The 62,263-nt window shown below is 39.0% G+C and overlaps 2 protein-coding genes and 1 pseudogene across 4 annotated transcripts; 2 read left to right on the top strand and 1 right to left on the bottom strand.

Moving 5' to 3' along the window:
* Nucleotides 1-2,218: 2,218 nt before the first annotated feature.
* Nucleotides 2,219-11,080, top strand: HSPA13 (heat shock protein family A (Hsp70) member 13). The gene is made up of 5 exons (XM_038145393.1): nucleotides 2,219-2,336; nucleotides 3,814-4,154; nucleotides 5,832-6,045; nucleotides 6,609-6,776; nucleotides 7,716-11,080. Exons 1-5 carry the CDS (start codon nucleotides 2,312-2,314, stop codon nucleotides 8,384-8,386), a joined length of 1,419 nt encoding a protein of 472 aa, XP_038001321.1. The 5' UTR covers nucleotides 2,219-2,311; the 3' UTR covers nucleotides 8,387-11,080.
* Nucleotides 11,081-11,957: 877 nt separating this feature from the next.
* Nucleotides 11,958-28,713, bottom strand: LOC119698160 (annotated as a pseudogene).
* Nucleotides 28,714-34,127: 5,414 nt separating this feature from the next.
* On the top strand, nucleotides 34,128-50,691 carry LIPI (lipase I). 3 transcript variants are annotated; one of them, XM_038153038.1, is made up of 10 exons: nucleotides 34,128-34,358; nucleotides 37,478-37,848; nucleotides 39,422-39,530; nucleotides 40,187-40,288; nucleotides 41,350-41,439; nucleotides 42,522-42,689; nucleotides 44,087-44,179; nucleotides 45,730-45,841; nucleotides 46,195-46,368; nucleotides 49,886-50,691. In XM_038153038.1, exons 1-10 carry the CDS (start codon nucleotides 34,310-34,312, stop codon nucleotides 49,971-49,973), a joined length of 1,356 nt encoding a protein of 451 aa, XP_038008966.1. In that variant the 5' UTR covers nucleotides 34,128-34,309; the 3' UTR covers nucleotides 49,974-50,691. The 3 variants fall into 3 exon arrangements, with proteins under 3 accessions (XP_038008966.1, XP_038008977.1, XP_038008958.1); XM_038153030.1 differs by having other exon boundaries at nucleotides 34,129-34,358; nucleotides 37,478-37,854; XM_038153049.1 differs by lacking the exon at nucleotides 41,350-41,439 and having other exon boundaries at nucleotides 37,478-37,854.
* The last annotated feature ends 11,572 nt before the right edge of the window (nucleotides 50,692-62,263 follow it).

Genomic DNA, 62,263 nt, shown 5'->3' with positions numbered 1-62,263 from the left:
AGGTATGGTAACAAGTGATCCCAAAGTCTCTTAGAGGTTTAACCTCAAGGACAAAAACCAAAGCCCAGCCTCTGCTCCAGAAATGGAAAAAATCTCTGAAATGAGGGCCTTGTATCAGTACTTTTTAAAACACATCCCTACATATCTGCACTCTGCAGTGTCATATTTCATATGATCCCTATGCATTAAAAAAAAGCTGCTACTAAATATCAAAATCATGAGCAAAATCCAGTTTGATTGTACACCCTGTTTGTGCTAAACCTTGTTTTCTGCTCACCATCCACTGACAGTGGCATAAAACAAAGTACCCACTCATGAGATGAAGAAACACTGTAAATAACTATTATGAGTTTCTCCCCACTTAAGAATGAGCAAAATTACAATGGTCCCCCTTAAAGAAAAATTATTAAAGTATCCAAAAGAAATTAAGACAAGAAATTAAGTTACCTAAGTAATTAGAAAACAGTCAGATCATGAATCATTAAGGACGCTGAACGGCTTATACTTTTCTTCCCTTTCCAAAGAGTTTCCACATTCTCAAGCTGAGGATGAAGCACATCACTATATGTTAACCATAACTGGAGGATGAATGCATTTTTTACTATTAAGTTAAAGCAGTGCCACTTTTTTTTGCATACAGAAGAAGCTTTTAAGAAGTGAGCTCCTGGGAATCACTTTTGTGTTATGTGTCTTTCCATCACTTAGGAGAAACAGAGATGCTGGAGATGGTAACTGCAATAGGACTTAGTCTAACTTTTCATCCACTATTCTATTTGCTACCAGCTACTAATTTATGAACATTTCTCTATTTAAAAAGCTTCTAACTTAAACTTCTGCCTGAAACAGAAACCTGCCCTGCAAGAACCTGAAAATCCATTACACCTTATGAGAGTGGAGCAGAGGAACAACTGATGAGAAGGAAACCACAGAGTACTTCACACTGCATTTCTTAGAGTTGTGAAGAGTGCATATTATATGGCTCCACACAGATATTTACTACATGTATTATGTTGTATTGATTAATAGTGATGTATTAACATTTTAACAGTATGGTAAATGTAGTTTTATCGTTAAAAGGTAAATTTTGTAGTTAAAATAGAAACTATGTATGTGGGATTTTTTTTAAGAAAGGAATGAAGTACTCGCACCAGATAGCAGCCACAGGACACCTAAATCTTTCAGAGAAAGAGGATTTATTGCTTCATTATCAGAAGAAACTAACTCCTTCCCACCTTGCTCAGCCATGAAGACGGCCTTAGGATTAAGAGGAAGAAGTTGAAGATGACCAGACAGAATCCTTTGTTTGAATGGAATTTATGCATCATGTATGAAGTGTATGAATATGCAACAGGCTATTGCTTTTAAGAGTTAATCCTCTGTTAACGTGTGTCCTTTTTCAGGCTTATTTTGCCCAGAAAAGGCACCCGGACCATCCATTCTCTTTGTTTTTATTGTCTCATATTGTCCTAATCTCAATTGTTCAAATTTTTATTACTCTAATTATATTGCTATTTTTATAACCGTTTTATTACTATTAAACTTTTAAAATTCTGAAAACAAGCGACTGGCATTTTTCACAGCGTGGTTACCAATTCTGCCCCTCCAGGATGCATTTGAGGGGCACGTTTCCCCTGCCTTCTCCTTCCTTCTCCAAATGCCAGGTGGGCAGGAAGCAAATCTCCCCTCACCATTAAAAAGAGAACTAGGTAACTTGTAGCCAGCGAACTGTGATTTGTTTGCTGAAATGCATATTTACTGTAAAGTTTAGAGAATCGGTGTGCTTGATTTGTGGAAAGCTTCTGCCCTGCACCCTGTGCACAATAAACAACGTCTCCTTTCCGAACCTGGCTCTTGGCCGTGTGAAAGACACCACTGCCAGGCTCTGTCACAACACTCGCAGAGGAGAGAATTCGGTACTTTCCAGCTGAAAACCGAGGGGGATAAAGGAAGATGTCCTGCTCCGGCACCGCCACAGCCGCGGTCTCTGACGCCTCACGCTGGCGGGAGGCCGCAGAGCGCCATGGCGCCGGGGCGCGGGACTACCACTCCCAGCAGCCACCGCGACCCACCGCCCCGGCCCAGGCCCGCGCATGCGCTCCTGAGAGGGCACCACCTCCCCTGCTAACGGGTAACGCGCCTCCTCGCCCATTGGCTGGTACCCGCCGGAACCGGCCGCACCGCGATGCGCACTGGGAGTTGAGGTTTTATTGCCCGCAGTAGCAGCGGGGCGGGTGGGATATACGTACTACAGTTCCCTGCGTGCCCCGCGCGTCCCGGAAAGAGCCGTCAGCAGCCGGAGCCACGGGCAGACATGGCGGGGCAGATGGCTGTGCTGGGTGAGGCGGTGGCGCGGCTGGGCTGCGGGGTTTTGGGGAGTTTTGCTTCCGCTCTCGCGTCTTTCTGCGGCCAGGCTCTCCAGGGTGCCACGAGCTTCCCCTGCTCGGTGTGTTGTGCTGTGTCCGATTCTGGGCTCCTCTGTACAGGAGAGACATGGGACTCCTCGAGCGGGTCCAGCGGAGGGCAGCAAAGATGATGAGGGGACTGGAGCTTTTAGAAGCAAAGGCTAAGGGGCTGGGGCTGTTGAGCCTCCTGAAGAGAGGGGACCTCATCAATGTATTCTTCCCAGTGTCTGCCGGGAAGGGTCAGAGCAGGGACCAGGCTCTGCTCGGTGGTGCCCAGCAGTGAGACAAGGGGCAGGAATTGATGCACAAGAGGTTTCATATGAACATGAGGAAGAAATTCTTCACTGTGCAGTGAAAGATCAAAAACTGGGACAGATCCCCCTGAGGGGGTGTGGAGTCTCCCTCACTGGAGATATTCCTGAAGTGTCTGGACACAATCCTGTGCCATGTGCTCTGGGATGACCCTGCTTGGGCAGGGAGGTGGGACCAGATGAGCCACTGTGGTCCTTTCCAACCTGACCCATTGTGAGATTCTGTGAAAGCCAGAGTGCTCAGTGGTACATTGCTCAGAAATGCCTGGGAAGCTTTGCAGCCCAGAGCAAGCCAGAGCATTCCAAGCAGTCTGTTTGAAGCACTAAAATGGCCATCCTTCGCTGCTGGGAAAAAAAAGGTCACCCACTCTTTGAAATTTAACTTATTTTTAACTTATTTACATTTCCTGTTGAAATTTTGTTTGGTGCTTTTTTTTTTTTTTTTGGTAATCATCTGAGGCTACTTGATGCTAGAATTTTTGGGTTCATGTGTTTGTTGATTATAAGTAAAATTAAATCAACCAAACAACGAACTCTTCTGCACATAAACTGGTCTTCTCATGGGTTTCAAGGTACAGGAAAGATTCACAGGTGTGGTAATATGCTTTTTTGGGAGCTATGGCTGAAACAGAACGAGGTACTAAGGGTTTCTCTCCCCTTATTTTTAGCCTTCTGGTGAAGCTGGAGGTGTTAGAATGGGGAGTTTGTAGTTTCACTGTGATTTTGGGTGGCCTCACTAACTCGATGTCCTTTTGGGGTCATTCATAGCCAACTCCTGCAGAAGTACTAATTAACCTGTGTTATTGCAGTACGTGCAGAGAGAAACAGAATTATTACAGTGCGGTGATATTTGTGGCTTGGCTGTCTCTTGGGCTTTTTTTTCCTTGATCAGTTTAATATTTAATGTCTTAAATTCTTGACTTCTAGCCACTCTCTGTTGAGCAGGAAATTAAAAGCTAATTAGGTAGCTAACCAGGCTCCGGGGTGTGAAATAAAGCTGCAGGAGGTGCAGCGTGTCACACCGAGTCATTTGAGCAGGTCGACTTGTAGGTTTGCAGAGCTGATGCCCTAACACTGCTGTCGCCAACTCCGTGTTTCAGGCTCTGCTGTGCTGGCCCTGCTCTTAGCCAGCTACCTGGCACAGCAGTATCTGCCCATGCCCACGCCCAGGGTGATCGGGATCGACCTCGGCACCACCTACTGCTCCATCGGCGTCTTCCTGCCTGGAAGTGGGGCTGTGAAGGTCATCACGGATGAAAACGGGCACAGCAGCATCCCCAGTGTCGTTTCCTTCACGGACACAGGGGTGCACGTGGGCTACGAGGGCCTGGAGCTGGCCGATGCCAATCCTCAGAACACCATCTATGATGCCAAGAGATTCATTGGGAAAGTCTTCACTTCGGAAGAGCTGCGAAGCGAAAGCAGCAGGTATCCCTTTAAGGTACGCAGCCACCACCTTCAGTTCTCTGCAAGCAGTGAGGGACGTCCTGCAGGATGCAAACCAGGCTGGGCATGGAGATCCACAGCAGCCTTGGGGGTGCTGGTGGGTGAGAGGCTGGCCATGCCCTGGCCATTGGGAGCCCAGAGCCCCCCGTGTGCTGTGCTCATCCAAAGCCCCGTGGGCAGCAGGGCAGGGAGGGGATTCTGCCCCTCTGCCCCCTCTGCTGAGACCCCACCTGCAGGGCTGCATCCAGCTCTGGGGTCCCAGCACAGCAAGGACAGGGAGCTGCTGGAGCCAGGCCAGAGGAGGCACCAAGGTGATCAGTGGGATGGAGCAGCTCTGCTGTGAGGAAAGGCTGGGAGAATGGGGATTGGAGAAGGCTTTGGAGTGAACTAATTGTGGCCTTCCAACACTAAAAGGAAGCTTGCAAAAAAGATGGAGAGAGATTATTTACAAAGTCCTGGAGTGACAGGACAAGGGGAAACGGCTTCAAACTGATAAGAGAGTAGCTTTAGATTAGAGATTAGGAACAGCATTCTTTACTGTGAGGTTGGTGAACTGGCCCTGGCACAGGTTTCCCAGAGAAGTTGTGGATGCCCCATCCTCAGAAGTGTTCAAGGCTAGGTTGGATGGCCATGTCTGAGCAGTCTAGTGGAAGGTGTCTCTGCCACTGGCAGGGGATTGGAAGGAGATGAGCTATAAGATGCTTCCAACCTCATTCTATGACTCCTAAAATGTGGTTGATCATCTTGTCAGACCTTGAGTCATATGGCCCAGTCTGATGTGCCTGAAAACTGTAGGAGGTATCCAGAGAGCAGAAGGAAATGATTGTGGAGGTTGTGTACCTCTGCACGAGAGCTGATAATGATTTTCCAGAGGACCCTGTGTTTCCCTGCTGAGAAATGTGTTTCTGGGTAACCTTCCAGTCCCATCTCTGAAAGGATAAATTTAAACTTGAAATGCTAACTGTGCTTTGCTGAAACTTGACTTCCCCCTAAAATTATAAAATAAAAACACAAAAATCAACAAACCTCTTCCCCCCAAAAAATAACAAAAAACAAAAACCCAGAAAAGTTTTAAAGCCACATCTTCTCTGTCCCAGTGTGTTTTTTTCTTCAGTACTTTACTACTTACTTGACCAGCAGCAGAACTTGAAAGTTGCTTTAAAAAAAACTAACCTGCATTATATGAGCATGGAAATTGGTTTAAATAATAATAATAAAAAAAAAAGTGTACTGCTAGTGGTCTTTGAAGTCTTTTTAATTTTTTAATGTTGGTAGGAGAAGCTGTTTCAGTACAAAGCTGTTGGTTTCCTTTCAGAAACCTGAAAGGTAAACCAGTGATTAAAAAAAACATCCTTTCTGTCTTTGAATGTGGTGTTGGAAGTTGACTCCACAGTTTCTAGGTCTTAACTTTTTTTAATGTGTTTTACTAGGGCATAGTGGGTGTCATTTGTTTGGATATACTTTCACCCCTTAAGTGACATGTTTTTCATAGTCCTCCTAATCAAGGAATAAAAGTGGCCCAGAAATGGCAAAAGCACATTTAAACTTTTCCTGAAAAACATGCAAATCTCTTTTTTGTGAGACTACATGCAAATAAAATATTTGGTAGGAACATGGTGGGGGAGCACAGTAAGATTTCTCACTTAGGGGTTGTGTCGTTTTGTCCTTCTAGATTGTCAACAAGAATGGATTAGCTGAATTTTCTGTGACAACTAATGAAACCTTTCACATCACTCCAGAGCGCATTGGCTCTAAGCTGCTGCTGAAACTGAAGAAAATGGCAGAAGCCAACCTTGGCATGTCCATTTCCAAGGCAGTCATCTCCGTGCCAGCAGAGTTTGATGAAAGGCAACGGAATTCTACCATTAAGGCAGCTAACCTTGCAGGTGATGTCTCTTTATTGCAGAGTTTTTCTTGGAGGTGAGCTTGAGGTCTATTTCACTAAGGTCTTTGTGGAGGATATAGAAACTGTGAATCAGTGACAGAGAAGCTTAGACTGGATTTATTGTGAGGAACAGCTGAGAACTTCTAAGTACCAATAGGTGCAGGTGGCTAATGCAGACATAGGTGGCTTTACTTTGGGGAAAATATTGTTTTTTATAATCTCCAAATAGGGAGACTGTATAGAGCACCCTTGGACAATCATTCAAACAGAAATAGAATGCATGAAATAAATCTCCTTAGCAAGGTTTCTCTGGAAGCAGTGTGTTTGGGCACATTATGGTTCGTGATTTCGCCCTGATGCTGAAGCAGTACTATTTTAAGATTAAGTAAGGAAAAGAGTTTATTGGATATTACTGCTTAGGAAAGTACTTCCTTTAAATCAGACACTTAAATTGAGTGTGGTTAAAAAAACCCCCAACAAGTAATGGCAAATGTCATTCTGATGTAAAAACTGCAGTTTTCTGAGGTGTAGCTGAATGTTGCTTGTTGTCTCTGCTCTTCATAGGGCTCAGCGTTTTGCGAGTAATCAACGAGCCCACAGCTGCTGCTATGGCTTATGGGCTGCACAAAGCTGATGTGTTTAATGTTCTCGTGGTGGATTTGGGTGGAGGAACTTTGGACGTGTCTCTGTTGAACAAGATGGGAGGGATGTTCATCACACGAGCCATGGCAGGTGAGAAAAATGCTGTTGTTTCTCAGGGAGTGGGAGGCAAAGTGCACCTGAAGTTGCTGTTGGAGGGACTTTTAAAACATACCAACCATGACACAGAGTGTTTTCCCAATGCACTCTAAGCTGATTTTCATGCAAAATTAGGTTTGTGGCTGGTTTCAGCAATTAAGACCACAGAGTCATAGGTGTTGGCTGACCCAGAGGGCAAAGTTGTGGTTTCATTTTATCTGTCTCTGTTAACTTTTGTGCCCACTAATAAAGTGCTGGTGCATGTTACACTTACTCTGACTGAACTTTTGGGAGGTTGGGATTGTTTTAAAATTTTTCTGTCACCTTTGCCCAAACTGGGAATATTGGCAGATCGCTGACCAGTGCTTTGGTGCATCCTTGCCTTGTGTTTGGTGCCAGTTGAGCTGAGCAGGGTTTGGGAATGCGCGGGCTGTTAACCCAGAAGTTTTGTGATTGGTGTATGAATGATTCATCCCCGGGCACAGAGCTCTGGCAGCAGTGTTTGGTCACACTAGTGAAGAGACAGCCATGCTTCAGCTGGCCTGCATGCACACAGTTCTGACGTGCAGTGCCAGCTGCCTGTGTTGCCTTCAGCAAGCAAGTTCTGATGTCAGCTGAGCTGCTGCTTCTCAGTCCAGTTAGAGTGGAACAGCAAGAAAGATTCAGCAGCTTCACTCTGATTTAGTTAGACAGAGGTCCACTAAGTGAGTTACTGTTTTTAGTCAAAACAAAACAGTGGAAATTATTATCCATCATGTATGCAGTGGACAACCATTTTGTCCATTGTCATAGCTCTGTGAGCTCATGTGCTTGTGGTCCTTCTGTGATTGTTCTTGCCCTTGAGCACCATCTCCCAGTTGAAAGAGAAGCAGTGTGCTGCTTTCTGGGGCTTTGAAGGTGCTCTGTCTGATGCCTTCTATTCTGATCTTTCAGGTAACAACAAACTTGGAGGACAGGATTTCAATCAGAGGTTGATGGTGTACTTATATGATCAGCTCCGTCAAACGTACGGTTCTGTGCCAACACAGAAGGAGGAGATTCACCGCCTCCGACAGGCTGTGGAAGCTGTTAAATTAAACCTCACTGTCCATGAGGCAGCTACACTGAAGGTGCTGTTGACTCTGCCAGCAAACGAGCTTACAAGAGAACTTGCAAAAAGCCAGGTAAAAACAAACAGTGCACTAAAGGGTGAGGCCTCACAAAACACAAAAGGCCTGAAAAATCCTGGAGACACCTCCAAAGTAGAGGACAACTTTGTGGAAGTTGTGTTTGAAACAGAAATCTCTCGGAAGCTGTTTGAGATGTTAAATAAGGACCTTTTTGAGAAGATTCTTGTGCCAATTGAACAAGTGTTGCAGGAAGGGCATCTGCACAAAGCAGAAGTGGATGAAATTGTGTTAGTTGGCGGCTCCACACGGATTCCCAAAATACGTGAAGTTATTCGGGATTTCTTTGGAAAGGAACCCAACACCTCTGTAGATCCTGACCTGGCAGTTGTGACGGGTGTAGCCATCCAAGCAGGAATTCTTGCTGGGTCCTGGCCTCTCCAAGTCAGTGCTATAGAAATCCCTAACAAGCATTTACGGAAGACTAATTTTAACTGAAAAGAAACTCTTCTCAATTGTATTCCAGCTCTCCAAAAGGATCCATACTTATCTGACTGGCAATGGAACCTAATCTTAGCTTCATTCTATTCAGTTTTCACCTGTTCCCGTTAGGTGTTACTGGACACCTACCTGTGCTAAAGCTTGATGTTACTTTAAAGGTACAAATGAGTTCTGAAGTGTGCTGTGTTTACTTGGAGAGGGGATATTGGATGAAAATGCCAGTGATGACACACCCACATTTTCTTGCTAAATTTTATTAGCAAATGCTGGAGTGTTGTGTATTTAAAGTATCAAGGGAATGTGACCAAAGGTTTGAGATGATGTGGTACTGAGGTATTCCTGGGTCCAGTGTATTTACTTGGAAGGACTGTGAAGCAGCGTTAATGCACAGAGCACTGGCAGTGTTCAGCTTACACTTATTTATTAGATTGAGCCATTTGAGCATTTAAGCACCTTTCCTAAAGGCATCTTGCAGCTTAAATGAGACTGAGGCATTCACTTGATTCTTCTGCTGTTCATAACAGCATAATGGTATGCTGAGGCTCCGTGGCAAATTGTCCCATGATTAGGAAACCTTATTGAAAACGTGGCTCTGGCCAGTGCAGTTTCTTGGTCTCCAAGGGTTTCATTCCTGACCTGGCTGTGATGGTTAAACACAGGTGCTGCTGTTTTACCACTGATGTTATGTTCTCCACAGAGAACAAGTATATTGCCAAATATTCATACCTGCCCCTGCCTTACTTTAAAACTACAGTGATTTTATGTATCTTGAAGACCTGCCTGTCTTCCCTTGAATTTGACCAACATGAATTTCATCATTCTGCATTTACAAGTGTGTGACATCTTCTCCGTGAAGCACCCCAAGCCATACTGTCCCTGTGGAGAAAGTGTGGGAGAGAAGGGATGGCCTGGATGAAATGTAATTCCTGTAGCCCTAGTAAATGAAAATTGACCCACCTACTTTGTGCTTTTTAGCTCTTACGTGGTTTAAGCTTTTTCATATCCCTACTCTAAACTGAACAGAGGTTGTAGCTGCCCTATTGGGAAAGAAAGAGTGTTGTGTGTAACTGGGGGTTAGAGGTGGCACTTCTTAGGACTCTCTTTTAGGCAAGTAGATCACTATTCAGATACCTTGAAAATGTGTTGTGAGGAGAACAAAGTTACTGATCTGAAAATAAAATGAATTGGTGACAGTTCTCTTTGGAGGGATTAAGCAATCAAGCACCAGCTGAATTCTATTATCTGCTTGGAACTTCCTACCAAAAAACCACGTCATTCAGCTGAGACTGGTTTCAACATCCATCAGCCCAGTCTTCATCAAGTAAGCTCCAGTAACAGGTGGTTTTAAGGATTTTCTTGTCTTCTCCAGAATAATTTTGTATTAACCTTGCTAAGATAAAGTGTGGCTTAGATTTATTGTTTTAACCTATGACTATATTAAAATAGGCTTATTACTCTCCTGGCAGTAGGCCTGATTTATGGCACTGCCATAAATTAGTTGTGCTGATTCAGCTGTTTGCATAGCTATTGTCTAAATGCATCTTTGAAGTAATCCAATTAAAAACCTCTTAAATTGAATCATAGTTGCACACAGCCATTCCATCAGCATTGTTTAACTTGACAGAGGATTCCCAAAGTACTGCTGACATCTGCTTAATTTTCCTGCATTGAAAACGAGGATTTTTTTTTTTTATTTGAGGATCCTTTCCTTCCTTTGTGCCTCTTTCAAAGTGACCCCAACTAAGTATGGAGCTTCCAGTGAGTAAAACTCCTGCAGTGAAAGAAGTGCCTCTTCAGTGACACCATGGATGACTGCAGTACAGTCCTCAGTTGCTGCTGGGGACCTTTGCTTTGCAGATGTAAACGTGTGTGTTCAACATCTATACCAACTCTTCAGAGTCATTGTGGCCTTGCCTTCTGCCCTGCTGTAAGTTCATCTCAAAATCCACCAGAGTTACAGTAGGACTTTGGTCTTCATGTCTTCAATGCACTGCGTAAAGCAAGCAGACCTATACAGAAACAGAACCACATCACAGAAAAGTTAAACTATTTAAAGATTTTGCAGTTTTGGGACAGGTTAGGTAGGGGCTGTTAAAACTCTCAAAGCAAATAAATGAAGTACTTTTTTCTTTCACATCCTCCTTCACCCTGGGGGAGTTAAATCTCCTTCAGTGTTAATCTGGGAACTGGAAGGGAAGGGCAGGTTGTTTACTTGTAAAACTAAATCCACAAAAGGGTATTTATTCAGAGATCTCTACAGGTTGGATTTTTTAGCAGAGAAGTTACTATACACTGGATATCACAATGCATCCTTATTTATTAAATTTTTTGAATTATTTATTTTGTATCTTTTAATACTGTAGTTTGGGACAAACAATTGAATTTTAAAGATGAGTCCACTGCACTAAGTGGACATTTCCAGGTATGCACATGGGCTCCTTACCAAAAGTCTCTCTGTAAAAAAGTTGATACTTGAAGGCTGAAATCTTTCTGTAATCCTTATGATTGCCTGTCGTGGTAGGTGTGTAACCAATTTCTCTAGCTAAGGCTTGTTTGGCGAGTTGAAATTCTGAAAGCATCAAGAGGCCTCAACAATTGTGTGTTCCCTAATTGTTTCCCAGTGCAGATGATGAAATGCATTTTATAAATAACATTTTAGATTTTTTTAATAAAAGCAATTTCTACCCCTTGGATCTGTCTTCTTTCACTTTCTCAAGGAAATGCTGTCTTCTTCAAATTCCTTTGAAGTGTAGAACGTGAGGTTGTGTCAGCTGTGAGAGAGTTTGATCTGGTTGTCTTGTGGAACTGTGAAGTCTGCAGAGCCTGAACAATTACAGTGTTTCATAAATGTTTCAAAGCTGGCAAAAAGCAGAAACGTGTCTCTTGTAAAGCAAAGGGAGAGTGCCTCCTCAACTTCTTTCTAGTTTCTCCTGTGCTACTGAGAGGAATGTGTAGAGCAAGGGCAATAAGCAGGGCTGAGGGAAGCAGCTCCTGAGAGGGTGGTGCATGTGGGATTTTCGAGCGCTGTGGGGAATGAAATGGGAGCAGGGTATAAGCAGGTTCTGCTCCATGCTCCTTCCTGTTAGAGGGAATGTTGGAGTCCTGGCCCCTTATGAGCCTCATTCAGAGGTCTGCTCTGGTCCCCTGCCTGTCCCACTCTTCCTATGAGCAGTTCCACAGGACAGGACTGGAACCCAATTCCCAAATACCAAGGAAGCTCAGGGAATTCCTGTTTGGAGGAGGAAGGTCAGGGGTGTGTGCCAAGCTTCAGAGTTAGCACATAGCTTTGCTTGTGCTGGCTGGTGCCCTGGTGTTTGGTGGGTTGAGTCAGTTCTGAACTCAGCCAAGTGGCCCTTCTTGGTTTCCTGGAATGAGTCTCCAACATCAGGTGTGTGAGGAGAGGAGAGGCTGCATGACCCTGGCTGATGTGCTTAAGGCAAAAGTGCCTTTCCCTGCCCCCCCTAAGCCTGTTAGGGGGTTTGCTTTGGTAAGCTATTGCTGCATGGAAATACAGCAGGAGCATTTCCTGCTGCTTCTGCCTCCACTGCACCCCCTTTGCAGAAGTTATAGTCAAATATGAGGGGTACAGCTTGCTGAAAGAGAAGGAATGGCTTTGCTGACACTAGCCCAGCATTTTCTTTTCTCTCAGGCTTTGCCATTGTTCAGTCTGCAGCTCTCCCAGCTGCATTCTGAAGCTAGCTGGAAGTGAAAGGTTATGTTGGCCTGGCAGTAAGCACAGAAAACTCTCCTCACAAATTACAGTAAATAAAATTAAAATTACCATGCACTGATGCCTCTCAGACTGTTTTCTCTAGACCTTGCAAAAGGGATTGGTTCCTAATGTACTGATGGCTACCTCCCCTAGCCTACAGGCCCAAAACTTTCTCTTGGGCAAGAAATTAAGATTGTACTTGATACACCAGGTGTCAGTATTAAACTAATATACAGGGTTGTACCCTGGAATTTTGTATTCAGTTTGTTGGGTTTTTTTAAGCAGTTGATGGAGATCTTATCTTATGAGAACACAACTGATTACATGTTGGTATTAAATTTCAAGAGCTTCAGGAACTGCAATAAAAATGGAAATGATTAGTAATGTGGCCTAGAGAAGCAGATACATTTAGCTGACACTTCAAGTAAGTGTACATAACCTGTCCCGCTTTTGTAGTTAGTATGGAGGTTTACATTAAAATTTACCAACAAAGTGGCAGCTCCACCTGACGTCATTTTTTGGGATTCTTTTACAATGAGATTTTGTAATGCTCAGTTAGATATGTAAGATGTGGTTTTCGGTTTTTCAGAAATCACAAACGGAAAACTGACTTAATGGGGCACATTTACTGCCTCAAGAACCCACATGGGGGGGATGTGTATGTCCTAAAAATTAGCCCCAAGTGACATCTGTCTCTGGGTCCACACAAAAAGCAGTTTGGTTTTTTTCCTTGAATGTGTAATCATAATAAGAATTAGTAACTAAATCATAATGTCAGAGCAACTTAGTTGAAGTTAAGACCAGCATGTCAACAGCAAGATTTATTTTTCAATCAGTTTTTACTAATGCAACAGTTTTAACATATGCCAAGAAAATCCCTGCTTCATTCTGTTGTCCCAGTGCTTATATGATAAAAACAAGTGATTTGTATAAAATCTGAATTTTAAGAGACCTGAGCATCTATACAGATTGTAGTTGTAGTAAACATCAAGGAGCTCTTGAGTAAGTTAGTTATTTAATATGGAATACAAAATACTGCACCTATATATGTGGAATGCCGGAGATCCTTTGAGCGTTCCTTCAGAATTCACTTACTAGTTTTCTTTATCTTGTTATCCCAGCCTCTGCAACCATTTCAGAAAAGGCAATTTTTCATTGTAACAAAGTCTGTGGTGTATCACATTCTAGAATCCTTCATGCATCCAGAACAAGCACTCTACAATACAGGAGCAGAAAGATTACAGAAGAAAAATCAGCTCTTCAGCAACATTTTCCAGTCCCAGTATACATATCTCTGCATTACGGGAACGCATTTCAAGGAAGCAATTTATTTTTCAAATGGCTTATCAAAACTCGCCTCTGAATCCATGATTGTGTGTAACCTGTGGGCTGTAGTTAACACTGTGCAGTTGTGAAACTCTTTTGATGGTGGACTGCACAAAGTTATCTGTTTCCATGTCAACACAAGCTGTCACCTCATCTAGAACCAGATTTTTGTTTTCTGTAGCAAAGCATGGGCCAGACAGACCAGCTGTCTCTGCCAAACACTCAAATGTTAAAAATACATTTGAGAAGGGCAAGTCAGGCACGTGGAGGAAAGGGAGCACAAGATAAAGCTAAGATTATGGTGGAGCATGTCTGCACTTCTTTCCTAACAATACTTTATGCTTCTGAAAAGACTACTGAAATATGTTCATCCTGCTTTGGAATTTTATTTCTTCTGGATCAGTAGTTAAGGTAGGACTCTTCAACACCCTTGGCTGAACTTTGAATCTTAAACCCAGTCTTCAGTTTTATATTTACATTATAGTGGGAACTAGGAATGAGCCAGATTGAATGCTGAACCACTTTTTAATGATGTTCAGTGTAACAGTTTGGATGCTTCTATATGTTAGCTGTAGTATGCACCTTCCAGAAATGTCCTTTGGAAAATTATCTGTCTGAAAAATTCAGGTTGATACTCAGTACACTATTTATGACCTGTCCCTCTGCTACTGAAAGCTTCAATATTTGTCTCCTCAGTTTAGAGTTCTTTTATTTCAAGTGTCACCCTCCTTGCATAACTATGGGTTAATGTTTCAAAGTTAAAACTGAGTTGTTTTGCTTAAGCAAATAGAACAAAAGAATAGGCTCTCTGCACTTTGGTGGGTTTGAAATTTGCTGGTTTTTTGTTTTTTTGTTTTTTTTTTTTTTTTGATTGGTTGTTTTTTGTTGGGTTTTTTTCTGGTTTATTTGTTTTTTAATTTAAATAAATGAACACTTTTCTACCCAAATCTAATGAGGTGCTGCATGAGTTGCAACACCACGCCCCCCTTCTTTACACTTTCTTATATACTTGAGCTGAAAATAGTCCACTCCCTTGGCTTCTCATACAGCACAGGCCATCAGAATTTATACCACTGTGACCAGTTGGTCACCTCAAAAAAACTTGCACTACCAGAATAGTTCTACTGAGAATGACAGGAGATGTGTCATTTCTATCCTGATACCTTCTGAAATAAATTTTCTGGAAGGATCATCTAGTTCTACAGTACTGGAAAATAACACCATTAGCACTTGCTTGATTATGTACCTGAGATTTTCACCACTTTCTGAAATCTCATGGAAGAGTTTCTTTGGCAGTGACTGGACAAAATCCTTTAAGTCACATAATGCCAGCACCTCCCACAGTTCAAGATCAGAGTGTTTTCCAAGTGGATCCAGATTTGACTGCAGTGTCCCAGAAAACAAGATGGGGTCCCAAACAGCAGTAGAATGTGACTACACAATTCCAACATGATCCTAAAACAGGCTGTCATAAATTCTTACATTAATAAAACGAACTGAGACAAATAATCTGGGGAATGGATCTTTGAAAGGGAAATTTTAACAGTCTGAAACTAGTGAATGGAGGACAAAAATTGTGTGCAGTCTCTGTGAGCTCAGTTCTTCATTAAGGTGAAACATAAAGGGCAAGAGATTTCTTGTGCATTCTCTGTGCTCTGGTTTTGTGGCTGACTAAAGACCAGCACCTGGCAACTGTCACAGCACATGAATTATTATTAAGGTTTGTGAAGCACTCGAGACTACATTCATGAGCACTGTTAAGAAAAATTAAAAGGCTATGACTCTAAGTTAAATATCCTTAATTTCCTATAGGAAAGATGACATATTCAGCAACAAGAATACCTGCAGAGATTTATAGACTGAACTAATGCTCCTAGAGATGGTGAATAGACACCTTGACCAAGTGCAGTCACAGTGGCTGTGACCCAACAGGCACAAGAGGCCAACAGTCATTAGCAAGTTACATGCAAACAAAACAGTGACAATTTTCGGGGAGCTCAGTGACCAAACAGGACAGTTGAAGTGGTAGCAGAGCTTGTGCCTGTTCTTCATTTAAACTTCATATTACTTGCACTAGAACAACATTAAAGTAATTTGCAAATCTGTACTTTAATATGATTCTTAAAAGCTGTTTGTATGAGGTGTATTTGGCTCTGAAGAAGTTACATGCATTCTGTCAGCTTTGGTATTTGCCATGCTCTTGTTTCTGTCCCAGATTTTTACCTTCATCCTCTCTCCTGACTGATGCAGTTCAACTGCATAGGTTCCAGACTGCACCTACTCTTCACAAGCTTCAGTCTCCCTTCTTTTCACCTTTCAGTTCTATTCTGAACCCAGCCTGTAAGTTCACTGCTTTATTGGGTTTCTCTCAGTTCATTTATCTGGATGTGGATCCAATACACTCCATCCACAGTAAATCAGACTCGCACTGCAGTTGAGAAAATACTGTGTAATTCACAACTGTCAGACGTTGTTCAGATTTGCAGAGCATAAGCTGCTTAAAACAAGATATATGTTACAACCAAATGTGTATGAATTGTGTACTGAAGACCTGTGGAATGCTGAATCCCTCCTGGTGGACAAATGCTTGAATTGTCGATCTCCTTGCCAGAGTCTCACTGAAGTAGGAGATCACTGGAGCCTGTGATGCTTCTGCCAGCCGTTGGATTTGCCAAGGACTTGTGATGTAGTAGTTCTAATAGAATAGAAGAGACAAGTTCCAGTTAAGGATTCTGATGGGTAATCCCTGTAAATTTTCAATGTGTTAAAAAATGAAAGCGTCCACACAGAAAAAAGTATGCACAATAGAAAAAACCCCTACTGTCTCTTGGGACACACCAACATCGTAATGATGGCATAAGTGCAGTATATAAATTACTGGCAAGGTTAAAATAAAATAACATTATCTCCAAATTCTATTGAAAATGTGCTGTACTCCAAGATGCACGTAACAACCAACTAAGACTTCAATGTATCTTTCAATTCAAAATGTCCTGCATCTTTCTTAGATGCATGTCAGCCTTTATTTCTTCAATGTAATTATGTTTGAATTTCAACTCCTCAGCAGAGACTGAATCCAGGCACTCTTTTCATTCTTCTGTGTTGTGATTTTAAGAATCTTTAAGGTCTTTAATTGCAAACCATACTTTGAGCATCAAGAAACAGAGATGCAGTCATTAGTCTTTGTGAAACATTATTTTTTGGTTTTTCAGTAGCATAACTGACACACTACAAAAGTTGCACAGGCTGTTTAAGCATCATCCTATGCTGTTTTGGGTTACCCTTCAACTTTTAACTTTCACTATTGTATACACCTCACTTCTTCATGTAACGTCATCAGATTTATTTCTGGGGTCTATATCAAAATTGTATCTTCCAGAGAAAAAGAAAAGTATGAAAAGAAATACATAGGTTTTTAAAATTTACGAACCATTCCAGGATACATTCAGGAAGTATTCAAATTTCCTTTCAAGAAGTCCAAAGACTTTCTCTGATAGCAATTTCAGATGTTTTCTATATATGGATGCATTTTTTTCTTCACAATTACAAATAATTTGAGCCTGTATCCTTGATTTTTTTAGATATTTCATCCACACACATCTAGAAATCCCTAGAAAAAACAATGCACTTACTTGGATAATAAAATAAAAGTATCCCAGAGGAATAACTACCACTATGAATAGGGGTGAGGCAGATATGATAATCAGAATGGTTCCAATAGCATCCAGTGTACAATTCAGCCAAGTTCACAGGTAGAAATGGAAACAGACATCCACTATAAATAAATCCTGCAACAAAGAATAATGATTTTCTGAGTAAATTCCACTAAAAATTTTGAGAAAGCATCCTTAAGAAATGGAATAAAACTGAAGTATCTTCCATAAACACTAACAGGATTCCCCTGATTATATCCTAACTAAATGTGTATTCATATGTTACTATTATTTGCCTAAAATCAAAATAGACTGAATAGCTTTTGGACTAGTCATGGTAGTAGAACAGGCTCAAGTGTTTTAAGTCCACAAGACACAGCTCTTGCTCTTTTGTTACTTAATATTTATTTTTTTAAGCTTACATAAAGCATTAGACTGACAAGGAGGCCAGAAATTCCTGGTAATTCTAGAAATGTACTGAAATATTACTCATAGTAATCTCTTAGTGTACATGGTAAAACTTCTTCAAGTCCACTTTATAATGCATTGCTACCAAACACTAAGGGTTTGAGTGAAACCTAAATCAACTGATTTTCAGTATATTACACAACCACTCTTGGATCTGTTCTAGGGAACACCATCAGCATTCACTGTGCTTCATGTAATTTGTAATGCATGGCAACAATCTAGGTATGAAAAGAGTGGAAGTATTAACAGTTGCAGTAAGTAACAGTTGTTAGTGAATTAGAGGTTCCAACTAAAGCCAAAGCAGTACAAAAGTAGAAAATAACATTAACTTCAAGTCTATATGCCTCTGAGAATGTGAATTCAATGTATTAACCAGCTTAGACAGTAACATTTGATTTTGACATGCAATGCACCTCCAGTGGAAAAAAAACCAACTAAACAGACCAGGTTTAGGTCTGATAAATCAGTTACACTGCAGGAATGGTCTTTGAGGAATGGCCTCCTAATGATCTTGGATATGGTCTAAACAATTTCTACCAATAACACATTTTGATGATTTTGTAAGAAAATAGTTCTTTATGTGCTGAAACTTGCAGTGTCTTCATATCACTGTTATATCAGTAATTACAACTGAGTCACCCGAGCTTCATTTTGATAAAACTGAAAACATGCACGAGTTTTACCTTTACCTTTGTGAATCTACTGATGATCTGCCCAGCTGGGTTGGTGTCAAACTGCTGAAGAGGAAGGTGCAAGACTTTGTCCAACAGCTGATGATGCAAGGCCCGGGAAGCAGAGAGGGAGCCCCTGGTAAGCACATGGGCACCACAGCAAACCAGCAGCCCTTGGGAAGGGATAAACTAAAAGACAGCATGAATGGCTGGGGTGGGAAAGGGGATGGAGCTTCTTTCTGTCACTGTTCTCTACCACAGTCAGCAATCCAACAGGCATGCTTCCTCCCTCAGTTTGACAAACGTACACATTTGCATTTTGTTGATACATCTTACTACTTGATGAGAATGTTTTTCATGACATTAAGTCTCTCCTGCTAACACTCTGCTAGATATCAATGCTGCTCCTCCTCAAGGAGATGCTAAGAGAACTTCATTATTTTACACTTGGATGTTCCCAGAATTCACAAAGTATCATTAAATTAAACATTCATTTCTCTACATGTCTGTATGTATGTGCTCTTCCCAGGTTTAACTATTATACCGTGTTGCACACCCTAAAACCACCAGCATTATTTCTTCACCAAAACCTCCAGGCAAATGGTGAGGAAACAGACACAAATATTCACCCTTGCCTTGAATGAATACCAGGAGCCCATAGATACCAAGTTTATAGTTCTGTGATTGTTTCCAGTCTGTGAAATCACTAACTTGTGCTGTTTCTGCAGCCCAGCTGCTAAGCCATAGATTTTGGCTAATGGCCAGTGCGTTCTGGCCCATATAAGCAGCTATAGTCAGCCACACCTAGCACTAGTCAAAGGCCTGCAGGTATTTCAAAACTGACCTGGGCCACTCGAAAAGCAGAACGGGTAGGAGCAGGTTTATGTACTTCATTACAAGGTCTGGAGTGAAATGAGCTGTAGTCGGCACAAACTATTCTGTCTCTTCTGTAAACTCACTTTTTTCTAAGCACCTATTTCTACTACTTTGCCAGAAATTCATACTTTCTTCACCCCTCCATCCCACTGCTCATATTTCAGTTAAACTACAACCTCCCAGGAGGTTTTGACCTCCACACTGTTTCACTTGTTCTCTTCTATCTCTCTAGCAAGTGGCAGATTTTTTTAAAAGACACTGCAGAAAGTGTGCTTCTAACATAAGAAAATCCTGCAGTACTATTACCATGCAAAATTTCCAGTCTGTGCTCTAGCACAAAACTATTTAAAATTCCTAAGACAGAATGTTTTTCCAACAGTAGTAAAAGCTTTTTTCATATTCTTCTTTCTGAAACATGCAAAACAAGATGGACTACGATGTAATAGAAAAATACAGCCAGTAGTAGATCATCAAAATAGACGATCTCAGACTACATACTTAAAATTTTGGTTAAAACCTTTTGTAAGGTATTATTTTAAATTCAGTAAAGAGATGTAAGAAACTAAAAACTGCAACTGCAAAGGAAGACATTTTTATGAAAACAAATGTCCAATGTTTTTCTATCAGTGATACTTATGCCACCAGCAGCAACTTCCTCTCTATTGCTAGTGTGTATGTTCCACTGATCAGAGGAAGAGCTGCAAACAGGAAACACTTTAAAATCTTCTTATAAATCATCAAAAAATACATACATTTATTGCTAAGCAAAAAAGAATACTATAAAATCAGGTAAATTTTTCCTGCTTAACATACTTTGGTTCCCACAGTGAAGCAGCCCATGAACTGGACCCCTTGGATGTGGCACATTCACTGGATTTCTTTTGTATAGACGGAATCCAGAAGATGAGCTCCAGGCACACATGTCCCAGCCAACTGCTAATAGGGCATTCAGGCTTAACCCAGGTTTCCACAGCAAAGCAGGGTGGCACAGACTTCAACACTTGGGGCTGTTCTAGCATCACAGTTAAGCAGTGGCTCGGGGCTTTTTAATACCTACCTTTTTGTGTTTCAGCAGCCCTTTCTGTTGCAGACCCCTTCCCAGCTGACCCTCTTCCTTTGAAGAACTCACTACATTGGGAAAAAAAACCAGAAAAATATTTTCAGCAATATACCATGAGTAGATACATACAGCACAAGAAGCCAAAACTGAAAACTTTTTTTTCAGCCTATAATTACGATTCTGTAGCAAACTTTAGAATGCTTTTAATTTTCCAGCAACTCTTTCATTCATTTCCAGGAATAGAGAGGGAATATATTGAGAAGCTGATATGAAAAGTAAAAATACTAAGCAAACACAGTATACAAATTTTGTCACCTTCCACTGGTTTGTCTCCTCACTTGTATGCTCTGAACTGAAGACTTGAACAAGCTCAGAAAAATTAGCTCTCCTTGAAATGAGTTCTTGTAGGCTCCTATTCGATTTATCTTCCCTCTTCCATCACTATTATTAGATCAGTGTGAGGTAGGAGGGTGAGGTTATGGATCACCAGTATATGAGTCTGAAACACAATGTTTTCTATATTTATTTAATATAAACATATACTAAAAGCAGCCATTCCGTTGTGATAGCTGGACTGCTATAATGGAATTCTCCTGTGATTTTGCTCATGTATTTGTCTACCTTATTATTATCATTGTTATTATACTTCTTATTGTTGTTGTTATTTATTGCCTACTTTGCTACACCACTCTTTTAATTGCTGATTGTAATGTCAAACTATAAGCTTCTAGCTACTTGCTATTACTTGTACTTACCTGTTTCTTAATGTTTAATGTTTTTCACCTGTTTCCTGCTCAGGAATGGCTTAGAATATGTTTAAAGAAAATAATTAGATACTCCAGCTTTTAATACACTACATGAAGTTTGATAGTCTCAATTTTAAAATGTGCTTACAAGTCTACCATCACTGGAGTTCTTGCTTCTAACAAATACTTACAAGCCATGGAGCAGGTAAATTAAGAACAGGGTAAAGGGAGAGAGGAAAAAGACAATTGTGAAGTCAGTAATACTGACCCAATAGCATGTGTTTTGCAGGCAGCAGTGGGAATCATCTGTACTAACTCATACCACTGAGATTTTGACAAATCTTACCTTCCCACATGAAAGGTTTTAAACGGGAGAATTTATTCCTCCAGATTCCACTTTTCCATAGGAACTTCTCTGTTCAACAAGAACCCTTTCATTCTGTACCCTGTACTGGCTGTACCCTGTACTGCTTTTTGTTTAACCTTTTTATTCAGAATAATTGTCATCATGTCATCAACCTGTTAGTTAAGAGATGAGCTTTTGCAGAATGACTGTACAAAGCAGTTTGTACAATTTGAAAGGAAGCCATTGAGGTTACCTTGATTTTTAGGAGATCTGAAGGGTTAGCTTCAATTAGCTTCTCAAAAAGATGGTTTCCAACATGTACCTCTACAGCAGAAGAGGGTCATCCAGGAGATATACAAGTCAGCCTTGCTGTACACAGCTCTAGCAAGGCTCACTCTCTGCTTCTGCCCTCCACTTATATTGACACCCTAAGGAAAGAAAGCCAAAACAATCCACATTTATATAGAAATACTAAAGACCTGTGTATTATACTCAGTCTTGACAAAAATTGGGCTCTGCTGATTATTCCCACTCCAGAATGGGCAACTGCAAGGTTGAAATGGCAACTGCTCTGTGAAACTAAAAAATATCTTTTATTTACAATTATACAGGCATTTTTACACTATAGAAGAAACCCCTGAAGAACAGGAAAGGGCAGATAGAAAATTCTATAGAGAAAAAAGCCATTTCCAAAGTTTTTAAGCACTCAGAACTTGAACAGAATTTAAGTTAAAAGTAAGTAACCAAAGTAAGGAGATGGGCAGGATGTACTTGGCTGAACACTGATTAGTCATCAGTGTTAATTATCAAATAGATAATCATAAAACCATAGAATCCATAACTTATCTTACTGTTTAATTTCTGACACCTCAAATTCTCACCCTTTCTCCAATCTCTGTTTGGTCTCCATTGAGTAACTGTTCCATAGCTGGCAGTAAAGCACAAGACTCGAAAACAAGGTCGTAGTATGGCCTGTTTAGATTGGAACCTAAGAGAATATTTTCCTGTAAACTGTCATTTCAAATCCAGGCCTGCTGAGAAACATATGCCACAGAACCCTAAAAAGAACTGGAAACACTTTTTTTTTAATTTGGGCTTTCTGAACATATAAAACAGCATTTAAAAATAAATTTGAAATTTCAGCTTTGCCTCAAAGTAACACCAGTATTTCCTTCCAAAACGTGAGCACTATCAAAATTTATCATCAATGTAATCATTTGTCATCAATGATCTGAGTATTGTTACAATTTTGATTAAGTCAGGTAATAGAAACAATCTGCTGCATATTACACTACAACAGCTTTCCTATAAAAAAGCACCTATGACTTTGAATAAAACTGACAGAGCTGGGACATGTATGGAGCAAAGTCTTCCAGGGAAAGATCACAGTGACAAACTGTGATATTACACTGCATATAGATATTAGATCCATTGTAATATCTATGAAACTGGGAAACTGGCTCTTATTAGACATCAAAGCACAGTTTGATGGTCTGTATTTTCACATAAAATGTGGAATGTGTCAGCTTTAGAATTTAAGATTACAGGATAGGAACAAAGTGCTTTTAAATATTTTCTTATATTAATCTACATGCCCTCTGAAAAGCTGTTCATTAGTTCTGCTTAAGTGGAGTTTTGAGGAGTGGAAAGGGCAGGGGAAGACAGGCAATCTTACTCTTCTCTGAACCATTCCTTCAAGTTTCTCCATTTCTCCAAGAACAGCAGACAGAAAAGATGAATTCCCAGATCCAACCTGTTCCTCAACAGCAACTGAAGAGCCTTTAGGAATGCTGACGTGATTACCCTTTTGTAGATCAGGCCAACAACTACAGTCTTGATTTTGACTGCTTTAGGAATGCTGTTGCAATGGTAGAACTGATGGAGAAGAGTTTGTGAGAGAACCACAAAAAACAGGACAATAGCATAGCCACAGCCAGTCCCACACGAACTAGGCTGGGTTTCACTGGCCACAATCATGGCTCTGAAAATAAAAGAAAATTTGTTTTAAATTCCATCCATTAAATCAACAGCCAACAACAAACATTTCACAAACTAAGACACCGGCAACTTGTTTAATTGAATCCATTTTGGATCAAGATATGGTTAAAGATCACAACAAATTATGATGTAAAAAATGGGAGGTTTTGTCTGTGTTTTCCAATCTCTTGCAATTCTCAAATACAAATCTCAACATGAACGTGCTATTGCTGACTTCTCTGACAATGGAGTATGAATAAAGAGTAAAAGAAAAGAATTTTATAAAAGAATTTTTTTTTTAAATTTGGTATTTGGACTTAGAAACTACCAACCACAAGAGCAAGAACAGGAAAAAAAAACCTATAGGAAAATTCTGACTTTTTGTGTTAATAAAAGATAATCCTAAATAACCATCAGCCACAATGTGTTCAAACAAATTTTATAGTTAACCATTTTGATCAGGATTACATTGATTCAGGGCATATTCTGGAGGTAACTAATAATTCTGTTCATTATCTCTTTTCTTTATAAACACTCAAGTATTTGATCATCTCTTAACACATCTGTGGTAAGTAAAATATCTAAAAACTATTTCTATCAACACCATAGTACCAGCAACACAATAACAGAGTCATTGCATTTTCCCATTAAATGCCATTAAAAATTATATATTTATGTGAGTATTTTAAAAATAGGGATGGAAAAAAAAAGGACTAAATGGAAGGAAAGTTAAGTATCTTTTTTAGTCCATTTTTCTCAGCATTTGATTTTATCTTTGTATATTGAATACTTAAAACAATACTGTGGAACTTTTACTAATTTTGTCTCAATCCTTTAGCTATGAAATTCCTGATCTCTTTGAGCTTTCCTTCATTAGAACATTTTCAAATAAACGTGCAGAGGGAGGTTTAGAAACTGGTAACCCTTTAGCTTTAATAATAATATTGCTCTTTGAAGAAAAAATGAAACACATTAAAAACTTACTTCATTACTTGTGGACTCATAAAAGCCAGAATGTCAGCTGTAACTTTCAGAAATGCAATGTTAATCAATAAATATTTAAATATTTGTCATAATGGCAAAAGCAAAGATGGCTTGTGGAAACTTGTTTTCTTAAATAGCACTCCTTAGATGCAAGAAGCCTGCAAGATTACAAAAGTATAGAGATTATTCAGAGAAAAAAAAATTTGAACTTCACCCACATTAACAGTATAAAATATGTAATATTAGTGTGTCCATCTAAAGCCATCAATTTCATCTGAAAAAGAACATTTCCTAAAGATAAAAGAAAAGCTTTGGAGTGAGAAATTAAGTCTGATTTTATTTGGCCAAGCTAATATTATTCAGGAAAGGATGAATGCTATTCCTAGGGCTGCCCCTATCAACCATGAGTATAATTACAATATACTTTAATCCTCAAATTATTATCACAGGTCAAGACAAAATGTATCTGAATAAACAGAGATAATCTTCCATATAAATGCATTCTCATTTATAGCACGCTTGCAGCAACTTTATATTTAAGGCTGAATAACCCTTCTATTATTTCAGAGTATTTTCAGTTGTCAAGCAACATTTTTTTCAGTTTGAATTTTGCTCAATCAATTGGGAAGATCCTTGACAGGGCTCAAAAAAAACCAAAAACCAAAACAACAACCCAGAGACTTTTTTAATTATCATAGTGACGATGGACAGCAAACGGATAATGGACTTCTCTACCTACCTGAAACACAGATGCAAAGAAAAGACATAGGGAAATAGAGAAGTTCAGAGAGAAGAGTTGAACAGTTTTTGATAACATGGTAATTCATGACAAGTAAAAGTCACTGTAGATTCTGTACCAGGCACAGCAGGCACCTCACTACTTGAAATGCTGAAATGTAACCAGGTGTCTTTCTAAGAGGCAAGTTTGAATTTAAACAATTTAAAAAATCCTGCAGCCATACTGCAGATCACTGATCTCAACACTGAGGGGCCTACAAAATGTAGGCTGTTCAATAAATGAATGGATTTTTTACATCTTCTCCAGCTTCTATACTCAACTTCAGAAAATGATATTGCCTATTGTCAGAATTATAGTTACCATTAATCCTGAGACAGACTTCTGGACTTCTTTTCTCCACTGCTTTTCAAAGTTAGGACACACGTTGTATAGTGAATCACCTTCATTGAGTTCAAGCAGGTCACCTCTTTCCAATGGGTTCTTGTAGCCCAGAGACACCACTCTGAAAGAAAGGAATTCATTTGGACAGCCTGAGACACAACATGCAAAAAAAAAGCAGGACCGCTAATTCCAAATCTAATGATGTAATCTAGTGTATATAAATAAACTGTGATCAAAGTAACAGATGTAATCATATGAAAGCTACAGACTAATTTGTGGAACGTACAGTTACCTTCAGTACACTGAAATTCACCTGGAGTAAGGAGAGCCCATGGAGATTGTCACATCTGAACAGAGTTCTGAGGAATCTTTATCTCAGAATCTGGCTATATTTCTGATCATACTTCTTTACAGAGAAATATACTATTTCATAAAAAGACAAGTGGTATCATTATTCACTTACTATTCTGATCTGGAATAAAACACCTTTTTATCACAGGAGTGCATTATCATTGAATCCCAGATTCATTTAGGTTAGAAAAGACCCTTAAGATGATACAACATTACCAAGTTTACTATTAAGGATGTCCCTGAGTGCAAGGTCTACATACCTTTTAAATGCCTCCAGGGATGGTGACTCATTACTTGCAGCTCATCTTCAAGCAAGGTAAACCACATTACACTGCTGGATTTCACCACAAATACAATGAAAATTTCCTTACACTAGACCCTCATCTGTTAAATTTTTCTTTTAATGAAGTGCTTTTATCCACTTCAGTGTCAACAAAAACTAAACCTGGTCTTAAAAATGCCAGAACGGGGCTGACCAATACACTGAGCCTAAAGGAACCATGAAAGAAACACAGGTATTTAGAATTTTTGATAAGCATGTCAGCTTTGTGACAATTCAAAGCAAACTGTGCAATACTATTTTTGAGGTGGGGAAAATGCAAAAGGATTAATATTGACAATGTACTTTGATTTTAAGACCATCCCAAACATCTGGGGCTCTACCAGAGACACATGCATGGACACTGGAGTGTGCATCCACAACCTCTCTGTAGTTACTTCATAGCTAAATAACTGAAAAAACCTTTTTTGGTTGTTTTGGGTTTTTATTCCCTTCTCTTCTTTTGTTAGACATTGTAGAATTAGTTCTGAGATACAAAATGTAGCCTGCCTTGAAAATTTGGGTGAATACCATGATCTAGAGAATGCATCACTGTCATACAGAAACAGTGCACTACCGAACTTTCCAGAAAAACTGAACATTTGTATTTATGGTCTAAAATGTAAGGACTGGTAAATGCAAAGGTGAACTCCCAACTTCAACAGGGCCAGAGTTTAACTGAATTCTCTGAATCCTTGAAATAATCTGATTGTTTTGAGTTAGCTGATTAATAGCAAATACTAGTTTCAATTATCTGTAGAATTAAGAATATTGAATAAAGAAACAGTTCTAACACTTTTCATATGTTTTTTCCCACTCTGAGATTTTTGAAGTGTGTATATTATCTGACCCAAATAATTTTTCAAAGAAAAATAATGTTAAAAATCAGTAATGTCACAAGACATAACATACAAAATTGTTTGAAATAAAATTGAACATATTAAGTGATAGGAAATTGTAAGACTTGATAGAGCTGAAGTTTCAGTCCCTATTTTTTGGTGGAAAATTTCCCAAGGAGCAGAGGAGGTTCCTGGTGTATGTGAGCAGATGAGTGACAACAACACCTTTGTGGCCTGCCATAAAAGAGGGAGGAAAATGAGCATGAAATTGGCTACCTGGAAAATACCTTACACGTACTAGAGAATATTTGTTCCTAGAGGTCTAGGAAGTTGTTACATTGGCATTATTAAATAATGCCATTAAATAATGTATAAAATGACTGTTACTATGTATAAACTATACCCCACCAAACAGTTGAATGTGATCTCTAAATGTTGCAAACTTTGATTTTTGTGCAAAAGGCTAACAGCACTCTCAAGGTCAGGCTCAAGACTGAAGATGTAGAATCTAAGAGCACAGTCTACAATTCTGTGAGCACCAATGAACAGCATCAACCAGTTTAATAAATTCTCACCTGCTAAACCAGGAATATGTTAATTTACTGAAGAAAGAAGCATTCTCTTCAGTGCTGCACTTCTGTTTAAAAATGAACAAAGGAAAAAGTATCAATGATACTTGAAAGAACAATGTTCTTGTTGGTGTTTTTGTTTTCTTCTTTACTAAACATGTAGTTTTAGAAGATATTTAATTCTGAGCTATCAAAAGGCCTATACCTATACAAACTTTTTTTTTGCCTGCCACCTTCTCCCACCAATACATCCTTACACAAAGGATGAAGAATAAGAGAGGTCTACAGCCTCATGAATTAATAGAGTGACTTAAATCTTTGACAGTCAAAATCCTGCAGGGTTTGGGTTTGTTGGTTTGGTTTTTTTTCCCTCTATTTGATAATATAGATATTAGAAGTTATCAATAGCTAATACTTAAAAAACAGCAGGATCCTTTCAGGACACCCTAAGAAACAAAGCACTACTAACATGTGCCATATGCATGACAAGAGTATGAGGCTTGCGCACTGCTGCCAATTTCATAAGGCACTGGAGATAAGAGTAACAGAGGCAAGCAAACAGGAACTCTCCCCTAGTGCCCGAGCAATGCGTGTGTATCCACGCCCAGGAGTGACTGCAGCACACCAAGGAGTGATTTCTGTCCCTCGGTCACTGGGACACACCATTGTATTTCCTTATAGTAATCCCAGCCCCAGGACGCAGTTGCAGCTTTTTCCAGCAGGTGCCGTGAAACACCCACCAACACAACCGGCGCTCCTCTGTCGTTTCCCTCAGTAATTTTTGTTGTGCTTTCAGTAAAATGCCGAATGGTTGCACGATAATGCGACAAATGACTGCAAACAGGCGATAAAGATGTGAGTCTGCCGTGGCAAACACACCGCCCCTGCGCCTACGCGCCCTCACAACACGGCGCGCTCGGCTGTGGAGGAGCACCCCCATGGGTGTCCTGCCCATTCCCTGCTTAAACCCCGCTCCTGTTTGCGGCCAGAAGATTATTCCCTCTTTATCCACGAAAAGCACAAATCCCAGGCCACATCAGCTACGCTTTCGGGGGGAAGACTAGCAAGCATCCCACGCGGAATCCCGGCGGGTTTCAGGTGGCCGTGGGAGGAAGCGGGCACCGCTCGGGGTCCCGCAGCCGCCCGGAGCCCCACCGAGAGCCCTCCTCCTCCCTCCTCCCCGGCCCCGTCACCTCTGTGCCGGGACCCAGCGGCTCGTAGCGGCCCCACCAGGGCCCTCGGGCGGCGGCCACGGCTCCGGCAGCGCCCGCCGGGGAGGAAAGGGCAGGGGAGGGCGGTGCCTCGCCTCAGCCTCCCCGGGCCGCTGCTGCCGGGCCCGTCCTGTTGGCCGGCCCCAGCACCTGCTGAGGGAACCAGCGACCGGAGCCGAGGGAGCGGCCTGAGGCCGGGCTGGGAGGTTTAGGCTGGATGTCAGGAAAAGGTACTTCTTGCAGAGGCTGTCTGAGCTCTGGAACAGGCTCACAGGGAAGTGGGCAGAGAACTAAGGCTGACCGACTTCAAGAAGTGTTTGGACACTGTTGTCAGGCGCAGGGTGTGACTCTTAGGGATGGTCCTGTGCAAGGCAAGGAGTTGGACTCCGTGAGCCTGATGGGAACCTTTCAGCTCGGCGTATTCTGTGGTTCTGTAGCTATTGTATGCATAACACATTTCAAAAATAGTATGAATCTTGAACATCCCTTTCTTTTTGATAAAGTTCAAAGATCTGAAAATTTCTCTTGCATGAAAATAGAAAAAAAAAAAAACCCAAAAAAACAAACAAAAAAAAAAAAACCCACCAAAAACAAAACAAAACAAAACCCCAAAAAACCTACCAAAACCTGTGGAAACCTAGGGCACCAGGAATATTTCTCTGTCTGCTCTGGGGTGCCCTGACCCCCAGGGGAGCACTCCCTCATTCATGGAGAAAGTTTCCTAGACTTCAAGATAGACTAGAATCCACAAAAGTGTGAAATAGATTATAGAGAGTAGTGTAGGTGTATCACTTGGTGAGAAATTTAGGTTTTGGGATTTTTAGTATGTTGTGGATGGAAGCAAGATGGAGAGCACAGGATGTCATCCTCAGTTTCTTCTTCCTGCTTCTTCTTCATTGGTTTGGGTGGCATTTTGTAATTGGGCAGAAAAGTCCACATTGCAGGCTCTTTGGGATCAGTTTTTGGGTTAAAAGGGAAAATAACTAGGCATCAGTTTTTAATTGGATAGTTTAGTCTTAAAAGACCTTGTAACAAGAGATTGTTAGCCATTTTGTGCCTTCTAATGAGAAGCTGCAGAACTCATGATAGTGAGGCTGTTTTACTGATAAGAAATAATAAACACTGGAGTCTGAACATGAATTACTGTCTCAAGTGCCTTCAATCCAGACCCAGAGAAACTGATAAAAACCAAGCAACCAAAAAAAAATATTAATCCAGTTATCCATTATTAGTGTGTCTTTCTCTTGACTTCCTGTGGTTCTGGCCTTTTTGTCTCCTTTTGTTATTTTCAGTACTCTGTGTGTCATTGTCACAACTGCCATTTTCTCATTCTTTCTCAGAGTCTTTCCCCCACATTCCTCCTTCACTTGAATGTGGCAGGGCGAGCTCAGGAGAGCTCTGAGCAATCTTAACATTTGCACATTGATTCTGGTAAGGACAAAACTATAAATTTGCAGGCACTGGTGGAGGCACCTGCTGGTAAGGAAATTGGTGACCTGATGGAGTCTTTAGCATGTACTAAAAAATGGTACTTCTAGAGAAACAGAAACTTGAGTTGGTAACACTGAGACAGTTCTGAAGAGTTTAATATTGCATGCATTATGGCTTTAAAAATTAGGAGGGTGACAAACTATAAAATAACACAGAATATTTGAAAATAAAGCTGATCTACTTTATTCCAACATCTAGTATAGCTGGAGAAAGAAATAGGTCAGGAAAGAGTGACGGGGGGGGGGGGGGGGGGGGGGATGCATGCTCTGTGGCTGTGCTGGAGGAGACGGGGACAGAGCAAAGAGTGGCACAGTGGGCACAGGTCCAGCTGGGGACCATGTCACAGTGATCACATGACACTTCCGTGTTTTAAGGCACTTAATTCAGTTTTTCTTTCCTGGATTTCCCCTGCTGACAGGAAGAAAGATGTTGGCAAGCTTCGCAGTAGAAGCATGCATGGCACAGGAACAAAGCCCTGGGAAGAATTGTGTGTGCCACAGAGTAGTTCCTTCTCCTCTGAGTGAAACTGCAAGTGAAGAGCAAATAACTACTGGGGAACCAAATAATTATGTGAAAATTGGACTAAGAAACTGCACTCCCCAAATGCTGCCCTCATCAGTGTGGTAAAGCATTGTGATAGTTGCTGACAAAACACACATATACAATATTGGATGTTATTCATTTCTTAATAAAGGTTACTGGAGTATGATTTCTGTCTTTAAAGATGGAGTTACACCTGCCTTATAACCCACAACTGCCTGGTTGCTACAAATGGGTTTCAATCATGCCCACATATTCAGCATTCCAAGTATATTTTAAAGTGTTATTTGACAAAGGAGCACATTTTCACAAGTCATCCTGATGAAAAACAATGTGAAAAATAATCACTAAAGAATTTAGTTTTCAAAGCATAAATGGTGTGCATTGCCTCAGTGCCCATATTTTCTAACGGAGGGTTAGTTACCAACTTGTCAAGCATATTTAGGAAAGGATTATCAATTTACAGAATTGCAAGCATCAGCGTAGAAGACAGTAAGTCTTACATTTCTTCCAACCAGTCAGAGTTTTTTTGTTTGCAATCTTTAGATAACTTATTTTCATAGTTAAACATACTGCATTGCAAAGGCCTGGTGGGATTTCCCCTTGCCTGGAAGGGAGCAGTGCTCTTAAGCTTAGCAGTTAGAGAAGAATTTTTCTGTAGAAGGGGCTTGAGATGGAAGAGAAATGAGAGTTGTTCTGAGAATGGGATTTCCCAACACCACGGAATCCCTGCGGGCAGAGAGGAGATTCGAAGGGGAAATACCATTTGCATATGACCACAGATCAACATATCAAGGCTTGTGTAAGAATTCCATCTTAATCTTGAGAAACCACACTGTAATGTTTTTAGATGCTATTTTATCTAAAACTTCTGGGGATAAATTCAATTGTAATAGTGCCATTCTTTTATTGATAAGCCATAGCAATCTTGTACTGTAGTAAAATTAAATTTTTATATTTTTTTCAGCTTGAATACTTAGCTGGCAGTTTGTGGGGTCCCCTAAAATTATCAGGGTTTATTCAGCAGGTGAGGACTCTGGCAGTCCTGAGCACTTTGGGTGGGGGTCAGTAAAAGTCCTGAAGAGGCAGTGCCAGCATCCTCCACTGGTTTGCATAAGGCACTTTTGAAGCAGATAATTTCAGTGTGAGGGAGAGTGCATCCTTGTGGAGAAAGCACAAGGCATAATGAGTGGACATAACAACAATGCAGCAAAGCGGGATGGGAAATAGCTGAACTTTGTAGTTTGTGAGAGTGTACCTTGTCACTATAGGACACGAAATGAACGACATGCACACTGCTGTTCTCAAGGTGAAGAAAAAAGGAATGTTTATTTTCTGACTCCAACATTTATAGTTTTCTGAAAGTGACAGTGGATTGGAGGGTGACAGTGCCACCTCTCCAATGACACTGGACAAACCAACAGTCCGTCAAATTTCTCCGCCTCCATAAAAGAATTCAAAACAATGAGTAATTTACAGAAAATGTATGAGAAAGTTCGTTACAAGAATGTAAACATCAGAAGGCTTAGAAAATCTTAAAAAATCAGGGCAACAGTACCTGAAACTCAGTCTCACCATGAAGTATTTACGTGACAGGGAGCTGTAGAACCTACAGTATAATCAGTAACAGGAGTTGAGAGTTCTGAATTTCTCAGAAGCACAAGTGCCACTGTTGGTGAGCACAGTTCCCTTGTCACATGACAGAGACATGAGTTCACTCCACTTAAACATCCCGATTAATACCACAAAACTTTCTGGGCATTTGATTAAGGTAGTTCTTTCCCAGCACTGGTTTCAGGGGCTTTGAAACCATTTCATGGGGGGTTATATAACATTACTGTGAGCTGGGGTTATTTCAGTTTTCAGTTCAAGAGAAACTTAAAATGTCCTTTCTTTTCCCTGTTTCTGTGTAAAAGAATAAATGTTAGAAGTTTATTCACAGCTCGTGGCATTAGGTACATGTTAAAGTACATATGTAAGATTTTCTTCTAAGGTCAGGTGATTGGCTTTTGTATAAGTCCAGTAAATGTTTTACTGGGGCTGTTAGCAATTTGGTTTTAGTGGTGTTGATCTCTCCATGCTTTAACTTGTATATGAATGGGTACTGTATACAGAGTGCATGCTGAGGCTCCCTGACTGGAGCTTTCTTGGGGCACTAAGTTTTTGTTGTAGCAATAATCTAGATTAAAAAGTAGGGAGAAGAAAGAGCCGGACTGACATTCTGCCATTACTTGTTCTAAGCAATATGTGATGTCAGCAAAGCTGTGCTTTTATAGTTGTGGTTGGGCAAAGTGTCAAAGATTTGAGATGACAGGGAAGTGCAAAGGAATTCAAGAGCTGCCATAGTGAACTTTACTCCGAACAAAGTGACATATTTGAGAAATGGGAGCAAAAAATTAATTAAAGGTCATTTGTTGAGCTGAGTTGATTTTCATAACAGCAGACTTACTGCATCTTTTGCTCCTCATGACTGCATTCAAAGTGAAAAAGACACCTTTGATGGCACTTCCTAAAGGCTGTCTGCTGCAAAAACTTGTGCAGAACAGCTTTGATGAGCTGCTCAGATTCATAAAGCTGAAGATACTGATCACTCAAAATTAAGTAATGAAACACATTAACACACACACACACACACACACACACACACACACACACACACCCCCTTCACTGTAGTGGAAGGAAACAAAGGAAACCTAGAACTATGTTTAGAAGCACTGTAAAGGATACTCTATGCAAAAAACGTTCCTAAGGTGCATTTGCATCCTATTTGAATGGTTATGGTATGGTTTTCTTTCTCCTGCACTGGAAATAATTGGGCCAGAGATGTAGCCAAGCTTAGCATCCACGCTTCACACATGAATAATGCAGGGCTTATCTGCCTCTGCCACAAACTTAAAAAACCCGTAGTCTGCAATCCTGTATTTACTCAGTGAAGTGATGTGTAAATAAATGAGCTTCATAAAAATAAATATTTCTTTATTTGTTTTGCAGCTGGGATACAGAGGGAATGTGGTCAAAAAACACACAGCAAATCAATATCTGGGTGAGGTATGTGGGACTCTAAGCTCCAGCTCTCTGCCAGAGAAGCTTTTGCATACCCTCTCAGAATTTAGATTAGAGAATGAATCCTTGGAAAAGCTCAGATGATAATTTTATGGAAAAACGGTCTCTGGATACACAGTTCTTAGATCTATTTTCAGATTCTTACAGGAAGATCCTTCTGTCAGCAGAATGACTTTTTATTCTAAGCTCCTTTTGCCCATCTCAGTGCCCCTAACTGCAGTTCAGTGAAACACTTAAAACCCCCTACACTGTGGATCTTCAATGGCATGCACCACTAGTTACCCTACTTCCAAAACTCCACACATGCAGGAGTTGCCAGGAATATATGGCATCACTTGCTTACGTGTAAATCTGCTGATAGATGGAGAGGGAAATAGATTAAAAATCAGTCCCAACCCTCAAAGCCCAGTAAACACCTTATCTGCTGAAGTCACTGAATAGGAGGAGTCAAAATTGCAGAAGCTTGACTACAGCTTTATTTTTTGCTTCCTACTCACTCACTTCATTGGTGTCATTCAGTTGTGTTAGACATCTAGCATAAGGAAACAATTTGCCACTTGTTTGTAGATATTACACATCACTTTTTCTCCACTTCCACATGCTGAAATTGTGTTTCTTCCTCTGTTTGATATACTGGGTGAAATCAGGTAAGAACCATTAGCTTGCTTGTAATGTGGAATCTTTGCTTTAATCAAACATTAAAAAAATGAATATTCTTTTATTTAAATTAGCCAAAAGATTAAGATAAAATCTTATGAATTATGCATAATGGAGCATATGATTTCTTAAACGAATTCAATAACTGAAACTGAGACATAAATTTTTATTTTAGAGTAAATAGAACCAAGCCTGATACTTTATCTGTGGCTGTACTTTGCCCAGAGACCTGCTCAGGTATGTGCACTTTGTTTTAAAGTAGCCGTAATCATGAAATAGTCTTGACATACTAATATGAGTTTATTGGTTTTTGCTGATGTGATAGTTGCTTAGTTTTTCAAGTTATGTGTTACATTTTTAAATAGTAAAATCTAGCTACAAAAAAGACTGTGAACTTAAGATTTTCCCTTTTTCAATCACACAAGATAATTAAAATGCTTACAAACGTGCACAAGAAAGTTACGATTATACATTAACTTGTTTAAAATGCATGCGTAACAGCCCAGTGCCTACATGCGTGTTTTGATTGCACAGAAAAGAGTGAGTACTCCAACAAGAGAGCACAAAGGGCAGCTGGGTATTGCTTCCAGCGTTCAATGACAAACATTTGAAATCCGGGAGTTTGAGAAACTTCCCCCTATGACTCCTCACTAAACAATTCAAAGTATTAAATCTATAAACCTATTTGTATTACTTATCTAATTCCACAGTAAAAGCATCATCATTTCACTTTTATTCCCTATTTACTTTTGAAAGAATAACTTCTGTCATTTCGCAGCTAAGAGTAAATGAGTTGCTTCTCTTTGACATTTGACAGCTAGTAAATAGGTTTGGCAGTTAAAATAATTTCCTTGTGATAGATTTCTCACTTCATGGAACAGACTCTGTCTGGTTTATCTCACTATCAGTCCACTGGTTTTAGAAGAAGTAATTTTTATTTCTACCAGTCAAATGATTTTAAAAAAATTCAAAATATTTAAAGGAATGCAGAGCAATATCTTAGGGTGAATCTTTTATATTTTAGATATGAAGAAGTGAATTTTAAGGATCTGCGATTAAACTTGGATTTAAAGACCACATCAGGCAAAATGAGAGTTTCATGTTGTACCTTTGAAACTATAATCAAGTGACTGGTTTTTATTTTCACTTTGTAGATGCAGTTAGTGAAATGTAATTTATATTCTAGTTTTATCATAATATACAAATATATGAAAACCAGAAATCAAATGTGACACAAATATTGTTAACATCTCAGGGTCATGTCACATGCATGGCATTTTACCAAGTTCTTGATTATTATTTTTATTAAATTCAAGTCCACTTCAGCTGAACAGTTCTCAGTTTCAAAACTTCTTGGATAAGTCCAAGAGATGAAATGAGTTGTCTTCCTGTTTCACTTGTTAGTTAATAACCTGTCTAGTAATCTCAGTTAAAGTTATTTATGTGTTTAAATGAGGAAAACAATGCTATTTATTTTTCAATATAACTCGGTCTTTTTCTCTGTGTAGTAATTGTAGTTACTGTGATAACATGATGATAGGCATGAAACTTTTGTCTGGTTGGTATGCAGCAGGGAGTTTCAGGTTATTTTTAACACTGTGTAACTTCAAGTCTGCTCTTGTTTGGACTATATCCATTATTTTTTTGTGATGTCCAGCCCAGAAGTGACCAGTCTAGTCCTTGTAGGTGCATGGTTTGGCATTAGAGGTGATTGGTCTAGTTCCCTAAATTAGTGAATTAGAGTCTTTAGTGCCTTTACTGTATCTTTATTGCACCTTGAATGCCATAATTCACATCGTTCAGCTTTGCTTAGACCTGACCTGTAGTATTGAACACATATTTCAGATACCTTGTAAGCCACCCACACTTGCCTTTGGCAGCTTTAAGACAGGCTTCAGGCTTGCTGTCCATCTCAGATGTGGTGGGTTTGGTTCTGCCTGTGAGCTGTTCTCTGGGAAAAGGAGAAGGGCTGGAACTGCTTCTCTTCTGACTCAAAAAAAATCTGAGAAATTCAGGTTATTTTTTTAATATTACTTTTAAGGAACTAAGAAGATACTATTTGTTTTCTCACTTTTGCTTTCTTGAAAGTGACTTGTTTTGCAAAGATTTTAATGATGGAAGAGTTGAAAAAGCATCAGCAAGTAACAGAGGGACAAAAGTATTGTGTAACGTAAATGTAACCCACTAGAAGTCAAGAGATGGGCCAAAAAACTTGGCCAAAAACAACTAACACCATAGCAAAGGTGAAGAGGCCATTGTAGAAGAACTGACAGGTGTTGGTGTTCTACCCAGAATCCTAAAGTGGTTTATCTACACAATGTGACCAGCAGCCAAAAGAGATCTTTAAAGTGTGAACTTTGGATGTTAACCAGACAGAGGAGAAATTTAGTCATTTTAGACCCTTGTGAAAATCTCCATCCTCTTGTTGACCAGCTTAACTCGGTACACCCTAACTGTGCAAGTACAGACAGAAATGCTAAATCCTACTGTTTGTCATGTGCCATTATGTACACTGACCTTAATTCTTTTTTTTTCCAAACTCAGAGCAAGATTCTTTGTTTTTTCTGCCTTTATTTCTTGGTAATGATGCCATTATGGTGATACAAAGCTAGGAAAGGGTTCTGGATCATTCCTGTTTTGTCAGGCAGCTATTTCTTATTGCTAGATCAAACAAATAAGATCTAAGGATTGGCAGCATAGCCAACCAGGCCCAAAGAGGAAGAAACAACCACAACAGCCTTCCTGTTTATATAGCACACACTTGTGAAAAAATTCTGAGAACCTGCCTTTGATGGTGAAATAAAGGATCTTATCAACACTGGCTACTAATTAGTACTTATAAAGAAAAAAATACACTGTTCAGGAAAAAATTGGGATAATTTCACATTTGAAGGGTTCAGATGAGCATAGGGGTATCTGCAGAGTCATTAGTTAAAGTGTGGTTCCTTGTTCAGTGCGTGTTTTGACACCTCTTTCCAAAGGTCAAGAGTAAAGAAAATGGAAGTTCTCCACTTTCAGTAGAAAAATATATGGAAAGAAAAGTGAAGAGGTGGTATTTCAGGTAGCCTAACTCATCAAATGATTGTCTTAATATTTTCATCTTTTTCAGATGAGGAAGAAAAGTGTCCCGAATTTACAGACCTTAACCTAGGTGATGCTTTGTCTGGAACAGAACTCCATGTTCAGCTACTCCTCTACACAAGGGATAATCGAGATTGTGCTGAGAGACTCATTGAACACAATGTTACTGCATCTGAGTACCTGAATACAACCAAGAAAATTGTCTTTGTTATTCATGGCTTCAGGCCAACAGGATCTCCTCCAGCATGGCTGGGTGACATGAAGAAGCTTTTACTGTCTTCAGATGATATTAATCTCATTATAGTTGATTGGAATCGTGGTGCCACCACTGTGAATTACATAAGTGCTGTGGAAAACTGCAGAAAAGTTGCAGAAATACTGAAGAATTATGTTGACCAGGTGCTGGTAAGGCAAAGCATTGCATCTGTTCTGAAAAAGTGTGAAGAGCATGGTTTGAGTGGGAATGGATATTTCAAATATATCTATTGAGGAGTCCAGTGAACAATGTCAAATCACATTTCTTTATGGAGATATTGCTATCTTTACTTGCAGTTATTATTGCAAATATTTAACTTTACCTGAGTTCTTATTTCCCTTTCACTGAAATGTGCCTGAAAGTGCATCTGATTTCTTGAACCAGCTGGAAGTTTTAGGTCTTCTGGAAAGAGTGAATTCAGCAGTGGGGAAGTGAAGGGAGAGATGATAAAATAGTATGCAGCATAAACATTTTCAAAGGCATTGCACTACTCTTTTTACTATTAATCTACTATAAATAAAGGTTTAAAATGAGAAATAAGCCATTGGAAAAGATATAAATATTAATTCCAAAATGGTATAAACTTGTTGTCTCTCTAGAGCAGTCTCTGAAACCATAGTTGATGCCAATGGTCTGAACTGGACTTAAGATTTATTGCTTGATAAAATCAACAAAACATGTCATGATGTTATTTATGCTGTTGTCTGATTTGTCACTTGAATTGGTTTTTTTTCCTCACCACTTATTTCTCAGCCATTCTCAGAAATTTTGAATGCTGTGAGTAAAAAAACATTCATGTGGAATTTCAGAAAAAACATCCAATATTTTGAGAAAGGCTGAGGTGAAAGGAGAGAAAGCCTATCAGAATCTGTCCTCTGGGACTAGATACAGTGATAGCAATTTGCAATTGTGCCAGTAGATTTATTGTTATGGAATAATAAAAAAAAAAAAAAATAGGGCTATGAGAAGATTAATTAAGTTAATTGCTGTTTACAGATCTGCTTGGGAAACAGTGACAGTGTGTGTGAGTCCAGAAAGTGCTGGGGGAGGAGGGTCTGTAGTGTCCCACAGCTATCACTTTCACACTTACAAGCTGTTGTGAGGCCTTTCTAATTCATTTTGAGACATACTAAAATTTCAGATCCTGTGTGTCACCCCATCATTTTGCAGGGATTTCAACTAGGTCAGCTGACACTGTTTTAGAGTTCTTCTGTAGATTTTCATTTGGGTTTTTTTGAATACTGCCTGCTTTCTAGAATAGACATTTTAAGGTGTGCATTTGACACCATTATTCAGCAGTTGTGTGATATAAGCATTTGTTAATGGTATTATGGTTTTATTTTATTTTGTTGGAAGGATAAAGCAGGGCAAGATTTTTTTTCCCTCCTTCATATTTCTGGTTCAACTTTCCTATATCTGATAAATGTCTTCCTCTTCCCTTCCCTACTTCCCTTCTAACTAATGTAGCATTTCAGAAGAAATGTGACTCAAGCTTCCTTTTTACATTTTCTAGTTAAAGAATTTTATAATTTCTACACTTTAACTAATACTGAATTGCAAACTGAAAGGAACTTAGTAATATCCATTTTTTTTAGAGCTAGAAAATTAGAAATATAATTTAAAGTACTGACCAAAAGTGAAAACTCAATCAGCCTAGTGATTTCTGTTCTGTTAATTCTGTGTGTGACTGGCTTTGGTGTTTTTTGCCCCTGATAGGTGGGTGGAGCTTCGCTTGACTCTCTGTATATGATTGGAGTTAGTCTTGGTGCTCATATAGCTGGTTTTGTTGGCCAAAAGTATAATGGCAAACTTGGCAGAATTACAGGTAAGGCTTTTAATCCCAGTGCACATATTCTATTGTACCTTGTATTGTTGTCAGAGCTCTGAGACATCGACAAACGAGAACTGAATATTTAATGACATACATGAGGAAAAATACAGCCCTGATAGCAGTTCAGGAAATTGGGCAAGTCTGCCTTCAGGACATAAATTACAGATTAAATTTTTCAACCTGGTTACCTCTAGTCTCTCAAATGAAAATTGAGTGCTTCATCTAGATGCCACTTAAGTTAAATTATATGCTACCTGAATGTTTGACTAGTTGTGTTCTGGAGGTGAGAGCAGTTATATTGTGCCTTTTGTTCTTATAAAATGTATAACAGATATGGTATTTTCTGGGGAAAAAGACAAAAAAAAAATTTCCTGACCTAATCTCCAATGCTGTTGGCTTACATTCATCTGAATAAAGGGGACATGAGCATATCTAGTTATGGAAAGAGAGAAATTCATAGATATGGATTGATCAGTCTTGTGGTAGGAATCTTTGCTTTTCTTAGCAAGTTGAAAAGAAAAATTATGCTTTTTAAAATTTTTTATACCAGTAAAATGAAGAATCACTGTTGATTAATGCTCAGATGTTGGTATTTTATATATCTGTAGAAGGAGCCCAGGGTTTATGATGCAAATGTTGTTTTTATTCAGGTCTGGATCCAGCAGGCCCTTCATTCACTGGAGAACCACCAGAGCGCAGACTGGATCCTACTGATGCACAGTTTGTGGATGTAATCCATTCAGATATTGATGGTAATAACAGAGCCTTGACTCGCCTCTTTCAGCTTGAGGAAAGGCAGGAAAGCAAAAGAGAAGGGATAAGCTGTTTCAGTAACATCCAAATAGTGGATGTTACTAGAGAAGAGTAACAAGAGAATATTTCCTGTTAACATGAATGTTCTTTTCCTGTGCGAGTGTGTATGAACACAGAGGTTGTAAGCACATGGTTATCACTGAATTAATCCCTTCTGAGACAGTCAGGCTCTTCTGTATCAACTTAGTACATCACATTTTAAGCCACTGCTTCAAATACTAAATCATGTTACTGTAAGGTTAAAAAGTAGAACATTGTAAAGTCTGCTTCCTCTATGCTTTAATCTCTGGTTTCATTTTTTCATCAAAACTGTAAATAAACCTTTATTACCACAATTGTCCCATTATTTGTGTAGTTTCTTATCAGTTTCTTTAATAATATTAAAATTTTAGTATTTTCCTATACTAATTTCAGTGTGAGGCTGTAAAATACCAATTTTTGTAATGTTCCCATTATGTGAATCAAGAAAATGTGTGGCAAAAAGGAAGGTAGGCCAGATTGAATTAACTCTTATTTGTGGAATTTTGCTTACTTTTATAAGACAGATACAGATTTTCCTACTTTGATTTACTGCTAATATTGATTGTAGTTCAAAATCCAATGTCTTGCAAAAAAAGGAAAATTTTACTTTAATGCAAATTGCACTGGGAAAGAATTTTGGTTGGAGTGGATATGAATTTCATAAATTTATTTATGTAAATAATATCTCAGTAACAGCTGTTTCTGTTCTTTCCCTTTTGCAGCAGTAGGAATCTTACACAATTTTGTATACATTTGTGTACAGCATTTTACATATATATAATTTTCTTAAAGAGAAAAATACCCTTGACTTCTACCTCATAGTATGACTTTGATTTACAGTACAAAAAGAATGGTATAATTGCAAAAAAATTCTTTAAAACTTCTATGATTTTTGGAGTAAATGTTATGATAAATAATTGCCTTCGTAATTCTGTTTATGGGTTTGGTTTTTTTTTAATTCGTGATGTTTTTACTTTAGTACTAGGTTTCAAGAAGCCTTTAGGAACCATTGATTTCTATCCAAATGGAGGAATGGATCAGCCTGGTTGTCCAAAAACATTTTTCAGTGGTAAATAAAAATTGTTTATTTAACGAGAAGAAAAGTTGGAGATCAAATCAAAAAAGGTTAAATTGAATTGAATGTACACTGCACTTTGTGAGTAATATGGGACCTGAGACTGTATGCTTTCTTTTTCATCCCTATGCAGCAAAAGAAAAATAATAAAGATATAATCTTGCTATAACATAAATTTCCTACCATATAATTAATAATGGCATGATGGAATTATGTTATTGTATTATATATAAAACCTGAATATACTGATCATTATTTTTCCTTGGTTATATGGTTCCAGGCATGGGGGAAGGTGTTTGTATCCCAGTGGTTTGGGCAGGATCCCTTGCCTATGACATGGAAGGCAAGGCTTCCACATCCCCACTGTGTTTTAGGGTCCTCCTGGCTGGCAATGATGAATTAGGTTTTGGTGTTGGATATGTCTTTTAGGCTCTAGGAGCAAAACAGTTTTATGAAATTATCTTTTGATGCAAAATTTTGCTTATTTCAACTTCCATGAGTGTTAGGCAAGGTTGCTGGCAATTATTGTTGTATACTCTTTTGGGTGTGTTTGTTTCTGTCAGTGTTTCCCCTTACTAATTTGCTCAGTGCTGCTACCAGTTAGAGCTGCTGCAAAGGCATAAGGCTTTCACTTGTGTGTTTGTGAGTATGGGAGAATCCCTTAAGCCAGGTCAATCATCATCTCCACAATTCCCAAAGTTTGGTTTTTCAGGAAAGGAAGGAATTTATTTCCCCAGAAAACTAGACAGAAGAATCTCTGAAATGTTTCTTATGGAATTTTTTTTTGGCCAAAACTGTCACTCAGAGAGTGGTAAAGCCCTGGCACAAGTTTCATGGAGAAGTTATGGATGTACCACAGGGTGAGCCCTGGAAGTGTTCAAGTCCTGCTTGGATGGGGCTCTGAGCAACTTGGTGTAGTGGAAGGTGTCCCTGCCCAAGGCAGAGGGGTTGGAACAAGATGATATTTAAGGTCCCTTCCAACCCAAACCATTCTGTGATTCTACTTATAGAACATATTTTTTCATTAATAAAATTATTAACTATTCTTTTTATGTTTTTTTTTTTCTGCCCTGAAGGACTTCAGTATTTTAAATGTGACCATCAGAGATCTGTCTTCCTCTTCTTATCATCTTTGAAAAGCAAGTGCGACATAATAACATATCCTTGTGACTCTTATCTGGATTACAAGAGAGGAAAATGTGTTGATTGTGATGCTTTCCAGCCAATGTCCTGCCCAGTAGTGGGTAAGTGTTACCATATCTGTTCTGGGCTGGATGAGATTTCCTGGGAAGTAGTTTAAAGTTCGTGGGTTTGTCTGGTTTACAGTTATCCCTGTTAGGCACAGGTGCTGAATGTTCCTACTCGTTGGTCTTTATGCTTTCCAGTCTGGAATGGAGTCAGTGTTTCTCCTTTCTAGAGAAAAACTGCTTGTGCTTTGTTCACCACTTCAGGCTTTAAGAGTGTCATGTGATTCCCTAGAGGACCTGTGGTTTTTATTTAAGACTAATAATGTTTAAAGCAACCTCATGGGTTTTTTAGCTCTTCCTTTGGAATCAAGCTTTTATTTGGAGGGAATTTTAGTTGTTTTGGGGGTTTGTTGCTTTTAGAGAGGATTTGGGTGCAGTTTGAAAAGAGCTACAATAGTGTGAGAATTTCCTAGTTGGCAGGATTTTCTTAAGAATTAAATTTTTAAAATACATAATTACAAGGTAACTTTCAATTTTTATCTTGTCTTTTTTATTTTTGCACCCTTATGCTGGGATGTGTATGTTATATTAGTTGGATCAGGTTGGAAGAAAAAGCATAGATTGATTTGTGTTCTATTTTCTAAGAAACCAACCATAATGAGCCTTTATAGTAGGACAGAAAGACTCCAGGACTTCCCCAGCATGGTTATTAGCCGAGCCTGATGCACTTGGACAGAATGCCCAAGGTAGAGGTGGAGAAATATTTCCACAGTCAGCTGCTGAGTCTGGGAACTGAGTGGAGAAGCAGCATCCTTCTGCTGCAATCTTTCCTGCTTTGCAGTGGCAGCTCTGCAGCCTGGAATTAGCCTTCCCTGTCCAGTCTAGGTAGAGAGACTAACAGGAAGAGAGCAGGATTTTCTGTTCTAGAAACAGGGACTGTTATCAAGCCTCAAAGACAGCAATCATGGAATTGTATAAATTTATTTCTACTATTTTCTATTAAATCCATGAGCTTAGGGGGTGTGCAGAGTATCTTATATTTTATTAAAAAAATCTAAAAATAGACTGAAGAATTAAAATATATGTAATGATTCAAATGAAAGAAAGGAAAGCTGTTCTGCAAATATGTGGTGTGCATTTTTGGGGTTGTTTTTATTACCTCTGCAGTATTTTGAAAGCACTAATTTTTGGAGTTAGTATCTAGAGTAAAGAGGTTATTATTACATTGTGACAATTTTAGTGATACTAATATATTAGAGGAGTTAAATACTTGTATACTACAGTCTGTTTTATTCGGAGGATTCCTTCCTTTTTCTAGTCAGTTTTCTTTCTCAGAGGATATTTAAGAAAATTAAAGCCAAATTTTTCACGGTGTGAGATTCTTTTGTGTAAACATACGTGTATCGTGATTTTGCTAAATGTCTGAAATGAAACAATTAAACTTTGGATTTCAGGTTATCATGCTGATAGATGGAAAAAACTGTTGATTCCATATAGTTCACCAATGAAAGCTTACTTTGATACCTCAGACCAGGACCCATTCTGCAGTGAGTAACTAAATACGTACATAAAACCTCTTTATAAGAATTTATTACTCATTTTTAGCTGATCTGGAGTGAAAACATGTTAAAAGTAGAAGTTAGTGCTAGCCACTGTGTAAAATGATGTAAAAAACCATGAACTAAGGGTCAGTTCACAGACTGGAGGAAGAAGAAAAGTTAATACTGTGTGAACTGGGAAAGAAATGTACCCTTTAAAAGTAATGGGATGGACTGCCAAGAGGAAGAAGGAAGCCAGAAAATGAGAATTAATCAGGAGGGAAAAAGCTGGATTGATGCAACCTGCTTAGATGGGATCAATGCTGCCGTTTCCAGAGAGCAGGAAAGGGAAGCGAGACTGCCCTGGGTGGGGGACAAAACAGAGACACCTCTAAGTTCCACCCTAGGAGGAGATCACCCTACAGTCAACTAAAGCTTCTCCATGTCTCCCCAGGAGTAAAACAGTGAAGGGAAAACTCAGCTGGCTGCTTCAGAGTTATGCTCTGTGGCAATGAGCTATCATGGCATAGGCTTCAGCTGCAACAGTTTAGATACCTACCTGGACATGTAGGTCCATCCTAGATTCTCATCCAATTTCTGTTGGTATTAAAATATTCTAGCACCTAAACAAGTGCCACACACACTTCTAATTAGTTATGTTTAAGGTTATTTCATTTAGGGTATGGGGACAGGCTTACTGGGAATTAATGTTGAAATTAGGTTTTCCCATTAGTTTTGTCCATCATCTTGGCAAGTTTTATGACCAGGAACACATGGTCCTAGTCATGTTTGCTGACATCATTGCATCTTCCAAAGTACTGAGGAGAGGTGAATGAAGTGAAGGATTTCACATCATATTTTTTACATAAAAATTATGTAAAATAACTCCTCTTTCCAGTGTCTTTGAGTTCAACCCAAACCTGTTCCTGCTGTTTTCCCTGCCCCTCACTGGTGGTGGTAAAAGGGAGAAAAGAGGAAGAGAAATATTATCAAAGATAGGAGGAGGCACGTGAAGCAAAATAAGAAATATTGTAATGACAGTATAAATTTAAAGGAAAATATTCAAGACAAAGAGAAAAAAAAAATGCAAAGTCAGGAAACAAAACAAACCAGTCTGAAAAAGTGTTAGTTAAAGCCTTAATTATTAGATATTTGGAAACCTGAGGAAACAGAAATTAACAAGAGATCATAAAAAGAAGGGAAATTGTAAACTTGAGCAAGACAAGACCTCTTATGAGGCCTGGTCTTGTGGGAGAGAATGATACTTAGCCACATGCCAAAAAATAAAGACAGTTTTTCTTGTTGTACTGACCAGGAGCAATAAAGGTGTGTGGTTCCAGTACTGGAGAAAGCTACAGAAGTCCAGGTCAGGGTTTGTGAGGGCACAAGGCAAGTCAGCAGCAGGTCAGCTTTTTATTCTCATTTGAACAGGGAGGGTAAAAGCAAAGATTCACTATTCCTATCACCTACCAGTGAATACATTTAACAGGGTGGGGATACCAGCTGTTTCCTTTTGAGATCATTCTTTGACTCTCATGATTTCCTATTTCTTCCTGCAGTGTATAACTACTTAATGGACATTACTACCTGGAATAAAAGCCTTAGGAGAGGTTTCATTAAAGTTAAAATGATAGATGATGCTGGAAACACAGTAGAGTCACAGATGAATAGGTATGTTGTTCTTTGTCTTTAAATCTTTTTTTTAATCACTTTACAGGACTTATTTTCTGAGTTTTCTAAACATTTTAACTTGAAGTTTTAAGTTGAAAAAGTATCTTGAGTTTGTTGAGACTTGGCTATGGCCCCATTTCCTGGATGTGGCTCAGTATCAGGGGCAATGCCCTCACCCTGAAATGATCCTTTCCCAGGTCCCTGCTTGGTGCTGGTTTCAATCCTGTTCTAGCTGGCCTCATTGGAATGCTCAAAGTTGATACATCCCACAAGATTTCCCAGTTAAATAATAATACTTAGCGGTAATGAATATTACTCAGCTAACAAAAGCCTGACTAAATATTTTTCTTTAGTGAAGCTTCAACATTTCAGCAATATAAAAAAGTCAAAATACTGACTGGATTCCACCGAGACATTGAAAAAATTGCAAAAATTTCCATGACCTTTTTGACGAAGACTTTAATAGGCCCAAAAAAAAAGCTTAGAATTCTCCAGATGAAGCTGAAATCTCTCAATAATCCAAAAAGGTGAGTGTTTGTTATGTATCACAGCTGGGTATCAACTAAGGTGCTCAGGATGTTTTCTCAGTAATCTGTATTTCCCTGCATTATTTTTTTCTAATTGCATATTCCTAAGTATGAATATTCTTCTCATCATCCTGATGATCAAATTTGTCATGTGGAAGAGCTGCTGTGTACATTTACATTTAGTGCACAGCAGCTTGCACATGAAGGTGTCACACGTGCTGTGTGTCACAGCTGTGCTTTCAAGGACCAGCCTGACTTGTATGGGCAGCTTCTCCTCCATAAGATGAATTTTATCAAGCACTTTTCTGATTTTCCTATGTGTCTGTACACAGCTTTTCACACTCAGTTGTGAAATGGAGTACTTCAGCAACATGTGTGACTGGAATTGTTGTTTTGGTCTTACTGATGACAGTAAAAAGTTCTTCTAAGATCAGAACACAGTCTGTGTCTGCTTACAGTTAAAATGAAATAATCTGCTTTTTTTTCCCTTGTAAATGAGTGGAATTACTAAGCTTTTATTAATTCTAGTTTAAAATATTTCAGCAGTATTATAATATGTTCATTTTTTTAAATCGCCAAATTTACTTGTACAGTAACTCTAGCAGTTAAATTTTGCATTTGCATCTCATGAAAAGAAGATATTACATAGAATAGGTAAGAAACATCCAGGAGTAGCAAGAGTACTTTGTTTGAGAGTTGTTGATTTTTTCCTTATTAATGGCAGATTCCAGAAAGTCAGAATTTAAAATAAAAACCTAAAAATGTGCATCATATAAGTAATAGCAAATGAGTAATGAATGAGAATAATATTACAATACTTAGTAAGTCTTAATTCAGTATATTTTATTAACTTGAGATGCAACATTTGAAGATTTCTTATATGGTGTATGATAATAGTGTAGTAGGAATTGGGAATGATACTTTGCAAAAATTATGAAACCTTCTTAAATTAATCTGCTATTTTAGATTTACTGTGGAAGAGACGAGATGGATGGGAGAGACTTAGGAAGAAACAAAACACTCAGTAATCAAAATAGTACCCCAGAATGTGCATACATTTGACTTTATTAACTTATTGAAAGCCATAAGTCTCAAGCTCTCAGGTGAAAATGACATGATTGTATTTCAAAGCATTTGGTAATGAGAGAGGGTGAAAAGTTCTAAATCATATTCCAATTTTTTTTCTCAGCCCAATGGTGATAAATCAGAAGATACATTTTGTGTAAGCCTGTCAGCACCTGGGGCTTTCTCAGATAATGATCTAGCAAGCAAACAAGAAAGATTTTCAGTGAACAGCCCTTATAGGGTTTGAGTTTTCATTTCTGTTGGTCTGACTCTTGTTAGTTTAAAAGTAAGATGCACTTGATATGCTTTAATATAAGATCCACTAAAGTCCTTCATGTGGAGCCTCATCAGATTGCAGCTGTAGAGGCATGTTAGATACTTTTAGAGAACAGTGAAAAATACTGTACTGAATCAGCATGTGAAGGTAATTTGAATGCAGATGTTACAGCACTATTGGTATAATTACCTAATTGCTCTTTGTAATTATACCAACCTATATTTACCTTATTTAGATATAATTACAACAATTACTTGAATTCAGGATGATCAACTAGAAACTACATTAAAACTATTTAAATTATTCACAACAAAGTAGTAGATAAAAACCAGGGGACAGATGCAGGGATAAAAGATAATAGGAGTCTCAGTCTCCCCAGGTCTGGGTTAATGGCAAACTGTGGGAATTTGGAGAATATGACAGACAACTGTCTGCTGGGCTGATCCACTATTCACACAGATGGTGTGTAAATATGGGAGTGCTGAAACGTACAAATAATTTTCATACTCTTCTTCTGATCTCTGAGATAAATAATTTCTATTCACCCATAAAACCAGAAAGCTTTGCTAACTTGTGCATGTCCAGGTGTCAGTTATCCCCAAAATCTTACAAACCTGTCAGTGAATTTAGATGCATTTAAAGAGGAAGGTGAATGTCTCAAAGATACTTAGCCAGATACCTCTGGGGTTTTTTTACCAAAACAAGAACAGAGGCAATGTAAAGAAGACCTTGCAAAACAAGTGTGACATGATTTTTAGTAGACAGCAGAGAAGCCGTTTAGGTTGAGGGGTTAAGGAAGCCTCACCTGACAAAACCACTATTTTTTGTGTTTTGCTCCTTGTTGGTGAACCTGCTTCCTGCTGAGGGTTACTCTCCTGCGAGACATTCCTGTAACTCATTAATCACAAGCTTAGATGGACTGTGCTTCAGATGAGATAAAATATGTTGGAAAACATAAGCTTTTATTTCTAATATTCAGCATTATGGTTTCGCTAGGTATTTTGGCTCCTGTGGTTAGATATAAATAATACTACAAAAATACTATAATAATGAAACATTGAATTCAAATCAAAAACAAATTGGTGATGAAGGACTGGATAAAATTCTATGTTTTGCACTGTGCAGAACACCAGAAGTCATCTCGATCTTTTTAGTCATAAAATTACTTTCATAACTTTGTGGAGACCTTAAAAGGTGTCATATTCTAAAGGAGAAATCTGACATTCCTTTCACATACAGAGAGGTGGAGCCTTAACTGGTAGGAAATCTTATAAAAATGGGCAACAATGGAAATGTCTGCTGTGTTGTTCTCTCCTTTTGCTGTTCCGCTGTATTCTTCTTCCCAGGCCGAGGTGAATTGTGTGGTATAGCCACATCTATGAGTTCAGAGCAATAGAGAAGATAATTTTAAATAAAATAAGTCTTATGGCTTGTGTGCTGTGGAGGTTCCATCCAAGAGTATGTCTCTCATTTTCCTGTTCAAACTAAGTCTCCCCATACATTACAATAGTGCATGAAGAGCAGGACTGTGACCTGCCTCTGCTCTAAAATTATGCCTGCCTCTGCACTTATATTGACCTCAAAAAGCATGTTTTTCATGTATATGTGGCTCCTTTTGTGACCTTTTTATGTGTTCATGTGGTATTAGTCAGCTATGAGTTTTCTAGGTGTTTAGAAGACAAGTAGCTCTCTTGCATTAAAATCTCTTACACATGCTGTCATCACAAGTGAAAGAGAAAATATTATGATGTGGTTCTTTACTTTCCTATGTAAAATAAAAGGAGAGAAATTTTGCTACCTAGGGAACTCAAAATAAATTATTCAAGCCCCGTGTTAACAGGAATTGTGCAGATTTTGGGTCATGCTGCTAAAGATTTAATTTGAATGCAGATTAATAGCTGTAATGGATGAAATGCTGCGTCTTTGTACTTCAGACCAGTGTGATATACTTCTGTGCATCATCCAGCTGATGTTTGTTTGTTTTTCAGTCCATTAAAGCTACTCTAGGAATGCATGAAATAAAGTATAAACTTAGACAAGGAGATACTTCTTGTCCTGAGTACTGTCTCTGAGAGCTGGTAAATACTGGAGGTTTAATAATTCAAATACTGGAATATTTTTCCGTTAAAGTTAACTTTTTCTGTTATGAATTTTTTTCTTTCTCTGCTTTTGTAGGCTACAGCTGTGCAGATATGATTTTGTACTGATGGAGAACGCTGAAGTGACCTTCAGACCTATCCCTTGCTCTGAGAGGGATGCATGAAAAGACAGCTACTACTAACCTAATTTGTCTCAGGGCAGTGACATTTTGATGCTTCCTTAGGATAAAGACTGCAATGAGAAAGGAAATGAGATAAGCTAGATTTATTTTTCAAGAGTCTACCTGATAATATGCATTATTTGTTCTGAGTGCCTTAGGCTGAAATTAATTGAAAAGTTCAGACATGTATGTGCTTTCAAAATTATTTGAGTAATGTAAATGTATCATGGTGGAGAACATGCAGTGGTCTGTTCATTACTCTTTGTTAGCAGTGAAGCAGCTACTGAATTAAATATGAATTATCTGCATAATCCTGGCACATTATTTGTCACACATATATTTAAATATTTATTATTTGTAATGGCTTTTACATGGAAACATAACGATCTGTCTACTAAATGAATTTAATATATAGTCCATGTGATCTGCGGATCTAATACACAAGAGTTTTTCTGTTTTGTGTTCATTGGATAAATGAATTAATATTTTCTCTTTATGTAACATCTCAGTATGAGGGGTGGAACAATAATATTTGTGAGTACATTTGTAAATTTTCTATTTTAAATCTGTTGTCTTTATCATAGATGAATGCTATTGCAGGCATTCAGATTTTTTTTTTATAACTGCTGTGGACAGAGTAGTGTTGTTTCAGATACAAAGTAATCTAATGTCTATTCTGTGGAGAATAACTTAGAAGTGAAATAAATGTATTTTTATTTTGTTTCTGTTTGGGCCTCTTGGAATTAGAGCTGCTGCTCGGGTTGAGACTGCTGAAAGCTTTCCACCTATTGGGATGTGAGCAGGAATAGATGGTACAAAAAGATTACCTCCTCCAATTCAGAAAAACATGTTTTCTTGTCCCAGATTGCCTTTCCTGATGGAACTGATTGGAGGAGAGATGGGAGAAATGTTTTTTTCTTCTGTAAGGCGGTTTTATGTGTTTCATGCTGGTTTCTCATGCAAATGCATCCTATACACATAATCCATTTCCTTTCTTTCCTGTGCTCCCTCTGTCCCTACACTTGACAGCAATGCTTGAACCTATTAATCAATTTCATCTGAAAGTCAGTGGAATGGGGTGTCCAAAACCTGTGAATTGTATGTTTTGTTGCAAGACAAAAGCTGGGTAGAAAGGAAGATGGAATATAGTGACCTAAGGCAGGCAGGCAGGCATGTTTTCACTGCTGGAGACAGCTTCAGCATGCTGGTCAGTCTATGCAAAGCTCTGAACCAGCCACTGCACATGCTTTTATTTGTCTGGATAAATCAAAAATACACAGACTGGTGGACAGCCATGCTTATAGGACTGACTGTTAAAAAAATTAATTCTAGAGAAACAGGAATTACATTACCATAGGCAATTACCATAGCTCTAGTCAAGTTCTCAGCTTTAGCATTTTACTATATAGTTCTTTGTTCCTTTCCTTTGAGGCCGCCATTAGGAGATACACAGGAGAAGACATATTTGTCTTCTTATTTGCTTGTGGATGAAGGGATGGATTTTTAAAATTTCTCTTTTTTTCTGGTTTTTGAAACTGCTGTTACTCTCCTCATTTCATTCTGGAGGTTTTGTCCAGCCTTTCTCTCATCTACCCTAGTCTGACCTTACCAGGTCTCTGAATCTCCTTTCCTTCCTCACCTTGCCTACAAATACCTGCTACTTATATCCCTTTAAACGAGCACAGAGACCTGAGACTAGATTTCAAATGTCTGGAACTAGAATCTTTCAATGTGTGATATAGATATTCAGGCATAGAAATATATCAGACTGAGGTACCTTCCTAAAATTTTTCTGTTTTCCCTGTTGGCACAAGAAGGCATACAGACATGACTAAGTGTTGCTCAATGCTGTAATAAGGGAATGATAATATTTTATAAAGGAAATGATATTTTCATGTATCCCTATAAAATATGTGGGACAGGAATAATGATTTTTTGCCTTGATTTTCATAAGCTTTGGGTAAAAATTAAAGAACCAGCAGGGTTGATAACTCTGGAGGTTCCAATAAGCAGCGTAAGACAAAGAAACTTTCTTTTCCTGATTTCCAATTTCAGCTGGTAAATTCTGTTTTGGAAGAGGGACTGTTCCAGGCAGTGCATTTCCAGCACAGAATTGCCCTTCTCAAGTGGCTGAGCACTTGTGTCTCCCAGCACCAACAAAATGGGCTGTAATTGTTTGGAAAAGCAGTGCTTTCTGTGGCTCGCTGCCGCATGCTACTTTGCACTAATTGTGTCAGCTCTCAGACTCAGCAGATGATGCAGAAAATGAAAATCTTCCAGGGAGTTCCCTGTTCTGAAGTAAGTGCTGGTGGCTCAGTGGAGAAAACTTCTGCATCAGAGCTGGAGAGAGGCTGGATTCATTGCAGTTCATTTGTGTATTTGTGTTCAGAGTGCAAAATACCCACTAACATTGTTCATTTTAATGCAAAAAGGTGTCATTGGGGAAATTCAGAAAGGGCTGAAAACACCAAGTCAGCTTCCTTTAAGAATATCTTAAGTGGTGAATTAGGTAATTTCAAACCAGTTTGATTTGGAATTAAATGTTTGCCTTATACAACTGCCCTAAATGCTCCACTTTTCTCCTGGTTCAGTATTTGGCAATAAGCCCTGTTGGGTTGACTGGTGATGCCATTGTGCTTTGATTTTCCCACCTGGAAAATGGAAACACTTAGCAATTTGTGATGATAAATTTGTTAACTTTTTGTTTTAAAAAAAAGTGCTTGTATCTAGTTTGTTGAACAGTGAGGGAGAATCTCTATACATGGGAAGGAAGATATATCCCATGAGTAAATGTAGGCTCTGTAATTAACCACTGTATTGTAGTGATACCAAAGGGATCTCATTAGTGTGTACTTGCAGTAATGAGCTCTAAGTTGGTTTCATCAGATGCAGCAAGCTTTGGAAATTTAATGCAGTATGTATATTTAGTGTGTAGTCACAGGGAGATTAAATTGTTAAGTGGTCAGTTTTAAAAAACCTCCTACAAACTTGTTTTTCCTGTGTGTGTATAGGACCTGTTTAGTATTTGATAAATTCATTTTTTTCTTTTAACTATACTGTTTGGAATGGCATGACAGGAAGGATGAGTCAAGAAACTCATTAAGTGCTAGGAGTCACTGGAGCAAGCAGGATGTTACTTGGATGAAAGGCAATGAGTATAAGACAGGAGATGTTTGCTGCATCATCATCTTAATTCATGCTAGGCTGAAATGCTCTAGATCAAAGATATGCAGGACAAGACCATTTGCTAGTTTAATTTGGGATGGCTGTATTGATTTCAGTGATGCTGTATAGAGTTAAGGCTGTGGTTTATGATCTCTTCCTCAGATAAGGATTGATTACACATTGGAATTACTTATTTGTATAAGGTGAAGTGCAGATATATGATGGTGGAATTAAGGGCTGGGTTTACATGCAGCTAAGTGGAAAGCAATTTAATAAAGGGATGCTGAAAGGAGGTTGGGTATCTTTTTAAGACGAAGAAAGCACTGTAAAAACGTCTACTCTTCTCATGCAAGTTTTGCAAATAGAGTTATAGGTTACTTCTGAAGGAGTATTTCAGGATAATTAATAATCACATGAGGCATTAATGTCTGGATGGAAACTGATGGGTCAATGCAGCACAGCTGACATGAGTCAGGAGTGAAGGATTCAGACATGGAGTCCTAAACAGCCACTAAAATAGGGTAAGTCCACAGTCACCCTGTGCTTTGGACAGCTGCCACTGGCAGCACTCAGCTTCTTTTTCCACTTTGAAGTTTCCAAGGTTTGTTTTGAGCTATTGGGACAGAGAAAGTACAGGATAGCCCAGAAATTGGAGTTCTCAGTGGAAGAGAGACTCCTGGGTGACAGGCCCTACTTCAAGGGCTGTTAATATAATTTTAATACTGCATGGTCAATGTGTAATTCCTAAAATTCTGTGTTCAGTTGTCAATTTCAAGTGAAGTGTCTGTCCATTCTTACAAGGTAAGAAGCAGCTTGTATGGCTGCTACCACAGGGCTCTGTATTTGCTGCACCTACCAAGGAGGCTCTGTAGTATGCCATCAAAATCCAGTTTTATTTCAGCCCTTGCATCCTTCTGTGTAATGTAGGAATGGAAGAGCTAACTCCCCAGCACTGGTCAAAGTGCATTAGGTGTGCTCCTGCAAAGCTTCTTCCTATTTAATTTCATTTGAAAGCAGCCCACTCTGCCTGTTCTGAGACCAGTCTGCAATGTGAAGTTGGATGGGGTAAGTCAAGATTCAGACTAAAAGGCTTACACAGATACTGCCAAGGTGCTGTGGATAAAGAGATCCCTACAATGGCTGTGTCTGAAAAATGGGAAGATGACACCTGTTTAAAAAGTGTGAGTGTGGCAGTTAATATTTTTACCACAGCTCAAAATACCAGATACTTACCTGCTTCCTGCTTGACTGAGTATGAAGTATGGTGATTTTTTATCAAATACATGCAGATTACACATTAATTGTTTGGTGTATTTAACCCTCTCATTTCTATGTTATGTCATTCTGAATATGAGCATAAGGAGTAGGGATAATGGCCCTACTGATACAATGTACAGAGAAACGAAGGAGAAACTATAAATGGAGAATACAAAACTGTGTGAAGACTTTTGTGGAAATTGAAAAGTTGTCAGAAGAGGGCAGCCTTTTCCCATAAACTATAAACCAACAACATAGAGAAAACATCTGAAATTATTCCTTTCACAAGAGTTATGCATGCCACTGTGGGGTTAAGTTTGTTAAGGAAACTGGAACATGCACAAAACTTGATCACAACAAGAATTATTCTCTTTTGTGCTATCTACAAAGGACATAGGCCTGGCTTTGTAGAAATATTTTTTTCCTCTTATGTTCTGACAATAGAGTTAGAAATGATTGCAAGATGAGCCAACAAAGGGAAATGAAACCATCCTCCTTTTTGGTTTTATTTTTAGTTAAAGAGAAATGAACTTTGAATACTTTGTGTATTAGGGACAAAAGATGCTTGCTTAAATATTGCAGACAACTAAGTCAATCTTTAGATTAAGAGTGAACAAAGAATTAGAAAATTAAATGAATGATGCTTTATTAATGTAGTCTTAATCATATCAATCTGTCTCAGTATTTATTCAAATACAATATGTAGTTCATGAAGACTGTTTCAAATAGTGTAATTTATGTCATAAACAATTGGCAGACTACACTGGTTTCCTACAGAACTCATTGCTGTCAGTAGGCTCTAGCTGTAACAATTCCAGGGAATTTGTCACTGCAGTGGAAAAAGTGCCAGAATCTGAATGAACATCATTTTTGAACTGATAAAGAGATTATGAAGATGTTTTTCCATTTTGTTGTTTTGTTGGGGTTTTTTGATTGTTTGCTTTGGTTTTTTGTTTTGGTTTTATTTATTATTCTTTTAATTTCATGTTCCTGAGAGGGAGGAGTAACTTTTTGCTGTGTCTCTGAATAAATTGGTTCCTGGTAGGGCTGGGCTATGGAGCAGAACTCTGAATGGAAAGCCAGGCCAGGCCAGGCCAAATATCTAGACTAGGAATTTGCATCTAGACACTGGGCTGAGTGAAGACTCAACTTCAGTTAATGAAGTTTTTGGATCTTGATTCAGCAAAGAAGTTAAACTCCAGTGATTTAAGTGATTGGTTAAGATAAAAATTAAGCACTTTAACAGAAGTCTACCTAATTGTAGTCTCAAGAGCTTAAGTGCTTTTTGCTCAGATATTAAAGATTACTTTAGTACTTAAAAACATCATAAAATATTTAGTTTGTGTATGATATGCATATTATGCCATTGTTCCAGTTAAGAAACAAACATAAGCATATTACCGTACTTCCAGATAGCTGAATTTTGGATATTTCCCAATGTTTTGACTAGCAAAACACATGGGTTCCTGGTAGGTCCACATTATTGAAGAGACACATATAAATTGGAAATTCTCCAGGAACAGTATGACTCTATCTGTTTGTTGTGATGTTTCCTTCTGAGCCTGGTTGGAGGTAGCAGCCTTGTATCCTTGTCTCTGTTGGTATATGTGTGGTGGGCTGACCCCAGCTGGGTGCCGGGTGCCAGGTGCCCCCCAAAGCTGCTCGGTCCCTGCCCTCCTTAGCTGGACACAGGGGAGAGAATACCACAAAAGGCTTGTGGGTCATGATAAGGGCAGGGAGACATCACTCGGCAGTCACTGTCCCATGTAAAACAGACTCACCCTGGGGAAATCAGATTAATTTATTACCAGTCAAATCAGAGCAGGGTAATGAGAGAAGAGACAAAATCTTAAAACCCTTCCCCCCATCTCTCTTCCCAGGCTGAGCTTCACTCCTGGATTCTCTGCCTCCTTCCCCGCAGCGGCACAGGGGGAAGGCGAGCAGGGGCTCTGTCAGTTCATCACAGGCTGTCTCTGCTGCTCCCTCCTCACACCCTTCCCCTGATTCCACCTGGGGTCTCTCCCATGGGAGGCAGTCCTACATCACTCCTCTAACTGAAGTCCTCCCAAGGGCTACAGTTCTTCACAAACAGCTCCAGAGAGGGTCCTCCACAGGGTCACAAGTCCTGCTGCAGCATGGGCTCCTCTCTCTACAGGGCCACTGGTCCCGTCAGGAGCCTGCTCCAGTGTGGGCTTCCTGTAAGGTCATGCCTGGTTACACAAACCCAGTACAACACAACAAAAGTTTCTCCCCTCATAGACATTATTGTTGGCTTGTCATTAGGATTCCTAGGCCATCCTTTAATTGTCAATAGCTGGATTTTGCTTTTTTTTTTTTTTTTTTTTAGGACTCATTTTTATATTCCTTTCTTTCTGGACAAAGAGAGGAGAAATCAGTCCTGGTCAGCAAAATTGCCCACTTTGAAATCATGTGTCCTTATTGTGGAAAGATTACTTTTAAAAAAATCTTTAACTAGAACCATTTAAAAAATAAATATAGTAAATATATAATATAATAAATAACGGTGAAGTGCTGAGCTCTATCAAGGGTAGGGCTTTTGCTGATTTATATCCAGGTAAATCCATCTGCCTTTCCTGCAGAAGTTATTACTGCTCCATCTACTTCAGTGTACTCTGGTTGGTGTCAAAGACCTTGTGTTTCAATTGCTTCAGCTGAACTGTGTCTGTCACTTTTATTTGGATAGATAGGAAGCTGGCAGCTTTGAGGACATTTTTACTACCAGAAGGACAGGGGTGACAAGTCCTAAAGAACAGAGCGGAAAAATAACACAAATCGTCAACCTGACCAGCTGTGTAAAGTGAGAGAAATAAAGGAAAACAAAGGAAGTCTTCCAGAAGGAAACAGTAAAAATAATGACAAAAACAAAGTCTGGAACCTGTCCAGTGTAAAAGAGGGAGATTCCTGGATGCAGTTTTACCTGGGAAAAGAACTTTGAATTGCTAAAAACTGGGGGGACTTTGTTGATAGACATAGTTCCATCCCAGGCTGAGCCAGATGGGGTTCATTCTAGTTCAGATGAGTGGGTGTTAAAGTCAGAGCTGGATCCTGAGCTGTCTGTCAGCTGAAAAAGTGCAGCTCTCCACACTGGTACACTTTTTTCTGGGAGCCATGCCACCCAAGCTTGGCTCAGCAGTGAGCTCCTTCTTCCTCTGCCCACTAAAGCACAGAACATGAAGTCCCTATCACTGGAACTGCCTGTGAGTCTGGCAACTCATCCATTCCTGCACCTCCCTCCAGCAGAAACTCTTCTTCCCAACAAAAAACCTCACAAGACCACAAACCCTACTTTACTGCTTGGCTCTTAAAGGTGATGCTCAGTGACAGAGCAATCTTGGTGTTTAAAAAATAGAAATGCCTGTTGCACAAAAACAATCTCAATAAACATTATTGAAACTCTACAAAGCACAAAGGTTGAAAAGAGAAAAATATGAAGCATTAAAGTATCTTTCCCTGAATGTCTTTTGGGTTTCTGTTAAAGGACTGAGGCAGGGTCATAGCTAGTGCCAATACTTCTCATTCAATGCCTTCTCTGATCAACATTTATTAAGTGGCAAGATACTGTTCTTCTTTTTTGTTCATTAGATCTTGAAGTATTCAGCAGAGTCAATGGAAAAATTCCTCCTGATGGCAATGAGCTTGGATGAGCCCCCTCCCAACCTACCCCCACCAATATAAAAAAACAGGGTGATAATATTAACATCAAATCTAAAGCCAATGAAGGGGAAATGAGGTATAATGTTAATGAAACTTTGAAAATACAATCCATTCTAAAAAATAAATATAACTAGAGCTCTGGCAGTAGTTTTATCCCATTATCTACAGAGACATAGACATTGCACTTGGTTTCTCTCTCATGCAAGACTTTGAAGAAGAGATAGTGCTTTCAGGCATACAAATCACTAGAAGAAAGATCCAACATTGAATAAAAGAAACTTGAAATTATTTTCAAGATGGAGATGTGGATTTTGCCTACAGCGTTAATATATTACAGTTTGGCATCTCTGAAATACAGCTGTGAAGAATGCTGTGAACTTGCTAATTAATAAGACTCCTTTACTCAGACATTTCATTAACCTAAACTTTTTTAGTTTGCTGCAGATGAATGCATGCATGCCTGTTTTTAACCTTTGTACAATGGCTCCTCATGTTATAATTAATTTATTTCCACTAGGAAGATGAGAATATTGGGTTATAGAAGTAATTAAAAATGAGTCATGCATCATTTATACTGATCAATATTGTTGAGTATAGAGTTTTATTTTCTGTCCTGACTTTTCATTTTATAGAAATGATGTATTGTCAAAAATATAGAATTCTAACTTTTAATTTATCATCTAGCTTTAAACAATAGACTGGTAAATATTTAGGAGAATCCAGAGACCTTCAAGATCATCTAGTCTGACCATCATCCCAGCATACAATAAACCCCTGAGTGGTATCCCCAAGTGCCACATCCAGATGCCTCTTGAGCACTTCCAGAGACAGCGACTCCACCATCTTCCTGGGTAATTATTCCAATGCTAGACCATTCTTGCAGTTAATTTTTTTAAGTATCTAATCTGAACCTCCCCTTGTGTAACCTGAGGCAGTTTCCACTTATGCTTTCACCTGAGACATGGCAAAAGTGACCAGCACCTGTCTTGCTGTTTGTGTGTTTGAAAATTCACATTGAGGACTGCTGCACTCTGCAGGAGATTGAAACTGAACAAGGGGGGAATTTTCTCTTATTAGGAGACTGAGCTGGTCAAGTTTCTTTGGTTTATTCTGCTTTGATTTTTCTTCAACCGTATCCATGGTAGAAGAAGAACCATAAGGTCTTGTTATCTGATAAGCCAGGTGGAAGTGGACTGTCAGGATGAAGGTGAAAGGCATTAAAATACATATTTTCTGTGAGGTCACAAATAGCAGTGGTGGGGTAACAAATAGCAGTGATCAGCTCTCCTTTCATTTTTAGCCAAGGAGGGACTGAAAGATTGCTATCATGTCAGCAGGGTGATGAGCACCCTCCCAGATGAGTTGGGGCAATCGTGGGTGGAACAATTTACTGCTGAAAAATGATCCCATATTTAATGAAGCTGTAGCCTTTGCATCTTGTCCTTCTCTTTTACCTTATTTTCTTCCTTCTTGGTGGTATTGCTGATGCCATCCCCTTGTAGAGAGGGGAATTTGCAGTGGCTCCCTGCGCTCACAGGCATCCAGAGGCTGGATGTTAGGTTGCAACAGGGATGCTGGATGAAATGAAAGGATTTCTGTTCTATAAATTACTGCCCTGTGAAAAGCCACCTGGTAAACTCATGTGTTTAAAGTTTTAAACACTCACATGGTTAAAGTTTTGTTCCCTGTGACAAGCGCAGCACTAAATAAAGCTACCTGGATACTTCTACAGGACAGATCCCAACTGATGTGAATTTTGCTACTGATGTAGAAAATTCCTTGTGAAATTAGATTTAAGTCCTTGTGAGAATGAGGCCTTTATTTACCAGGCAAAGGGAATAAGAGCTCTCCATGTTTGGGAAAATAAGACACTTTTATAGCTGTAATTGTTTTAGGTACAATAAAGATGAACTTAAGATATTAGTAGAGAGGAATGTGAAGCAGGTGGATTGATACTGGTTACAGAAAAGGGTGTTGTGACCATTCTTGATGCAGGCTGTTACTGTCCATGGTCTGGATACCTGTGATCAGGTGAGTCACAGGAAGACCTTCAGTGAATCTCCATTGGCAAAATAAACCTTATCCTCTTATTGCATTAAGTTGATATTAAAGTATTTTGGTTCAGTCTTGGCTGTGAGCAGAGCTAAACTTATTTTAAACAAATGATTACAGGTGATCCTTCTCTATTTTCTTTTATTTTCCATTTTATTTTTATTTTTTAGTGTCTTTTGTGAAACAGTTTATCACATGGTGCCTATATGTTAATTTCATCCCAGTTGGAGAATTTTGTAACAAGGATGTTGTTTTTGTCACATCCTTTCTCCCTCTCTGCACATTTTGGTAATAAATATATTTTCAGGTATGCAGTCATACACAGACTGTTTTGAATTCATAGTATTTTTCAGTGTGCAGATAGCTTTGGGTTCCCTGCTTTAGTATTCATTTTGTTATTACCCTTGTAATTATTCTGGCTTTCTTGGTGTTTATTATGCAGCATTCTCCTAATTATATGTTTGCACACTCCAAAGTTTAGGGATTTGAGTGTCTATTATGTGCCTATTCCACAGCTCTTCATAAATTTCTTTCAATATGCTTTGACGCTGCAGTCATTCCAGAAAATAACATGGAAACTACCCTTGATGTCTTACTAACTTGTTGAGGGTGGCACTTCAAGTTTGTTTTCTTTCTCATTCCTATTCCATATATTCCTGCTAGGCATTTTGGCAAAGTGAAATGAAAATTGCAGAATGGCACGAAGAGTGAGCAAGCCAGTAATTACCTACTTTGTATGCTTACATTGTGAAGTATTCCATCCTGAGTGTTTTGAAGATTTATGGATGTGTGCTTATTCAGAAGCATGTAGGGTTACAAAATCTTTTTCTCAAGAAATGGTCTTGAGCCTGCATCAATCTGCTTAATTTGGATCTTGTCTCACCTAATTTTTTTGAGTAATTAAAAATGAAAGAAGCTGAAACTCCTGTCTAAGTGCTGCTGAAACTATGGTTTCACTACGTGGCTGAATTCATAGAGAACAGACAAGCTTGAAAATAATAGCGACAAAAGCAGGAAAGAGTTTTGGCAGAGCCCAATTCTCAGATACAGTTTGTAGAATGCTCAATGGAGTCCCTGGCTGCTGTAGCTTCTGTTACTTGTGTCAAAGCCAGCTAGTTCTGAGTCTGCCACAGCTGCTGAATGGTCTGCAAACCTTCTGGGATTTGGGAAATTCTTTCTGTGGTTGGAGCAGTATTTCATCTTACCTGTTGAGTCAGGCTTTCTGCGCATCAGTCTCTTCAGCACTTAAACTTTCTGTCTGGCTACTTGAGAAGCTGTTCTGAAACATCCCTTCTCCACTTTGTTTTTTTTTCCCCCCTACCCTCATGATCTATTGCTTTCTAATTTCTGCCAGCACACTGTCAAAACGGTGAGCTCAGCAATGGAAAAACCTGTGTGGTTAAATAAGCTAAAAGATACCTCTCAAACATTTGTAACCCAGTGAGTTACAGGAATAAGTCTCACTGGGCTGACTTCCAGCCAATTGTATGAGATAATTCAGGGAAGATAAAATGTGAGTATGGGAATGGTCTGCTTTTACTGCAGGAAAGAAACACGTTTTAAAGCACTCCTTTAGTCTGTATTTTAGATTTTCTTTGAAATCATCAAAGCAAGATGGCAAATAGAAGGACTTTGGTGAACCTATACAACGGAGCTGAGTATGTGCCAGTGGCAGTGTTTTCATTACAGCGCACACAGGAGGCTTATTTCCAAATAATATAATAAATCTTCTTGTCTTCAGATCTGAAGATAATATTCAACTGTTTGTGTTGGTTTTGGAGAGAGAGCATGACTAACAGAACATTTCAATTATTATGACATGTCAGTAGGAGTTATTGCTGCTCAGATGTCATGTAATGATAGGAAAGAACATAAAAAGAACATGAACCCAGAAGGGAAAATTTTTTTTTCAGTCTACTACAACATTTTAGTATTTTCTGGATCAAATTTAAAAAATTGCCATCAGTAAATTCCAATTTAAAAACTCCGAATCTATAGCAGTTCTTATTGAAGCCGATATAAGTGGATAAATACTTGTTTGCTGTAAACATTTTTTTCAGCAGGTAAACTGTCAAAATATGTATTAGGAAATACCATCATTCAGAGACAGTATTAGAATTCTTCTGTTCAGTATTGTTCATGGT

This window comes from Motacilla alba, chromosome 1 (assembly GCF_015832195.1).
Source record: "Motacilla alba alba isolate MOTALB_02 chromosome 1, Motacilla_alba_V1.0_pri, whole genome shotgun sequence".
NCBI lineage: Eukaryota > Metazoa > Chordata > Aves > Passeriformes > Motacillidae > Motacilla > Motacilla alba.
This window is presented reverse-complemented; position numbering and strand designations above follow the sequence as displayed.

Bases quoted from the DNA above. Each gene is read 5' to 3' on its own strand.
- HSPA13 (XM_038145393.1), top strand. From the start codon at position 2,312: ATGGCGGGGCAGATGGCTGTGCTGG. The intron at 2,337-3,813 runs GTGAGGCGGTGG...TCCGTGTTTCAG, and splicing joins GGGGCAGATGGCTGTGCTGG to GCTCTGCTGTGCTGGCCCTG. The intron at 4,155-5,831 runs GTACGCAGCCAC...TTGTCCTTCTAG, and splicing joins GCAGCAGGTATCCCTTTAAG to ATTGTCAACAAGAATGGATT.
- LIPI (XM_038153030.1), top strand. From the start codon at position 34,310: ATGCTGAAATTGTGTTTCTTCCTCTGTTTGATATACTGGGTGAAATCA. The intron at 37,855-39,421 runs GTAAGGCAAAGC...TGCCCCTGATAG, and splicing joins ATTATGTTGACCAGGTGCTG to GTGGGTGGAGCTTCGCTTGA. The intron at 46,369-49,885 runs GTGAGTGTTTGT...CTGCTTTTGTAG, and splicing joins TCTCTCAATAATCCAAAAAG to GCTACAGCTGTGCAGATATG.